This window comes from Bradysia coprophila, unplaced genomic scaffold (genome assembly GCF_014529535.1).
Source record: "Bradysia coprophila strain Holo2 unplaced genomic scaffold, BU_Bcop_v1 contig_400, whole genome shotgun sequence".
NCBI lineage: Eukaryota > Metazoa > Arthropoda > Insecta > Diptera > Sciaridae > Bradysia > Bradysia coprophila.
The window spans coordinates 99892-171980 of NW_023503656.1; the positions used below are offsets into that span (position 1 = coordinate 99892).

At 37.7% G+C, this 72089-nt stretch overlaps 2 protein-coding genes and 1 long non-coding RNA gene across 3 annotated transcripts; 2 read left to right on the plus strand and 1 right to left on the minus strand.

Annotated features, from left to right (window-relative positions):
- Positions 1–21522: 21522 nt before the first annotated feature.
- LOC119082240 lies at positions 21523–22870 on the plus strand. The gene is made up of 3 exons (XM_037191703.1): positions 21523–21735; positions 21794–22220; positions 22548–22870. The coding sequence occupies exons 1-3, from the start codon at positions 21523–21525 to the stop codon at positions 22868–22870; spliced, it is 963 nt and encodes a 320-aa protein (XP_037047598.1).
- A 3427-nt stretch (positions 22871–26297) lies between these two features.
- Positions 26298–43992, plus strand: LOC119082224. The gene is made up of 3 exons (XR_005088601.1): positions 26298–26317; positions 27321–27336; positions 43983–43992. It is a non-coding gene; the product is annotated as an uncharacterized LOC119082224 (long non-coding RNA).
- A 2967-nt stretch (positions 43993–46959) lies between these two features.
- On the minus strand, positions 46960–48837 carry LOC119082241. The gene is made up of 2 exons (XM_037191704.1): positions 48083–48837; positions 46960–48024 (listed from the first exon to the last, which is right to left on the minus strand). Exons 1-2 carry the CDS (start codon positions 48539–48541, stop codon positions 46960–46962), a joined length of 1524 nt encoding a protein of 507 aa, XP_037047599.1. The 5' UTR covers positions 48542–48837.
- Between the last annotated feature and the right edge of the window lie 23252 nt (positions 48838–72089).

Here is a 72089-nt window from a genome sequence, read left to right on the forward strand (position 1 = left end):
GCTAAAGTCGAAAATCCGACATTTTTGAATGGTGATATGTCCAAGACGAAGAGAGTTTGAAACTCTTTGAATGGCGGTATTGATAGAGGATTGTATGCTCTAATGCTCTACTAAACACTGTGAATGGATTTTATAAAAATCATCTGACTTGTTCAATATTTGAAAAATTTATTTTAACCATCCTTCACGAAACTTGGACGGTTCTGTAATACACAGGTAGACCCTTCTTGCAACAAAACAATAATGCCTGACCAGCCTGAACTCTAAGCTTTACAACGATGCCAATTTTGCCATATTAGACTCACAACAAGTGTCTACCACTACATTTGTTTTGCAGCAAGGTCACTCTACGACAAAATTTTCAATTATTATGTATCTTCAAGTGCCCGTTTCTTTAGGATGAGTAAAATTGTTATCCATTCTTCATAAATAAATGGTTGAAGTTGTTTCTTTCTGCATTTTTTTCAATTATTGCGTGTATCTGAAGTCGGCTAGAGCTGATTTTGTAAGCTGTTAGAGGAAATTTACCCCAAAAATATTTAGAAATCAGCTTTAATCGACTCTAGCAGCTCATATAAATGGTAAGAAATGCAGAAAGAAACAACTTAAACCATTTATTTCCGAAGAATGTATAACAATTCCACTCATGCTAAACGAACAGAGAATTGAAGATAGATAATAAACTGAAAATTTGATCGTAGAATAACCTTGCTGCAAACAAAATGACAAGATAGGAACTTGTCTTGAGTATGGTATGGCAAGTTTGGTATCGTTGTAAACCTCAGACTTCAGGCTCATCAGGCATTATTGTTTTGTTGCAAGAAGGGTCTACCTGTGTATTATAGACCCAGTCAAGTTTCGTGTAGTACTCGAGTCCCTCAACCTGAACATGAAATAAATCAGAGGTTGTGTCACGACTCTATTTAAGTCTTGTGCAACCCCACCGCCCCTCGGGTTGAATTTATTTTTGATACAAAAATTGAAAAAACGATCTCGTAAAATTGGAAACCAGTATCGCAATCTCATTTCTCGAAATTTTCTATTGTACATTTGTTCCGCTCGTCCGATACTTGAGCATTACGATGCCAAGAGAATGATAATGAGCGAAACTTCAAGTAAACAGTCGAGAAACGTTTACTTTAAATTCCGGTTGTTTCTTTCGAAAATTTGTGGCACATTATGAATACTTACTTAGAGCAATTTGCACATTCAATTTCTGAATCAGTTTGGGAAGCGACACTCTGTCCATTTACATGTATACCGTTTGGGTACTCACATCAGTATGAAGCTTCATATTTTGAACGAAATTAGCCGGAGGATTACTCCTGAAGAAAATACCAAATTTTGTATTTTGATTCGTAACATTCCATCAGTTTACTTACAAGAGGTCTTTGATCTCGTCCTTCAACTTGTCAACCAAAGCCTTTAACTCCTTATTTTCATTTTGCAATTCGTTTTTAGATATTACGCCGCTTTTTGTCTTATTTTTGGAGACATCAGCCTTTGTAAATTGTCCCTTCACAAACTGGAAGTTAGACAAGGGCCTTACGTGATTTTTTGTTTCCATTTTGTGAAATAATTTAAGTTATTCAAGAAGAAGTGGACTCTCAGTCTACTACTTAATTTGAAATATTGAATGAAAAGTGTACTTGGGTGAGTGGCAACCAACAAAATAACTTACAACGTCTGAGTCGTTATACAATTTGCATTTCTTAGCGTCACCATAATAAACGAAATCCGTCTTCATTGCACTTTTTCTTTTTTCCGAAGTCCTCAACATTCTTTTCATATTAAAATATAATCGAATACCTCTTGTGTTAATTAATAAAAAATAGCAGAGAAATAAAATTCAGTCACTGATAAAAGTAAACTCTTTTTAAAAACAGGTCTACTCATCTTTGTCTAGTGACGATGTTTCAAAAGAACGTCTAAGGCCGTTTACAAACATTTCGTTACGCCTAAAATGTTTTGTTCTGTTATCTGGTTTACGAGATTTTTTAAATAAAATTTTCTCGGGTCGCAGCAACTTCGCAAGAAAATAATATGCAATGTTTCGACAAGACGTTTTCAGGTGAAAAAGCTGTATAACCGCTTTGATAGATAAACACGCACTTACCCTGTCCAAACGGTCACTTTTTCTTTAAATAGAAATCCCAATCAGAAAAATATCGGTGCAACATTTCAGGATAGGCAATCCGGTATATTCACAATCGGTATTGGGGCCATCCATATAGTACGTACGCGGAAAATTTCGTATTTTTGTCAGCCCCTTCCCCAGAAGGATTGCCGAATTTGTGATGCGAAAAAGTTGTGTTTACTGATCTCTAGCAAACGTTTTTGGACCGTAAGTTCACTGCTTCATTAAAATTGTGTTGAAAAGAAAACGTGGAAACAAGGGTCCTCTCAATAGAACAAACTGACAAATTAAAATGAAAAATCATATATTTAAATATATGTGTGACAGCTTCGTGTACAGACAGTAAAAAGGGACTCTTAATGTCAAAAGTAAAGGGACTCAAAACGTTAAATGAAACAAAGTTAGTGGTGTGTGGGATATAATTTTTCAACGAATTTCGGGTCATAATTCCTCTAAGGTAGTGTAATGTGTAAGGTATGTGTGGAAATTTCACGATGGAATTCACGCCGTAAGTGTGGTCGAAATTCAAAGTGGAATGTGCGGAAGTCTTACTAACGCAGCGCCATTTTCCTACAAGGAAGCGTTGAAATTTTAGTCCAACTCAAGAATTTTCACGTAATATGTTTCAGTACGTTTTAATATGTTTCAGTACGTTTCAATACGTTTCAATACGTTTTAATACGTTTCAGTACGTTTTAGTACGTTTTAGTCCGATTGAATATGTTGCGACACGTTTTAATACGTTTCAGTATGTTTTAATACGTTGAAACGTACTGAAACGTATTAAATCGTATTGCAACGTATTGAAACGTATTAAAACGTACTGAAACGTATTGCAACATATTAAGTCCAACTAAAACGTACTGAAACATATTAAAACGTATTAAAACGTACTAAAACGTTTCAAAACGTATTAAATACGATTTAATACGTTTTGAAACGTTTTAGTACGTTTTAATATGTTTCAGTACGTTTTAGTTGGACTTAATATGTTGCAATACGTTTCAGTATGTTTTAATACGTTTCAGTACGTTGCAGTATTAAAACATACTTACTTACTAAAACGTTTCAAAACGTATTAAATCCTATTTAAATATGTTTAAAATGTTTCAGTACGTTTTAGCCAGATTTAACACGTTGCCTGTTATTGCGACTTGTCAACTTTAGACACACCGGAAACTACTAAGTGAGTCCAATTTAATATGTTGCAATACGTTTTAATACGTTTCAGTTCGTTTAGTACGTTGCAATACGTTTTGATACGTTTCAGTACGTTTCAGTACGTTTCAATACGTTTCAGTACATTTCAGTATGTTTCATTACGTTTCAGGACGTTTTAATACGTTTCAATACGTTTTATTACATTTCAGTACGTTTTATTACGTTTCAGTACGTTTTAATACGTTTCAGTACGTGTTGATACTCATACATGAGTAGTTTGATTCTTCTACAGATACGATGTGCAATGTGTCTGCATTTGTTGAATTTGTTATTTATTTGTTGGTTTTTGAGACCGTTCTAACAGCCTTTTACAGCCAATAACAAGTTCAGTCTGGACCACCGGCTTTACGTGACTTCCGAACCACGCCTCGAAGTATGTAATTACTCTCTGAGGAAAGTTAGGTGCGAAATTGATATCTCGCCTTAATGTAGGCTAGACATATGTACACAAATTCATCGTATTTGGGTTACGTCATACGATTCATTCAGTGTGTACATCGTTGCAGCCACCAAACACACCGCAACTACCCAAATTATGAAGCTTGAGTGAACTAAGGACGTTACCAATGCGATATAATCGCTAGAAAAATTCCATGCGGAATTTGTCTGTCACGGGAATCGAACCCGGATCATTTTGGTGGAAGGCTAGTACGTAACCACTGAGCCATCCCGTCACTATGTTTATGTTATGTTATGTATACGATTAATACAATTTAATAGTTTTGAAATGTTTCAGTACATTTTAATACGTTTCATGAAAAAATTGTTCGGTGAATTGACAGAAGTGACCGACTTGCCCACACATACGTTTCAGTATTTTTTAATACGTTTTATTACGTTTTATTACGTTTCAGTACGTTTTAATACATTTTAATACGTTTTAATACGTTTTAATACGTTTCAGTACGTTTTAATGCGTTTCAGTACGTTTTAATACGTTTCAAAACGTTTTAATACGTTTTAATACGTTTAAGTATGTTTTATTACGTTTCAGTACAATTTAATACGTATCAGTACGTTACAGTACGTTTTAATACGTTTCAGTACGTTTTAATACGTTTCAGTACGTTTTATTACGTTTCAGTATGTTTTATTACGTTTTAGTACGTTTCAGTACGTTCAGTACGTTTTATTACGTTTCAATACGTTTTATTATGTTTCAGTACGTTTTAATATGTTTCAGTCAGTTTTAATACGTTTTATTACGTTTCAGTACGTTTTATTACGTTTTAATACGTTACAGTACGTTTTAATACGTTCCAGTACGTTTTAATACGTTCCAGTACGATTTAATATGTTCCAGTACGTTTTAATACGTTTCAGTACGTTTTAGTACGTGTTGATACTCTTTGATATACTACGAAGAAAAAGCACATCAGAACGATGTGTAAACACATACACAACAGACCTGTAAACAAGTCAAATGCTCATACAGGAGTAGTTTGATTCTTCTACAGACACGATGTGCAATGAGTCTGCATTTGTTGAATTTGTTATGTTTCAATACGACTAATACAATTTAATAGTTTTGAAATGTTTCAGTACATTTTAATACGTTTCATGAAAAAATTGTTCGGTGAATTGACAGAAGTGACCAACTTGCCCACACATACGTTTCAGTATTTGTTAATACGTTTTATTGCGTTTCAGTACGTTTTAATACATTTCAGTACGTTTTAATACGTTTCAGTACGTTTTAATACGTTTCAATAAGTTTTAATACCTTTTAATACGTTTCAGTACGTTTCCATATGTTTTATTACGTTTCAGTACAATTTAATACGTTTCAGTACGTTACAGTACGTTTTTTACGTTTTAGTACGTTTTAGTACGTTTCAGTATGTTTTATTAAGTTTCAATACGTTTTATTATGTTTCAGTACGTTTTAATACGTTTCAGTCAGTTTTAATACGTTTTATTACGTTTCAGTACGTTTTAATACGTTTTAATACGTTTCAGTACGTTTTAATACGTTCCAATACGTTTCAGTACGTTTCCGTATGTTTTATTACGTTTCAGTACGTTTTTGTATGTTTTATTACGTTTCAGTACGTTTTTTACGTTTTAGTACGTTTTATTATGTTTTAGTACGTTTTAATACGTTTTAGTACGTTTTAGTTCGTTTTAATACGTTTTATTACGTTTCAATAAGTTTTATTATGTTTCAGTACGTTTTAATACGTTTCAGTCAGTTGTAATACGTTTTATTACGTTTGAGTACGTTTTATTACGTTTTAATACGTTCCAGTACGTTGTATTATGTTTCAGTACGATTTAATACGTTCCAGTACGTTTTAATACGTTTCAGTACATTTTAGTACGTGTTGATACTCTTTGATATACTGCGCAGAAAAAGCACATCACAACAGACCTGTAAACAAGTAAAATGCTCATATAGTAGTAGTTTGATTCTTCTACAGACACGATGTGCAATGAGTCTGCATTTGTTGAATTTGTTATGTTTCAATACGATTAATACAATTTAATAGTATTGAAATGTTTCAGTAAATTTTAATACGTTTCATGAAAAAATTGTTCGGTGAATTGACAGAAGTGACCGACTTGCCCACACAAACGTTTCAGTATTTTTTAATACGTTTTATTACGTTTTATTACTGAACAGAACTGAGGTAATTCCGCCTTCTAAATAAAAGAACTTCTTCACTTTTTACCATTTATTTTAACGATGACCGTAGTCATCGGCTACGATGAAACAAAGAGGACGATTTACATTATGTTCGCGCTTAAATGGACAAGTAATACAACAAATTCAACTCTGATCTAATAGAGGGCAGCAAATACCCTTTACAATGACACTAATTCATTTCAAATGCCTAATGTAAGGCGGATTTTATACACAGCCGACCTTGAAATATTTGTAAAATATTTAAAAACATAAAAAACAAACACCGCGATGAGAACAACTAGTGCAGGTCGACCCCGCCGGCTAGTCCGATCTCCTCAGTGATATTAAACTTTACTTTAATTGAATTTGATTTTGCCGCTGATTTGAACACGTCATCAAGCCCATCAAACGCGCCAAGTATCGGTCGGTCCAATCGGTGCACAATTTGAAACGTTCGAAACGGACCATCCAGCTGTGACAGACCTTCCAGAAAAAGCATCTCGTTGTTGCACAATGTTTGCGTCGTGATGAATTTTGGTTTTCGTTCCATTCAGTGAATTACTAAGTTTGTGATTTCTAGTGTGAATAAACAAAAGACGTTCAATGCGGTTAGCTTAAAAGTTTTAGAATATTTCAATTCTCATTTTCAATGATCAAATTAGTTTTCATGATTGTAACGGTTTCGTTAAAGTGGAATCCAATGGTCGCTTCAGACTTGAATTTTACAAATCGAAAAGCTGGAGATAAATAAACGTATGCACCTTGTGGTGAACATGAGAATCGCTTAAACCGTTGACTGAGCTCATAATGCCGCTACAATTTGTAATTCGTACCAATGTTAATTTTTTTGTATATTTAGTTTATTCAATCAAATTAAGTACACAATTAGTTTTTACATAAATATTTGAGGTTAAAATAAATTTACAGTCATCCAGACTTTTTCAAATTTATGTTCGAGATTTCTACATTTTGATTCGTGTTTGGACTCGATAATTCAGAGAGTAAAATTTTTTCTGTAAAATGAAATTTCAGTAGGCATATCACCTTATAGATTGAAAAAAGTATATAAAAACAATCAATATTCTTATTTTTTGAAGGGGGGGGGGATTACTTAACCTAGAGATACAACTAATCTGTTGTTAACAAATCAAAGTAGAAAGAAACCAATAAATTCTTAATTTTCAATAATTATTATTGTCAATGGGAAATAAAATTTCAAGATGCGCGTGTGTCTAAAGACAACAGCTTAGAGTCAAGGCCTCTTATCAGCGAGTGAGGGGGTTTGTAAATACAGTTAGCGATTCTTTCGTTTGAAAAATTACCAAATTTACTGATAACAGTGTTATCATGTAAATAGGTCTTGCTAAGCACATTTTTAGCCAATTTGTATAAGTACACGTTGAGTCTTGGTACTTTCGCAATTCTGTGCAGTTCCTCAGTAGATATAAATTTATAATTCGTTCTTGACCTTCTGAAGTTTATTGCCATACGAAGGCATTTATTCTCAAAAACCTTCAGCCTTTTAATTAAGTACTTTGGTAAGGTATGCCAAACCGCCACAGCATAGGTGAGAACCGGTCTAAGTATAGTCACATAGATTTTAACCTTCACATCTTGTGAAATGCCATTATTCGCTTTCATGATAGGATACAGTTTATGCAGCCCAGTGTTTACCTTGAGTAACATTCTGTTCACATGTTCGTTATGCTTGAGGTTCGATTGAACATAATAACCCAGAAAACGGACGCTGTTCTTGAATGGGATTTTTGTGCCATTCATTAAAATAGCACACGAGTTTTCACGGACAATACACGAACGGTTTGATCTCTGAATGAAGAGTGCTTCCGATTTTTGCACATTCACTTTAATTTTCCAGGTTTGGTAATATCTATGCAACTTATCGAGGTGGCTTTGTACATTTGATCTTGCTCTACTATGCGACAATCGAGTTGAGAAAATGCTCGTATCGTCTGCAAAGACTGTTAGAGTTGTGTTCATATGCGTCGGGAGGTCTATCATAAATATAATAAAGAGTAAAGGACCTACCTAATATAGATCCTTGTGGAACCCCATCATTCACAGATACTGAGTCAGACAGCTGGTCTCCCAACTTAACTCTAAAGCTCCGTTCTTTGAGATAGGAAAACACAATTCTGATGAGATAATTTGGGAAGTTCATCTTCATCAATTTATATATGAGTCCCTCAATCCACATCGTGTCGAAAGCCTTCTCTATGTCCAGGAATGCTGCTATTGTCACTTTGAGATCGTTAAAACCAATGATTGCTTCTTCGAATAACCTTATGAGAGCATGTACGGTGGAGTGCTTGCTCCTAAAGCCGAATTGGCTGTTGGGTAATAGATCATTTTCATCACAGTATTCTAGCATTCTAACATAGAGAACTTTTTCTAGGATTTTACTCAGGCCATTTAAGAGACTGATGGGTCTAAAATTCTTTGCCTCATTTGCCGGTTTACCCGGCTTCGGAATCGGTACAACGTGGGCTGTCTTCCATGAACTGGGGTAGTATCCCAAACTCAGAATACAATTAAACAACTTAGCCAGAAGTACATGTGCTGAAACAGGAAGTTTCTTCAGGACAACGTTCGGAATAGCATCAGGTCCACTAGACTTTTTGTTTTTAATACCTTTAAGAATACGGCTGATTTCATCAGCGTCTGTCAATCGAGGTTCAAATAAATTTTGCGCGACCAACTGAGAGAACGAATTCACCTCAGACAACACGACTACATCAAAATCAGGATCACCCATTTCTCTATTCTGTCGGTGAACGTCGCCATATACTTTAGCAATGGCGTTAGCTTTATCGAATGGATTACTAATTAGAGAGCCATCACTTGCCTTCAGTTCGGGCACCGTCTTTCTATTATCACCCAAAAGTTTATTGATATTTTTGAACATTTTACTGTCTGGTCTGATTTGCTTCAGCTTATTCATAAGCATATGGGAGTCCCTCGCATCAATACTAGCCCTTATGTACCAATGTTAATGATCCAGCTATGGATGCTCCGGAATTTTTATGCTGTTCAGGAGCTTTGACTGTGAAAATAGCCGCATTTAAATCGACGCCACAATATTATACACTTGCTTTGTTCATCGTGTGCTATGTGAATTTTTAATTTCTTCTTTGCTCCGAATCTGACGATGAATTGAATAGTTTATCGCTTCTACTGCGCTTATCGGAGCAATGCGACCTCAGATTTTAGTGTTGTTTGCTGACGGTGAAAAGTATTTTCAATGGAACCAAGCAACATCTGTACATTTCGATGAGACACATAACGACCAAGCAACAAGTTATTGACCCATCGAACACATTGAGCTCATCGGTTTGCGTGTGATTTGTTAGCGTCATTCCGTTCGATCGATCGGTAAATCATTCGGTGTCCTAAAGCAGAGACAGTTGATTTGAAAGTTATTGCATCAACTACGTATCGTTCAGTTTCACTTTGAACCAACAAAGAAAATTCTCCACTGTTGATTACGACGGCAAAATTTAGCATTATGAAACCAATTACAGTTGAAAGTCATTGATGAGTTTAGAAATTCAGTAGAACGGTTAGAACCGTAAAAGAAGTGGAAAATTTCTTTACTCGACGATCGCTACCATTCCGATTCACTGTATGATAAATTTTGCACTGTAATGCGTTATGCGATGCGACCTTCAACTTCGATTTGAATTTAATAATTCATTGCTGCCAGTGACGATTTCGATTTTCCGTTGAACCCGGGACGTGGCCACTGACGATTAATATGATTTTATGTTGGGCCGGAACGTATCACTACTGTCGCTGGTATTTTTGTTGAAATTTGATGTGTCCTTGCTGTGTTGATGCAATCGAATTGAGTTGTCGGTCTGTTAGTTGAATTGCAATGGTTTCTGAAGACCTTGATGAGAGTCGAAATTCAAATTCATAGAACGGTCAGACCGTAGAAGTAATTAATTTAAATTTGTGTTTTCGACGTTCAACACTTCACGATCATAATTGCGCTTCGAACCACTACGAAATGTTGCATGCATCGTTACTATACACCAACGGTACGATGTTCTCAAGCTTCGGTGCTGTGTTGGACATATGTAATGCGACCTTCCTTTGTTCTCCTCAATATTGGTTTTGATGTTGGATTGACCATTGAAGATTGTAATTTGTTGTTTGATTCGGGATGTTACCACTGACGATTTTATTTTAATTAATTATACAGCCGGAACGTATCACTGTCACCGTTAGTTTTTGTTCAATTTTTATTTATTTTAGGCCGGAACGAATCACTGACGCCGTTAGTTTTTATTTTCGATGTTAGGTTGGTTGGTTGGCTGGTTGGTTGTTTAGTTTTTATTCGAGGCCGGAACAAAATCACTGTCGCCTTTTGTAGTTTTAAATGTATTTCTTTGTTGGGCCGGAACGTATCACAGTCGCCGTTATTTTATTTTTAAATTATTTCTTTATGCAGAATCCGGGACGTGGCCACTGACGAAACGATTTTATTTTAATTAATTATGCGGCCGGAACGTATCACTGTCGCCGTTAGATTTTATTTTAATTTTTATTTATTTTATGCGGCCGGAACGTATCACTGTCGCCGGTATTTTAATTTTTATTTAAATTGATTTAGTGGACTGTATTAAATTTCACTGATTTGTTTAGATGGCGTAGAAGGACCATGAACAGAACTGAGGTAATTCCGCCTTCTAAATAAAAGTACTTCTTCACTTTTTACCATTTATTTTAACGATGACCGTAGTCATCGGCTACGATGAAACAAAGAGGACGATTTACATTATGTTCGCGCTTAAATGGACAAGTAATACAACAAATTCAACTCTGATCTAATAGAGGGCAGCAAATACCCTTTACAATGACACTAATTCATTTCAAATGCCTAATGTAAGGCGGATTTTATACAATTACGTTTTATTACGTTTCAGTACGTTTTAATACGTTTTAATACGTTTTAATACGTGTCAGTACGTTTTAATACGTTTCAAAACGCTTCAATACGTTTTAATACGTTTCAGTACGTTTTTTACGTTTTAATACGTTTTAGTACGTTTTAGTTCGTTTTAATACGTTTTGTTACGTTTGAGTATGTTTTATTACGTTTCAGTACAATTTAATACTTTTCAGTACGTTACAGTAAGTTTGAATACGTTTTTTTACGTTTCAGTACGTTTTATTACGTTTCAGTGCGTTTTATTACGTTTCAGTATGTTTTAATACGTTTCAGTACGTTTTATTACATTTCAGTACGTTTTATTACGTTTCAGCACGTTTTATTACGTTTTAGTACGTTTCAATACGTTTTGTTACGATTCAATACGTTTTATTACATTTCAGTACGTTTTATTACGTTTCAGCACGTTTTATTACGTTTTAGTACGTTTCAATACGTTTTGTTACGATTCAATACGTTTTAATACGTTTCAGTACATTTTAGTACGTGTTGATACTCTTTGATATACTGCGCAGAAAAAGCACATCACAACAGACCTGTAACCAAGTAAAATGCTCATACAGGAGTAGTTTGATTCTTCTACAGACACGATGTGCAATGAGTCTGCATTTGTTGAATTTCTTATGTTTCAATACGATTACAGTGAACGACATCTCAAATGTCTCACTGTTAAATTTTTCTGAGAATTTTATTGTGTCATTGCAAGTTCACAATGACATTCTCTGAAAAAAATGACAGTGAGACATTTGAGATGTCGTTCACTGTAATACAATTTAATAGTTTTGAAATGTTTCAGTACATTTTAATACGTTTCATGAAAAAATTGTTCGGTGAATTGACAGAAGTGACCGACTTGCCCACACATACGTTTTATTACGTTTCAGTACGTTTTAATACGTTTCAGTACGTTTTATTACGTTTCAGTACGTTTTAATACGTTTCAGTACGTTTTAATACGTTTCAGTACGTTTTATTACGTTTCAGTACGTTTTAATACGTTTCAGTACTTTTTAATACGTTTCAGTAGTTTTTAATACGTTTCAGCACGTTTTAATACGTTTCAGTACGTTTTAGTACGTGTTGATACTCTTTGATATACTGCGGAGAAAAAGCACATACACAACAGACCTGTAAACAAGTAAAATGCTCATACATGAGTAGTTTGATTCTTCTGCAGACACGATGTGCAATGTGTCTGCATTTGTTGAGTTTGTTATGTTTCAATACGATTATAATACGAGTTTTCAGTACATTTTAATACGTTCATAGAGTTACACTCGAGAGGTGCCAAGGTGGCGCTGTCATTATTTATGTTTCCCATATATTTTTGTGGTTTCCTTTGATCGACAGCGCCACCATGCCACCTCTCGAGTATAACTCTATGAATACGTTTCATAAAAAAATTGTTCGGTGAAGTGACAGAAGTGACCGACTTGCCCACACATACTTTTTTCTTGGAGTGGCACAACTACGAATAAAACAACTTTCAGGATGCATTTATTCAATAAGTTTTGGTATGATTTAATATGTTTCAATACGTTTTAATACGTTTTAATACGTTTCAGTATGTTTTGAATGCGTTTTAACAATAACACTTTGTAATTTAATATTACCAGACCAGCAATACAACAATTATAAAATAACACCGGTTTCGGTGTTTTAGAAAAACAAAAACACCGCAGTTGCTATGTCAATACTGCCCTAATTTGGAAGAAAAACAAGGTACGTCGAAAAAATCAGCCACAAATAATTTTCAGAAAAAACAATCTACGAAATTAATTTGGATAAAAAACAATCTCCTACAAAATCGGCCAGAAATAATTTTTGAAAAAAAACTATTGTTTTTCTTCCAAATTAGGGCAGAATAGCAGCTGTCATGTCACTAAACAAGTTTTCGTTTATCTGCACTTGGCGTGCAAGAATTTTAAAGTTTCTCACATTGTTGGGAGTGAGAGACCCAACAAGAAAGTCTATGAATGAGAGACGTAGCAAAAAAAACGAAATTCTCGCGCAGTACTTCGCAATCGTTGGATGTGAGAGATCCAACAACGCTATATGTGGCAGATAAAGCAAAAAGCCAAAAAACGAGTTTTTGAACAGATGGCGAAAAGTGTATGTTGCCGATGCAACCGATGTGATTGTATGTTACTCCAGTTTGTGTCGCACTGATATACACATTGTCCTGGCAAGACATAGGGGTACTGATGTGACGTGATACGCCGTAATCAGCATTGTTTGTCCTTGTATTCGTCTATTCTTAATGTAAACGGTAAAACGTTTCATTTCAAATGTAAACGATAACACGTTTGATTTTTACGTTGAGGTTATGGGTGAAATTTGACATTTAGATGCACTAAAATTACTCTTGCACGTGAAACAGACCTATACAGCCTTGATTATTTGAAGATATTAGGTACTACATGGAATCGAATCGTAGTAGTCTAGATTACTTAAGCTTCGAAGTGTAATTCACGCACGTGAATAAATTTCAGTAAAATTATGTTGGCTCGATAATACATTTGGAGAAAGATCAGTGGAATTTTATTAATCAAAATATCCAGACTGAAAGGGTTGTTAGAGCATCGTATTTGGACAAAAGTTAGTTAAATTTTTCAATCAAAACAGCGAAGCCAAAAAATGCAACATAATTGAACAAAGATCAGTGGAATTTTCTCAATCGAAAGTCTAAAATCACACGCGTCTCCAGGGTTTCGCATATTATCGCATTTGGACAAAGATCAGTGGAATTTTCTCAATCAATTTATCGACGCTATGAAATGCATCGCACTTGGAGAAAGATCAGAGATTTCTTTACAGAAAAAGAGAGACTCTACGTATTTTTGAATTCAGATCAGTGAGATTTTCCCAATAAATATTTTGTTTGAACGTACGAAGGTTTTTACATGTAACACCCCAAGTAGATCAGTGAATTATGACGAAAATGATTTATTATGACAGTTTTTAAATATTTTCATGTGTCGGGGCCGAAAATGAGGGAGTTTCGAGATTTTTCTCGGGTTTTCGACCCCTTACATGAAATTTTTTTTGAGTATCTGTTTTGGACGTTTGATTTTAGGCACTTTCGCAAAATTGCCTAAGATCAAACGTCCAAAACAGATACACAAATAACTATTATTCATTTTTTCAATCGTAGCATTTAAGTTTTTTCTGTGACAAAACTGAACATAAAATAAAAATTCACTCTTTTCCACTACTCTTTTCCGACGTAAACATAAACATCGACGTAAAAATGCTGACCTGTTTTAAGTGCAAGAAAGAAGTTGCTGATCCAGAAACTTTGTTTCGACACATAAAAGATGTTCACAAAATTTGAGGAAAAAATTGCACAGTTCAATGCATGCTGTGCAGAAAGACGTTTTCAAACTTTTCAACCTTCAAGACAAATGTTTTGAGATGTTTTGCTTCTATTGACGATGATATTGAAGATGAGGATGTCCGAGCCGATCCCGAATTATATGTCTATGCCGTTGAACCAGAAATAGACAACTTTGAAACTTCTATCCGAAAATTGTCATGTTTTCTTTCCGCCAAAATGAATTGGCCACGGCAAGATGTGTTCACCACAATCAACGAAGTCCAAAATATCTTTATTTCAGTCATATTATCAGGTAAGATGTGGTTCAGGTTGTTTATATTGGCTTACAGTTTTCAACATCTCAAACCCAGCCACTATCGACAATTTTAAATTAGTTTCATTTCACATATTCCACTAATTGAGGTAGTTGTCAAGAAGAATTGGCTGATTACTTTAGTTTCGCTTCTTTTAAATTCAAATAAATTCGATTTACGTAACATTCACTAAACGTATTGGAAAATCGACTTTGATGTCAACTTCAGTAACTATTGCGCGCTACGTGAGACAAGATTTGAGTCAGAGAAAAATTAGAGAGTTTGCGATTTGAACTTATCGCTCTTGTAAATTCGAATGTTGCATACAAAACTGGAATTCATAAGGACGATAAACACAAGTCTTCCAATACGTTATGAATTCAGTGAATTGGAATTCATTCGCCTTGGAAGTGAAAAAATCAAAAACCGTCTGAAAAGTTAAGGAATTTTCGGGAATTTAAAAAATAAACCCTGAAATAAGCCGTATTCATCCTTCTTCTAGAAATTTCTTACATATTATAAACCGTCCCGACTTACGCAACGTCCGCTTAATAACGTGCGGGCATGATGAACTTATTTGATATGAGATGAGATTTGTTGTAGTTGTCCGAAAAGAAAATTTGATAAAAAATTCGTTTTTTAAGCTTGACAAATGATTTTCCTCTTTCAAGGCATGGAGAAGACTTTCATTCCAAATGTTCGTCCAGGGAAAGAAGATATGGTGTACAATTTTATTGAGGTCATTACGTCAGCAATTGAAGATATTAAGACCGAGAGTAGACTTGACTGGGTTTTAAACGACAAGGACTTGATTCATCCTTCATTGGAGTGCAATATCGTTAATAGGCAACAACCAAAGAAAAAAAAGCGACGAATAGAGTTGAGGGATGATACCGACGTTGACGGTAGTAAACAGCTGGGTTATGGAAAACGAATGAGGAAAAGTGATGATAGTGAAGATAGTAGCGAAAATGAATACAGCGAAGATAATGAAGATAACGAAAACAGAGAAGAAACTGAATTTGAAGTAGATGGCGAAGACACAGGTGATGAAGTGATCAGTATTGAAAAGGGTAAGGTTCTCTAGAAAATTAAAATATTTTATTGTTTGAGATGACCTTGAAACTAACTCGTTTCCTACAAAATCAATTCATTTAATTATCCGATTCATGTAAAGATGATTTAACTGCTTTCTAATAGGTACAGTAATCATATTGCCAATTGCATTCCAAATAAAAAAATTTTTTGAACTGCCAAATGTGTTCGAAAGAGTGATGTTATACACCTCTAATATTCAAAAAGGGGCAAAACTGGATCATCTTATCAAGGGAAGGTTGTGGAAGAAGAAATTGAAAAATTACAGACCCGATCAGGTCGTTCATGAAATTTACTTTTTGCTAGCTCTATTACATTTTTTTAAAATTTAGGTCGTTATACCTTTCCATTTCTACGGGGACGGAGCCCAGATAAACAATCCTTTAGGGCCTCATACTAAGTCGGGGGAGCAACAATTCAATTACCTTTCCTTTCCCACGATGCCGAGTGAAGACGCATCTAGATTGGAAAATATGTTGGTAGCGCAAATATACCCAGGTTGGGATCTTTTTCTTTTCACATATTTTTACCGAACCGCTAACGAATAGGACGTCACCATGCTTGGCGACTTTGACGACCTATTCGTTCCACACTTTTTATGCTGAACGTGTTTATGCTTAAATTGAAGAAAAACATATTTAATTTTCAGCGAAATACCATAAGAATTTTACCAATGAACACATATATAATAATATCGTCGACATATTCACTGCCTTAGCTGAAGATGGTATATCTCTAAATATTGATGGAGAAAATATTCAAGTTTTTTTCGTGTGTTGTTGTTTCATAGGTAATATCAACTTGTGTTTTAGTAGAAAAGACGAGTTAGAAGATACTCGACAGTACTAACTCTAAGTAACTAAGGGTCTTTCAAATAGTGTGAACGCTGTTTTGAAGGTAGGAGGGGTTAATTTGAATGACCCCTTAAAGTTAAGGGAGTGTATAAGTTATTTATTTATTATTCCGTTAAGTTAAGGAATTTTGTCTAGGCTGCACAGTACTATATCTGAAGTGACTGCATTCTTTCTATGTTTTAATGATACAGACTTGTATGCATCTTGATGTTACTCTTCACAGTACTGTACGAAGTGCTATTTTCATTAGATTTCTCTTTTTTATATGTTTTATTCAATCTAGATTTTCAAGCTGAAACTATAATTAGGATCTTATAATTATTGTTAATTGTCTTGAAGTATTTGAGACAGTTTAAAATTTAAAATCTACTACTTCAATTACTTTAACATCTATTTTGCTTTATAAGTTTAGTTAGTGTACATTGCTGCCGTTTTCCGTTTCTATCAATAACAAATGGTATTGCCTTACGCGAAAGAGTAAGATCAGTAGAATTTTCTCAATAAAATAAGCTTTGGGAAAATAGACAGTTCTTTCAGCTAAAAATTCGCCATTCTTACTAAATAACTCGGAATCAACTATATGAATATTAACGACGAACCGGCGTATCTCGAGAATTCAATAACAACTAAACATTGTGTAGTTAATTTCTTAAAATTCTACTGATCTGATTCAATTTTTTGAATTTGTTTCGTAGACACGTATTGAAAGTAACATAACATTAAACCACACTTTATTATCTACGTAGAAGATAAGAACTGAAACTCCAACTTGTCTTATTCAATCTTCTAGGTGACAATAAAGAACAAAACCAAAGATTGGGTTATGTAGGGAGTCATAGTGCTAACTATCCTTGTCGTTACTGTAAAATGTTCATTGCTGATATAAGAACAAGCGAGAGCTCGGAGCAGGCAGTTCGAAGGAATAGAGACAATTATGACATCGATGTAGCTACAGCAAAACCTAGTGTTACTGGCATTAATGAATACTCAATTTTCAACCGTATTCCATTCTTTCACGTCACTGAAAGCTCTAGTGTCGATCTAGCACATGACCTCACCGAAGGAACTCACCACATAATTTTCAGAAAAACATTGACTTACTTCATAAAGAAAGGGTATTTCGATCTTGAGTATTTGAATAATAGAATTCGAACAATGAATTTCGGGGCAATGGAAAATGGAAATCGGCCGGTCGACATCACGATGGATAGACTAACAAAAAAAGATAAAACACTAAAAATGACCGCGTCGGAAATGTTTTTTTTTTCTCACCACATAACACTTATAGTCGGAGATCGTGTCCCTGATGAAGATCCAGTGTGGCAATTAGTTTTGACAGCGATAACATTCTTTGATCTTTGCTATCAACACAGTTACGATGAGGACGAAATCGAAGAGTTAAATACCCAGTGCGAAATTTTGAATCGAGGATTAATGGACATATTTGACGTAGACCTTAAACATAAATCCCATTTGAGCACACACTACAGCGAATTGACACTAGATTTTGGACCTTTGCGTTACTTGCAAACAATCAGGTATACGCATTTTCTATTTAATAACAAAGAGCTCGATAAGCAAATATACTTTGTGGTTTTGTCTGTCATAGCGTGTAGAGATCATTACATTTAAGGAGTTGGGTATTCCACGCTCCATACAAATTATCTTTTTGTAAGGACAGTGGAAGCGGCCCGTCTGAAAATTGATTTATAGATGACCTCTAAGAATACCAGTTTCTTAACTGTCGAAGGCGTAATAGGCATATGATATGAGCTTCTGAATATATTAGAAGTCTGAAAGCAATAAATAAAGCTTTCAGTTTAGTTTTAATATTGTAGAAGAAAGTCTTTCAGATTTTCACAATTTTAAATTTGAATCTATGCGAAAATTATCACCAACTTATGCCTATTTAATAGACCCGATTTAACTGGATTCTGAACCAATATACGCTCACAAATGTTCTCTATACCGATACAGAACTTAATTCGAGCATTCAAAATTTACCTAATTTTATTAGGTTTGAAGGAAAACACAAGGAAATGAAAAGTTACGCAAAAAACACTAATAACAGAATCAATCTGGCGTATTCTTTGGCAAAAAAAATTCAATACAAGTTCGCTTTTCGGCTGCTTAAACGTGAAGGGCTTGAAGACAGGATTCACATACCCAAATATACTAAGGGTCGTATACAGGATAAGGTTTGTAACATATATCCACAATGCACTATCGGCTGACAAAATTATTTATAAAAATGGACAGGTGTATTACGAGAAGTTACAACCCTCTAATCATTTGACAGAAATATCGATTGATGAATGTTGTTTTGCAAATGAAGTCGTTTTGAATGGAATAATTTTTTCTTTGGAATTATGGCTACCAAATTTTGAGGACCTGAAAAACAAGAAAATTCATGAAGTAATCGATATTGTAATTGTCCAAATGAACCAAATTTCTAAAATGTTCGCCATATGCAAAACGTATGCCGTAGAATTTGATGATCATTATAGAAGTTATAGAGTAAAAATGGAGTCGTTGCAAACCGATACAACAATTATAAATATTAGTGAATTTTTGTCACAACATTTATATCCAGTCAAAATTCACCATATTCAAAACAAATTCTACTTTCGTTGTAAGAATTTTTAATAAATAATAAATAAATAATCCCTTTGGTAAAAAACTTGAACCCGAGGTGGAAACGACTCCCTGTGACATGATTCTGATTCTCGTGATCACGGAATCATTTTAGCGGTTTCGGAATCATTACAAAGATTTCCGGATGATGTATGATTTCAATGATTCTGTTTGATTCCGAGTGAATTACAGGAATGATTTCAGTGATTTAATGAGGACACTTTGAGGGATTCTTTTGAAAAACAGCCTACCGAAGTTGAAGTTTTCAACCGAAAACTTGCACTTTTCTTACCAATATTTCTCTAGTTACACGAGCCGTACATGGTGGTGTGGGGTATCCAAACCCCATAAGACCCTATTTGGCCCGAAAGCACATAAAATTACCTTTCAAATGATACCCCACACTACCATATACGGCTCGTGTAACTGGAGAAATATTGGTAAGAAAAGTGCAAGTTTTCGGTTGAAAACTTCAACTGCACATATTTCAGTGTGGATTAATTTTAAAACCAATGAGTCTCTATTCGGCTCAATAGTACATGTGATTACCTTTCTAATGACACCCCACACGACCCACACGGCTCGTATACCTGGAGAAATTTTCGGTTTTTGATCACCTTTCACCAGTCACAAAAGCTTCGAAGAATTTTTTTGAAAGTGGTTTTGGGTTCTAGGGTAGAAGTCCTTTCTAGGCACATATAAAAAAGTCCACTGGAAAATGCGTCCGATTTCGGTAGGCTGTTTTTCAAAAGAATCCCTCTTTTTGATTTTTTCAATGCCTTTATTAAGTCACTTGCGTTCGAGAAAATTTCTTTTGATTGGTTGTCGACACCAGTGACTTGCGAAGCGTAGATAGAATCACGGAATTATATGAGAAATCATGGATTGATTTCAAAAATCAACTTAATTGCTGATTTATTTCGAGAATCAATAATATCACGGTAATCAATGAATTAGTTGTAAAATCACAAAAATGAAATTTAAAGGTAGCTAATCTGTAAAACTTTACAATATTACGAAGCTAAGAAATATAAATCGCAGTAAATCTACGAGTGTTTTGATTTAACGAGTGATTCTTAAATGATTCCAATGGTTCTCGTGATTCTAATGATTCGAGTCACTCTGAAGATTCTCAGAATCAATCCGTGATTTCTGGATGACTATCTAGCTTGTGATTCTTCCTCTCAAAATGAACACAAAATCGACTTTGTAAGTCAACTCTGTCGAAATTTAAAATTTCGATGCACTTCTACGCATTTTTCTAATTTATTTTATGGTCCATTCATACTTCATAACCGCAACAATAGACGCCCTTGGGTGCTATTTGCACGCTATACGAAGAGGACTCAAGGGCGACTATTTGCATGTTTTGAAAATAGGACTTAACGGATACTATTTGCACGACGTTTAAGTAACACCCAAGAACGACTATTTGCACAACTATTTTAATAACTCTTGTTTACTCTCAGATAAAAATTGATCAGCTAGATTCAGTTCACTAGCCACTGGTCACGTATTTTATTAAAGTAGCCATGGTAGTGGAATAAAGAAAAATTTCTAATGAAAACTGAGTAGTAACATTAGCCGAGTTTGTTGTCACTCCTTTCGATTCTGTCGTAAACTTTAAGTGAATTTTAAATCGTAAACTTAAAATGGAAGGAAAACGACAAAAATTGGGTAATTTCAGTTAAAAAACAGAGTTTTAGAATACAATCTGTGCTAAAAGTCGACTCTACTACAATAGTTATTTTCCTAACAAGGTAGATATGAAGGTATTTTCTCGCACTAGATGTCGATTCTCGACCCGAGGCGAAGCCGAGGTCGAGAAGACATCGTGTGCGAGAAAATACCGGCATATCTACCGTGTTAGGAACAACGTTTTTTGCAACAGATGACGGAAATCAACTCTTTCTAAGCGAAATGATTAATTTATTTGGAACATTTTGTCGTTTTATAATAATTTTCACTTGAACCACAACTCGACCATAATGTGATATAATCATTTTACACTATTCCGATCGCAGCAATCCTTTATTTTATGCTGACGGCGTTGTAGCTGCGACAACGTCGTTTTATTTCAGTGTAAATCAAACGACGCGAGGTGTGAGTCATGGCGGACAGCAACAGCGAAAATAATCAAATAATAATTGATGCAGATATTGCATTCAGCGATGAATCGGAATGCTCAGATATTGAGCGGTCGGCCGCAGAGGCTATTGAAAAAACTTTGCCGAAAAAATCCAAATTGAATTATGAAAAGGTGTACAAAAAGTTTTGTGGTTGGTGTGAAGAAAAAAGAGTGAAAGTCATTTCAAAAAACGTGATGTGTTATTTCAACGAAAAATCGAAGATTATGAAGTCTTCAACTGTTTGGAGCGAGTATTCGAAGCTGAAATGCATGATATACAAGGAACGACGCGTCGATATCAGCAAATTTCATGGACTCATTGCATTTCTGAAACGAAACGGTGTCGGCCATGTTGCGAAAAAATCGAGCATTTTGACGGGCGACGATTTCAACAAGTTCATCATGGAGGCAGATGACGATAAATTTTTAATGATGAAGGTAAAATTTTAATGTTTTTCGATTAATGAACGACAGCTTATTGGTGTTTATATCACAGGCGGCATTAATTATCGGTATCGGTGGAGGATGTCGTCGGGCTGAATTGGCAAAAATGTCGGTGAAAGATGTTGTTGATCGCGGTGACTACTTGCATGTTTACATCGGGGACACAAAAAACTACGATCCAAGAGATTTCGCTATCACAGAAGGCGGTTTGAGATACAATTTATTGGGCATCGTGCGAAAATACATGTTGTTACGAAAGTCACATACGCCTCATGATCGATTCTTTGTGTGTTACCGGAATGGGCAGTGTACAACTCAGGCAGTTGGCATCAATACCGTTGGGGCGATACCCAAACGAATTGCTACGTTTTGCGGTTTAGATGCACCAGCTTTGTACACAGGACATTGTTTTCGACGGAGTTCAGCTACATTGTTGGCTGATGCTGGTGCGGATCTTTATGTCATTAAACGACAGTTTGGTTGGCGATCGGACAAAGTTGCAGCCGGATATGTGCAGTCATCTGCAACAAGCAAACGCAAAATTTCTGCACAAATTTTCGGAGGTGTACCTTTTCAACGTTCTTCGTCGAGCAATGCGATGAGTGCTATTCCATCTACAAGCAACACCGCTATTCCATCTACAAGCAACACCGCTATTCCATCTACAAGCACCACCGCTATTCCATCTGCAAGCAACACCGTTTTTCCATCTACAAGCACCACCGCTATTCCATCTGCAAGCAACACCGTTTTTCCATCTACAAGTACCACTTCTCATGACGTTGTCGCTAATTTGGGTGATTCAGCTCCCAAAGAAATTAATCTCAACATCACCGGTTTAAGTGACGGTATTTCTGCTGCGCTCATCGAAAATATTGATCGAGAGGATGCACATGGTGCTAGTTTCGCTTCAAAACAAATTCGGATGATCGGAACTGCATCCGATTCCGATACGACCGGCAATACCAGCCGTACAATGTCACAATCAATTACAATAATTGAGGGCGCATCTGCTGGTGCAGATTCTTCGGATGCTCCTGAAACGCCTGTCCTTCCAAATTTTACAAAATCTGAATTCAACAATTGTACATTCAATTTTTATCGTACGTTTCACGGCAAGCCTTTTTAAGGATCATTTACTTAACTTTCGCCTGTTAATTTTGTAATATTCGAGATATTATAATGCAATACTGGAATTTCATTAAATGAATGAATATTGAAACTGACTTGTCGACTACTCTTATTGCCTTGTTCCATTGATCAATGTTCACAAAAACAGTGCGAGAAAAAAAATTTCTCGCACACCTGTCGGACGACAAACTCTTTTCTCGCACATCTGTCGCATTGTTAAAAAAAGTGGACTCTTATGCTATCGACTACTACGCTAGAAAGAGTTGATTTCCGTCATTTAGTTGCAAAAAATGTTTTTCCACTTTCCATGTGACTAGTTTAATTCCTATTTAATGTTCGATTCAAGCATTTTATATTGTGCCGTGACGTGACGGGTACTTTGTGATGATAAATTATGGTTTAGGAACACGATGAGACTAGCTACGGCTCTTAACCATTCACTTTTAACTCAAATGAGTCTCGTTTTGCTTCAGATATTACCGACATCGAAGACATTATTATTTATGATCCAGAAAACGAAGATGAACAGTTGAAGTCTCTTTTAGATATGTGGGGATGTTCGTCTTTATATGAAGGATTCATCAGTAATTTCTGTAGTACAATTTCTAAAAGTACCAATTTAAGAGTTATTTCGAAAGGTCGAGGGGTGACGTACGAAACCATAAGGTCCACGGAAGAATCGGACTACGTGCTATTGGTCCAAGATAAGCTATTGAGTTATACCGAGATGGTCAATTTCAGAAACCACCACCGGGAGTGGAAGAGCAAAATGGTATGTTCATTATTAATTCATTAATAGTTAGTGTGTGGTCTCTGAGAAAGATTTAATTCTGATTGTGGAGTAAAGTACTATCGATTTAAACGGATGTTCTTCTATTATTGTTAGATCGGTTCAAAAACTCAATCAACAATCGTCGACCTAAAAGCTATTTTGAGCAACGGAGGGGAAAAGGCGACTGAAATTATGAAGTTCTTTAAAGAAAATGTACATCTAACAGATCCGTTGAGAGAACAGCTGGTCGGTATAATCATTAAAGCGAAACCAGTACTCTCCAGACCAATGATGAACAATGTAGCTGATCAAATTTGTGATGTATTTCCCGGGGAAGAAAAGGTATTTTATTTAGTAAAAAAGCAAAGTAATTTCTATGGAAAGTTACCTTTGTGTCACTAAATGTTTCACAAACTTTTAAACATGAAAATCGAAATATTTTTACAGAGAGTTTATTACGAAAAAAAACTTGGTCGGGACCCTACTGGTTTGCTTTATGTGCGATATTCTCAATCCAGAAGAACTCAGTCAACAGCCCGTACACCTAAAGAAGATACTCCTTATTTGTTAACAGGTTTACCTTTCACAATAATATTGCAGCCTCATAATTTTTTACAAAATTTAGATGACGAGCAACAAAGTATTAATTTTGTCAACGATCGAGAAAATTTCACTGATCTTAGTAAAACTGATTTACTTTTTGAACACTGGCAAGCTACTTTTTCATATCGCTACTCCAAAGTATATGTAGCGGAAGATGCTTTACAAACTTGGCCAGCTCTTCAGGAAAAAGATGCATTGCCATTGGTTAGTGCCAATTGAAATTTTTGTCAGATTAAGTTAGAACCAAAAGTAGGTAGAAGGTCCCGTCTGATAGAAGAGGAAGGAGGTGGTATATATAAAGATGACAAAAATTACGGTGGGAGGATGGGTTGTTTGCCAGGTCTGTTTTTCCTGTACAGCTCTTTCGTCCTCAATTCTTGCTCTTCATCATCTACGAAATCTCTGATTTTGTACTGATGGGATTTGTGACAGATTTTATGGTCTAATGTTTTATGAAAAAAAGAATCTTAAAACTTACACTTTTTTTCATTCGCTTCAATGTAACACTCACTCATATAATATTCTAATAATCCGTTGTCAAATCGCAATGTTAGAAATTTCGAATGTCCTAATTAAAACTTATGCGCTTTCCACATTCTAATAAACAAACTCTTGATATGTATACTACTATATGAGTTAAACATCTTACACATCCACCACATTTCCAGTTGAATTTACTTTCTTACAAAAGTGTCGTTTAAATTATGCAGATAAAAGATGACTTTCGGACAAGGTTTGGTCGAGACATTGGCAATTCCATGAATTCCAAATGGAATGATTTCATATTCAAGAACTCGCTGGTGATTTCTGAGGGAATAAAAAACTCTGTGGTCAAACGAAGTTTTCTTCGTTTGCAGTCTGAAAACGGTGATTATTTTATGCAGTTCTTTTCTTAGTTATTTATGCAATCTAGGTGCAAAGTATCTACTTTATTAGGCTCTAGTTGTGTAATTATGACATAAGGCCGCAGGCCGTATGTCATAATACACATCATGAGCCTAATAACGTACTTTGCAACGAGTTGCATGTAACGTTTTATGCCAGCGAAGCATCTAAAGTTTGCAAATTTTGCATACTACGATGCTGAGTGGCATATTGCTCAACCGTCAATTAGTACGGTTTAGATGGTACTTAAACATGTCAATGGTTTCAGACTTCAATATAAGAGATCGAGAAATTATGAAGGCTTTTCACAACTTACATTATGTTATTCCGACGAAAACAAGCGTCAACAAAAAAACTTGGACTCCAACGATTCCTGATTCAGTTGGAGCCTTCATTAAAATTGTTAAAAACTTAAATGCTATTCCCACGGAGATGAAAAAGCAGAAAGTCACCTTTGCTGATCGCGATATTCCGGACCATCCAATTGTTTTTGAAGTAGGAAATGCAGACCAATCCGCTTATTTTGTTGCTATATGTGAAGCGGTATATGAGTGCGAATCGCTAATTGATGCTGTCGATTCAGCATTTAAGTTTTTTGTTATGTTTAACATTCCATTCCCGCCTCAATGCAAAAATTTTTGGATGTTTCTGAATCAAATTTTTTACAAAATCGAACTTCAACAGGAGCCAAATTTTAAGATGATTTCGATCTTAGATTCTTTTGAATTTTAATCGAAAAGTTTGGTTTTGGCACATTTACTTCGAAATATAAATGCATTGCTGCAAGAGAAAGATTTGTTTTTCAATTCATGTTTATAACAGTTCCAAATGTATCCACTAACAATATTCATCCAAATAATTTATTACCCAATCACATCAGAAATAGAAGAACATTTCCATCAAAATTTCAAGATTTCGTCGTAAAAACTTAAAATAATGTCCGCATTTTCTGCGTGATAGAAGCTTAACACCAAATGTTGGTTGTGGTCCAACTGTTTTATGACTCTAACTACAGGTATAGAAATCGCAAAGTTCTTATGTCTCTGTTTGCTCTGAAAAAGTTTTATTTTTGCATCAACACTCAGAATACATTACGTTCCTACAGGAAAATTTATTGAATCTCTCGGAGGACTACATTCCTTGCCTTCGGCGCGGGATACAGCCCAACTCGAAGATAAAGAAATTGTCCAATAGATGTATATTATTCATCGGATGTCACATGTCTACCAACAAAAAAAAATGTATATTTAACTGTCCCAGCCAAAATTAATATATTGTCAATACGCCAAGAGTCGTTTATTTCCATGACCAATTGCCTTTTTTCTGTGAGTGTTGAGTAAAACGCATCCGATTTTGTAAACTCTTTTTTTCCCCGTTTGGTAATGTCAAAAGACAGGCTAAGTTCGAAGATGAGTGATTTTGGATCGACCCCTCCTGAGCTGGGGCCCAATAAGTGCTTTACGGTTTTTCGAAGATATCTCCGGACATTTAAACGCTATACTCGTAAATGATACATCGAATGAAAGATATTTACAATACCGATCGACAAATAAAAAGTTTATGGAAATCAGATGACCGACTTGTGAGTTAGACCCCTTGGTGTGAAACAGGCACAGGGCGGCAAGCAGTTCTTTCCAATCAGGGAAAAAAAAGTTTATGAAATTATGTTCTCCGGAGCGTGAGCTAGGTCTCTTGGAGTGAGCTCTTATCTGGCTACTCGGCCGTACAGTGAACGTGGAGTATTTTGTCAATATCTCGAGTAAATTTTGACCGAATTTCATTTTTTTTTTTTGTTTGAAAGGTATTAACGAATGTAAAGCGTCGGTACTATTTTCGGTTTCCTAACAAAATGGCTGCCGGCGGTCATATTGGATTTTATTAAAAGTGATATAAAGTGGGAAAAATGATGCTTAGAGAGTTTCTGTTAACTTGGAAATAATGTGTTAAGTGTGAGGGGTTTCAGGGATTCCATATATGGACATCTATATATACCTATATACAGCTATATTGAGCTATATACAGGCATATAGAGCTATATAATAGCATATTTCTCTGTGAAATGTTTATTTACAGTGAAATATAGGTAAATATAGCGGTATATAGCTGTTTAAATAGGAATTTATGAAATTTGACTTCGTACGGGGCTGTCTATATTGCCTCCGGCAATTTAATTGTATATGATAACAAGGCAAAGAGTGGATAATGTTAGTGATTTAAAAGGAAGAATAGTTTTTCAGCAGAGAAGAAAATGAAGTAAGAGAAATGAAGAGTTTCACATTAAAGGCTTTTGATACGAATAGGTGTTTCGTACGGGTCGGCGTTAGCTATGTTTTGAGTCAATTTTTTGTTGATAAAACTTTTGCGTATGGCGCACAATGCGTCACCCTCAGCGATATCAGTTATTTTGTAAGTAAGACAAAAGACTTGCGTCACATTTACCTTTAAGGGTTTTTTGACTGATATCAGTACTTTTGTACGTTTTAAGGATAAAGCGCCAGCTATAACATATCCAATTTTATTTTTTAGAGACGACGAAAGAAATTTTATACGTCCCGTAACACAAAAGATAATACCAAAACCACATTTGAAACAGGAGAATCCAACTACCCGACAATTTTCATATTTGCCACCGTTTTCTGCTTCTAAAACACTGAGACTTTGTCGAAGACACCAACCTTAAAATTGAAACAATTTTCAAATTTTGGTCATTTCGCCCGTATTCTACTCCCAAAACTCTGCCACAGTTCCCGAGATAAGTCTGAAAACTGATAGTGACCAAATTTTAACAGTTTTTGTACATACTGCTCTATTCTACTCCCAAAACTCTGAGACTTTGCCGAAGAAACCAACCTTCCATCTGCCTCAGTTCCCGAGATAAGTCTAAGAACTGATAGTGACCAAATTTTTACAATTTTTGTACATACTGCCCTATTCTACTACCAAAACTCTAAGACTTTGCCGAAGAAACCAACCTTCCATCTGCCACAGTTCCCGAGATAAGTCTAAAAACTGATAGTGACCAAATTTTTACAATTTTTGTACATACTGCCCTATTCTACTACCAAAACTCTAAGACTTTGCCGAAGAAACCAACCTTCCATCTGCCACAGTTCCCGAGATAAGTCTAAAAACTGATAGTGACCAAATTTTTACAATTTTTGTACATACTGCTCTATTCTACTCCCAAAACTCTGAGACTTTGCCGAAGAAACCAACCGTCCATCTGCCACAGTTCCCGAGATAAGTCTGAAAACTGATAGTGACCAAATTTTTCCACTTTTTGTACATACTGCCCTATTCTACTCCCAAAACTCTGAGACTTTGCCGAAGAAACCAACCTTCCATCTGCCACAGTTCCCGAGATAAGTCTAAAAACTGATAGTGACCAAATTTTTACAGTTTTTGTACATACTGCCCTATTCTACTCCCAAAACTCTAAGACTTTGCCGAAGAAACCAACCTTCCATCTGCCACAGTTCCCGAGATAAGTCTAAAAACTGATAGTGACCAAATTTTTACAGTTTTTGGACATACTGCCCTATTCTACTCCCAAAACTCTGATACTTTGCCGAAGAAACCAACCGTCCATCTGCCACAGTTCCCGAGATAAGTCTGAAAACTGATAGTGACCAAATTTTTCCACTTTTTGTACATACTGCCCTATTCTACTCCCAAAACTCTGAGACTTTGCCGAAGAAACCAACCTTCCATCTGCCACAGTTCCCGAGATAAGTCTAAAAACTGATAGTGACCAAATTTTTACAGTTTTTGTACATACTGCCCTATTCTACTCCCAAAACTCTAAGACTTTGCCGAAGAAACCAACCTTCCATCTGCCACAGTTCCCTAGATAAGTCTAAAAACTGAAAGTGATCAAATTTTTCCCGCTGCCCAACATACACCGAAATTGACTAAATTTTTCCAGCTGCCCAACCATACCACACAGTTTCCAACAAGAAACACATCCCAAAACAACACACATGGCCATCAATTTCATGTGCCAAAATATACAAAACACACACACACATATACAAATTGGCTTTTATATGGCATTTGTATGGAGACTTTGGGGAGCTCCAGCTCCCAAGATATGGGTTTTTTCCAACTTTTGAAAATTCCATTCTTATTTTAGGGCCATTATTAGCACGGTGGGGTTGAACAAAATTTAAATAGAGTCGCGACACCACCTCTGATTTTTTTTAATATTCTTATTGAGGGACTCGAGTACTATAAGGAACCACATTCAGTTCGAAAAATTTTCCAGCCGTTTCGGAGAACCGGCACTCATGGCCGTGCGGGACCGACGAGTCAATTTGAATACAGATTGTTATCGCAACGGATAGAGGGACTAATTCTAAGCTAATTCGTATTGAAATGGCTCCCCTCGACAACTTGACCACGTAGCTACAGCCAGCTAAAGTCGAAAATTCGACATCTTTGAATGGTGATATGTCCAAGCCGAAGAAAGTTTGAAACTCTTTGAATAGCGATATTGGTAGAGGATTCCATGCTCTAATAAACGCCGAGAATGGATTTTACAAAATTTGTCTGAATTGTAAAATATTTGAAAAATTTTATTTTCACCATCTTCGGCGAAACTAGGACTCATCTGAAATACACAGGTTGATCCTGTCTGCAACAAAACAATAATGCCTGATCAGCCTGCAGTCTAAGCTTTACAACAATACCACACTCACCATACCAGCCTCACAACAAGTATCTTTTACGACATTTTGTTTACGACGAAATTTTCAATTTATCATCTATCTTCAAGTGCCCGTTCCTTTAGAATGAGTGGAATTGTTATGCATTCTTCATAAATAAGTGGTATAAGTCATTTGCACCAATTCTTACATTAATTACGTGTATCTGGAGTCGGTTAAAGCTGATTTCCACATATTTTTACCGTAAATTTCCTCTAATGGTTAGCGAAATCAGCTTTAACCGACTCCAGGTGTGGTATTGTTGTAAAGCTTAGACTGCAGGCTGATCAGGCATTATTGTTTTGTTGCAGACAGGATCGACCTGTGTATTTCAGATGAGTCCTAGTTTCGCCGAAGATGGTGAAAATAAAAATTTTCAAATATTTTACAATTCAAACAAATTTTGTAAAATCTATTCTCGGCGTTTATTAGAGCATGGAATGCTCTACCAATATCGCCATTCAAAGAGTTTCAAACTTTCTTCGTCTTGGACATATCACCATTCAAAGATGTTGAATTTTTGACTTTAGCTGGCTGTAGCTACGTGGTCAAGTTGTCAAGGGGAGCCATTTCAATACGAATTAGCTTAGAATTAGTCCCTCTATCCGTTGCGATAACAATCTGTATTCAAATTGACTCGTCGGTCCCGCACGGCCATGAGTGCCGGTTCTCCGAAACGGCTGGAAAATTTTTCGAACTGAATGTGGTTCCTTATAGTACTCGAGTCCCTCAATAAGAATATTAAAAAAAATCAGAGGTGGTGTCGCGACTCTATTTAAATTTTGTTCAACCCCACCGTGTAGCCTATAACCAAAATTTCAGGAAAATCTATAGAAACGTTTAGGAGTTCCTGGATCCTGGAACTAACTAACTAACTAACTAACTAACGTAGGCGATTTCAGTTATCTGAAAATTCGAAATTTTGCTTATTTTCATACAAAAATCAATATTTCGAAGTTCAATATCTCGACCAATTTTGAAGCTGCAGTAACGTGTGATAGCTCGTTGAACTCGTATTGATGCCCAGATTCCAAATATCTAAGTTTGTGGGTCGTTGGAGTTAAGAGGGAGAACTAAAAAAGTTGCTGTAAATATGCTCCGCCGTCCTCAAAAAAATTTTGTTAAAACATTTTTGGTAGTGGACTTGCGTCACGCCCGCTTATACTAACGTGCGGGCATGATAGTTTCAATTATGAGATTACAAGTAAACAGACTTCGTAATGTAGTTGATATCGTTCTACCAGCGGTGCATATTAACATATCTGTCATCTCTCTGATAGGAAATCATCAAACGGCCGCTCAGTTGTGATGAAACTTGACTTATTTGGTGTTGTTGAATGTGCGAAATGGATTTTAGACATTTTTTTTATTCAAAATATCAACAGACTGCCAAAATGGCTCTTATTATCGCGGTGCATCATTAAGTTGTAGACGAAATCTTCTCTATTTTACAAAAATTATAGTATTGAGCCATTCTGGAAACTTTGACAAAATTATGGTTGAAAACGGCCGAAAAGATAGTGCTCCAGCCTTCTAATCTTTGATAGTGAACTATCAAATTTGATAGGAAGAGATGTTTACAAGTTAGAAGATGGGCATCGAATGATGAAATTATTCTTCCTACTAGTTTCATGCACGCCGAAAACAAACTTATATGATTTACGAAGTGACTAATCGCACCCGGGTGCAATTAGCCAAACAATACAGCAGATGCTATTCGCACCCGGGTGCGATTAGCCAGACAACACAGCTGACGCTATTCGCACCCGGGTGCGATTAGCCAGACAACACAACTAATGCTATTCGCACCCGGGTGCGATTAGCCGAATAACACAACAGATGCTATTCGAACCCTACGTAGTACATTTTCACCGAAAATACGTTTTTCTAATGTTATATTTGTATCATATATACAGAATTTGTAAGACATATTTGTCATAAATTGAATATCTAAATATCAGATGAAAGCTGTTTTTGTTTAATATCATATTTCATAACTTCTATGAAATTAAATACAATTTTCAGAAACTTTTGATCAAATCTGGGAGGGAGTGCAAATAGGGAATTTCAATTTCGCATTTTACGTATTCCCAAATAATGAAATAAGCCCTGTTTTTCGACAAAAAGTACATATTATGAAACTGGCGACGAAATATCGCAAAATCATTAGAATGGTAAATTCTGCAATAAAATCACAAGTTCTGTGGCATAGTTATAACTCTATTATTTGAATGAGTGTGTGCATTGCATGCAAGAAACTTTTTTTAGTACAGTGAACGACATCTCAAATGTCTCACTGTCATTTTTTTCAGAGAATGTCATTGTGAATTTGCAATGACACAATAAAATTCTCAGAAAAATTTGACAGTGAGACATTTGAGATGTCGTTCACTGTATCGGCTAATGTTAAGCTTTCAAACAACTTGACATTCTCTATTGAAGAGACAAGGTATACAAGGTATTAATATATTAATCAACCAAGAACTAAGTTTTGTCCAAATCGATTCTACCGAAAACGCGAAATAAAAAAACCTTGAACGTTAAATGAACAGTTTGTTGAAACCGAGAGGGAAGCAATGGACCTGAAACTCCTTTTTATCTCTTTTTAACTCTCATAACTTTTACATTTTGTTTGGAGGTAGGAGTTTTAGAGAGTTCTACAACTCGTTTTAACTCTTACAACTCATTTCAGTGGTTTCTCCTCGGCTAAAATGTCCAAAGTCGACTCAACTGAATGTTCCTCGTACAATTTGTTTTTTTTTTTTTTTTTAATTTACAGACGAAAAATTTCATAGTCTTATTGCTCTTTTGGTTTTACATTGGCCACTAACGGATTTCCCAAAAAGCCTATGAAGTTATAAGTATGAACACCTCGTCGCAAGAAAATTAGTAAAGTCAAGTATCCAAAAACAAAGAATAGTTACTTATCGAATCAAACTTACAACATTTTACTGTCACTTGAAGATTTCTCTGACAACTTAAATGATTTACTGATATAATTACATATAAACTTAGACTTAAAACTCACTCAGGATTATTTCGATTCACAGTTTTTGAAAAACAATTTGTCACCTCGGTTCAGTTTTAGATAGATTTCATGCCATTCCACACATGTAGGCTACTACACGACTATTTTGATCGTAGTAAGATACAAATCGTGATAAAGCGATGAAATTCTGTGATCAAATCACAAGAATTTCCATTTAAGAACTACTTTCGAATTTCCAGTGATTGGATGGATTTGCATGAACTATATAAGTTTAGTAATATTAGTTCCGTCAAGAAGGCGACTTTTGTATTGAAAATATAACCACGAATCCAATTATTTGAAATAGAGATTAGCCACGCAACACAGCAGATGCTATTCGCACCCGAATCAGGGCAACCGAACTTTTTTTTGGCTATGATCAACAGTATAAAATCCCGTTTTTCTCGGATAGCTTCCAGAACCTTAGTCCTACATAACCCATCTTCGAACTTAGCCTCGGGATTTTAATTCCACGTATTTTAAAAAGAATCATCCAAATTGGTTAAAAATTACTCAAGTTATCGTGCCCTCAACGATTTTTTGTTACCCACATTTAACGTTTTTCATAGCATTTCATACATTTTCAATCACAGTGAACCTTTTTGTTACCCACATTTTTCGGTATTTTCTGGTGTAAGACCCTGACTTTCAGTCAAGGGAATAATACACCCTTTAAAAAGTATGACCGATCCTAATTGAGACGTCGTCGCTGCTGACACAACGTCAATTCATCTATAGATTTAATTACCGGACCTCCCAGTCCGTTAGTTGGTACTACTTGAAAATTGACAGATGCTTTTGATAGTCCAACAGTGTCGTTCTTCTTTCTTTCTTTTTTAAAGTATAGTTTCCACTTAAAAAGAGCCCTCCATTTAGCGACCGCTTACATTAACATACAGTTGTAAAATAGAACAAAGGAACTGTCACGCAAACGGAGTGGAAATTGAATTTATTTCAATTTTTTACTCCGTTTATGTGACAGTTCCTTTGTTTTATTTTACAACTGTCATGTAAACGGAGTGGAAACTATACTTAAAAATTATATTCTACAAAGTGAGTTATGTGTGTTCCAACTTTAAAGCTTTAAAGCCCTCCACGCCTATTCAGCCAATGTAGTGAAAGCTCTTTTTTAAAGAAATGACCTGTTCTTACGTGTACACATTTCGTATCTCTCAAAATACATTGAAATGATACAGCTCATTAAGGTAATTTTCAACAACTATACGACTATTAAGCAAATATAGCAAGTCTGAATTGAATTATTTCAGTTCAAGCATATTTTCGCATTTCAATTCAGTGTCAACGCCACTCCTGTATGCATACAACGACAAAATACTATTGAAAGCGATTGAAAATAGACGGACGTGCTAGCTAATTTTCCTCAACTAAATTTATGGTATTTTTCTCGATTATTTCTTTTGTCCGTCCTCATCAGAATGATATTATACCTTTTACCTCAACTGAGTTGTTGTCGGCGTAGGAGTCTATAGATTACTCTGTGCTGAATTAAATGCATATCCTAAAATTTGAATGTATTATCGTCAATTCATACAATTTACCGTGCAGACATGACTGTTCAACCCCATTCAAAGCACTCGCTATATACATACATGTATAGTATATATGTGTAATACCTGATAGTCTCGAATCTGTTTATGGTTTGTGAAATTTGGTGTAGGGCTTCCAGAAGTTCCCATTGAAAAGAAAGTTTTTTGCTTGGAAGGAAGTAGTTTTAACAAAATGTGATGCACGGTCGCACGGTATACATTTCCAAAATTTACATTTAATTAAAAAAAAACAATGCATCAGAACAGTCGGAGCGTTTGCTACGACTTAGCCCCGTACGACCCGTAATCCTATTTCGTCCGTAACCATAATACGTCCGTAGCCGTAATACGCCCGGAACCCTAATACGTCTACAACCCTCTAATGCGTCTGTTACCAAAATGCAAGTCAAGTTGGGCATGGTCAAATTTACTGAAAGTGTTCATTTTTAAAATTGCGCAACATTTTTTGCCTTTATTCCATTCGGTCTCAAATGAAACAAAAACTAGCAAAATCGGATGAGATTTACTCGATTTATGTGCAAAAAGCACTTAGGGCCGAGTAGCGGCCTCAGTCCAAGCATTCGGCATTCAATTATCTATCAAATGAAACAAAAACTAGTAAAATCGGATGAGATTTACTCGATTTATGTGCAAAAAACACTTAGGGCAGAGTAGCGGCCTTAGTCCAAGGGAGCAAATTTGAAACTTTTTTCGCCACGTCCTTTTCGGTATTCAATTACCTTCCATAAAAAACTAAATCTAGCAAAATCGGATGAGATTTACTCGATTTATGTGCAAAAAACACTTAGGGCCGAGTAGCGGCCTTAGTCCAAGGGACCAAATTTGAAACTTTTTAGCCCCGTACGAAGTACTGGGGGCTTATAAGATTAATATGCCGTTTGTAACATGTCGAATTGGAAGCAGCCAGTAAGGGCAAAGCATTTGGTTATGTTCATAGATGACAAATCCGCAATAAAAAAAATGTCCGTCCGTCCGTCCGTCCGTCCGTGACCCCTCTAGCTAGAGTAAATCACAACCTTTTTTTAAAATTCTTTTTTTCCCCGATTGGTATCGACAAAAGTAAGGTCAAGTTCGAAAATGGGCATGGTAGGGTCGGCCCTTCCAGAGCTAGGGCCCTATAGGTGTTTTTCAGTCTTTCGACGATATCTACCGAAATGCGCACGCAATAGCTGCTTGTGATATATCAAATGAAAGGTATTGACGAGTAGAACAAAGTTGCTGAACATTGTTTTTGGGTAAGATGCAACGTGGGCTTGTTGGGAGGGCTCAAAGGTCGTTACTCGGCCCTAGGTGTTTTTTGCACATAAATCGAGTAAATCTCATCCGATTTTGCTAGTTTTAGTTTTTTATGGAAGGTAATTGAATACCGAAAAGAACGTGACGAAAAAAGTTTCAAATTAGGGCCCTTGGACTAAGGCCGCTACTCGGCCCTAAGTGTTTTTTGCACATAAATCGAGTAAATCTCATCCGATTTTGCTAGTTTTTGTTTCATTTGAGAGATAATTGAATGCCGAATAGAATGATGGCGAAAAAAGTTTCAAATTTGGGCCCTTGGACTAAGGCCGCTACTCGGCCCTACGTGTTTTTTGCACATAAATCGAGTAAATCTCATCCGATTTTGCTAGATTTAGTTTTTTATGGAGTCTAATTGAATACCGAAAAGAACGTGGCAAAAAAAGTTTCAAATTTGGGCCCTTGGACTAAGGCCGCTACTCGGCCCTAAGTGTTTTTTGCACATAAATCGAGTAAATCTCATCCGATTTTGCTAGTTTTTGTTTCATTTGATAGATAATTGAATGACGAATAGAATGATGGCAAAAAAGTTTCAAATTTGGGCCCTTGCACTAAGGCCGCTACTCGGCCCTAAGTGCTTTTTGCACATAAATCGAGTAAATCTCAACCGATTTTGATAGTTTTTGTTTCATTTGAGAGGTAATTGAATACCCAATGGAAAGTTGGCAAAAAATTTTGGGTTTCTAAAATAATGTCGTAAATTGTTGGTTTTATTTGAAAGGTACTTCGTACGGGCTTTCGTAATTGCGCTATGCGCAATTTAAAAAATGAACAGTTTCAGTAAATTTGACAATGCGCAACTTGACTTGCATTTTGGTAACAGACGCATTAGAGGGTTGTAGACGTATTAGGGTTCCGGGCTTATTAGGGCTACGGACGTATAATGGTTGCGAACGAAATAGAATTACGGGTTGTACGGGGCTAAGTCGCAGCAAACGCTCCGCTTGTTCTGATGCCTTGTTTTGCCATAATTCTATTCGGCATTCAATTATCTATCAAATGAAACAAAAACTAGTAAAATCGGATGAGATTTACTCGATTTATGTGCAAAAAACACTTAGGGCAGAGTAGCGGCCTTAGTCCAAGGGAGCAAATTTGAAAATTTTTATCGCCACGTTCTTTTCGGTATTCAATTACCTTCCATAAAAAACTAAATCTAGCAAAATCGGATGAGATTTACTCGATTTATGTGCAAAAAACACTTAGGGCCGAGTAACGTTCTTTGAGCACTCCCAACAAGCCCGCGTTGCATCTTACCCAAAAACAATGTTCAGCAACTTTGTTCTACTCATCAATACCTTTCATTTGATATATCACAAGCAGCTATTGCGTGCGTATTTCGGTAGATATCGTCGAAAGACTAAAAAACACCTATAGAGCCCATTTTCGAACTTGACCTTACTTTTGTCGATACCAATCGGGGAAAAAAAGAATTTTGAAAAAAGGTTGTGATTTACTCAAGCTAGAGGGGTCACGGACAGACGGACAGACGGACATTTTTAGCCCCGTACGAAGTACTGGGGGCTTATAAGATTAATATGCCGTTTATAACACGTCGAATTGGAAGCAGACAGTAAGGGCAAAGCATTTGGTTGTGTTCATAGATGACGAATCCGCAATAAAAAAAATGTCCGTCCGTCCGTCCGTCCGTCCGTCCGTCCGTGACCCCTCTAGCTAGAGTAAATCACAACCTTTTTTCAAAATTCTTTTTTTCCCCGATTGGTATCGACAAAAGTAAGGTCAAGTTCGAAAATGGGCATGGTAGGGTCGGCCCCTCCAGAGCTAGGGCCCTATAGGTGTTTTTCAGTCTTTCGACGATATCTACCGAAATACGCACGCAATAGCTGCTTGTGATATATCAAATGAAAGGTATTGACGAGTAGAACAAAGTTGCTGAACATTGTTTTTGGGTAAGATGCAACGCGAGCTTGTTGGGAGGGCTCAAAGGTCGTTACTCGGCCCTAAGTGTTTTTTGAACATAAATCGAGTAAATCTCATCCGATTTTGCTAGATTTAGTTTTTTATGGAAGGTAACTGAATACCGAAAAGAACGTGTCGAAAAAAGTTTCAAATTTGGGCCCTTGGACTAAGGCCGCTACTCGGCCCTAAGTGTTTTTTGCACATAAATCGAGTAAATCTCATCCGATTTTGCTAGATTTAGTTTTTTATGGAAGGTAACTGAATACCGAAAAGAATGATGGCGAAAAAAGTTTCAAATTTGGGCCCTTGGACTAAGGCCGCTACTCGGCCCTAAGTGTTTTTTGCACATAAATCGAGTAAATCTCATCCGGTTTTGCTAGATTTAGTTTTTTATGGAAGGTAACTGAATACCGAAAAGAACGTGTCGAAAAGTTTCAAATTTGGGCCCTTGGACTAAGGCCGCTACTCGGCCCTAAGTGTTTTTTGCACATAAATCGAGTAAATCTCATCCGATTTTGCTAGATTTTGTTTCATTTGAGAGATAATTGAATACCGAAAAGAACGTGTCGAAAAAAGTTTCAAATTTGGGCCCTTGGACTAAGGCCGCTACTCGGCTCTAAGTGTTTTTTGCACATAAATCGAGTAAATCTGATCCGATTTTGCTAGATTTAGTTTTTTGTGGAAGGTAATTGAATACCGAAAATAACGTGGCAAAAAAGTTTCAAATTTGGGCCCTTGGACTAAGGCCGCCACTCGGCCCTAAGTGTTTTTTGCACATAAATCGAGTAAATCTCATCCGATTTTGCTAGTTTTTGATTCATTTGAGAGATAATTGAATACCCAATAGAAAGTTGGCAAACAATTTTGGGTTTCTAAAATAATATCGTAAATTGTTGGTTTTATTTGAGAGGTACTTCGTACGGGCTTTCGTAATTGCGCTATGCGCAATTTTAAAAATGAACACTTTCAGTAAATTTGACCATGCCCAACTTGACTTGCATTTTGGTAACAGACGCATAAGAGGGTTGTAGACGTATTAGGGTTCCGGGCGTATTACGGCTACGGACGTATTATGGTTACGGACGAAATAGGATTACGGGTCGTACGGGGCTAAGTCGCAGCAAACGCTCCGACTGTTCTGATGCCTTGTTTTATTGCGGATCGTTATCTATGAACATAGACAAATGCTTTGCCCTAATGTCTGTTTCCAATTCAACATGTTACAAACGGCATATTAATCTTATAAGCCCCCAGTACTTCGTACGGGGCTAATAAAAGTAAGAATAATTAGTGTTACCAAAAATGCTCCGTAACCTTTAAAATTTTTCCATCTGGAATCCCTAATCTAATATCAATGATATTTCTCGATATCCTCGCTCAATACATTGCTGTGAATATTCCATCTGGAAATACAATACATAATTAAAGACCGGTATGGAGCTGTTGCAGAAAAACGTGAATAAACGACTGAAAAATCACCAATTCTCCGGATCAAGTGTAATGTAGTACGTAACATCATGGTTCAATCATCCGTACATAATGCATACGGACAGAATGTTTTGGATGTATGACTATGTTTTCGATTCTGCACTACCATCGATAAATCATGTCCGGAGCGATAGCGGAGGACTTGACGCAGTCTAACTTCCAAAAAAAGTACGAAGAAATTTTTTTGAGACGCGGCAACTATATATAGGCGAGAATTTAAGTTTCTTTCCTTTGGCCTGTATCACCACAAATCCTATTCTATCTTATTCGCGCTTCAAATACGAGCAAAACGAGCTATCACTCGACTATGTAACTTTAAAATTGCCGGAGATACATCGTTTTGAAGTTGGTCATTTTGATAGAAAATGCACCAAATTAACGTTTTCCAAACAATCAAAATCTTTCAACTGTATGTTTCTATCTGTCTATCTGTCTATCTGTCTATCTGTCTATCTGTCTATCTGTCTATCTGCCTATCTGTCTATCTGTCTATCTATCGACGGTCGATCTCGGAAACTAGTCAGCCAATCTCCATGAAATTTTGCAGGAACCTCAGGGTGGGCATAAAAATGAAAATGTGATACGCCACTACCCCAGGAAAAACCAGAATTTTGTTTTATTGGCCTCGAAGTGGTTTCTGAGTGTGGTTTTCGAGGGTCGGGAACGCGTTTTCAACTGTAGCTCAGCTGTATTGAAACCTGCAGGGGCGTGTGACCCATCAAATGAAAGGTATTCGCCACACGAATCGAACAAAAAAATAATTAGAAAAATTGGTGCAGATTTGGTTGAGCTAGAGTGGTCAGAGTGACCAAATTTTGAGCTACTCGAGCGTAGGATGAAAGGACTAATATTTTTTGGCTTATGAGAGATAGAGATTTACTTTCTTCGGCAAAGTCTCAGAGTTTTACGAGTAGAACACATTGGCATATGTGAAAAATGTCGAAAGTTGGAAATGGGTGGGTCAATTATGTTTTTAGAGGTATTTCTTGAATGGTGGCAGATAGAGAGTTACTTTCTTCGGCAAAGTCTCAGAGTTTTACGAGTAGAAAAGAAGGGCATTTGCGAAAAATGTCGAAAGTTGGAAATGGGTGGGTCAATTGGGGTTTTGGAGATATTTCTTGAATGGTGGCAGATAGAGAATTACTTTCTTCGTCAAATTTTCGAATTTCGTCAAATTTTCGATTTTCGTTAAATTTCGTCAAATTTTCAAATTTCGTCAAATTTTCAAATTTCGTCAAATTTTCGATTTTCGTCAAATTTTCGATTTTCGTCAAATTTTCGAATTTCGTCAAATTTTCGAATTTCGTCAAATTTTCGAATTTCGTCAAATTTTCGAATTTCGTCAAATTTCGTAAAATTTTCGAATTTCGTCAAATTTTCGAATTTCGTCAAATTTTCGAATTTCGTCAAATTTTCGAATTTCGTCAAATTTTCGAATTTCGTCAAATTTTCGAATTTCGTCAAATTTCGTCAAATTTTCGAATTTCGTCAAATTTCGTCAAATTTTCAAATTTCGTCAAATTTCGTCAAATTTTCGATTTTCGTCAAATTTTCGATTTTCGTCAAATTTTCGATTTTCGTCAAATTTTCGATTTTCTTCAAATTTTCGATTTTCGTTAAATTTTCAAATTTCGTCAAATTTTCAAATTTCGTCAAATTTTCAATTTTTGTCAAATTTTCAATTTTTGTCAAATTTTCGATTTACGTCAAATTTTCGATTTTCATCAAATTTTCGATTTTCGTCAAATTTTCGATTTTCGTCAAATTTTCAATTTTCGTCAAATTTTCGATTTTCTTCAAATTTTCGATTTTCGTTAAATTTTAAAATTTCGTCAAATTTTCGAATTTCGTCAAATTTTCAGGGAATAGTCAACATAGCGGTCACTACACAGCTTACATTACAATTCGGAATCAATGACACCTTCTCAATGATACAAACTTAACGACAAAACGTTGGCCACGTTTGGCTAAAAATGTATATGTTCTCTTCTATGAAAGCGTTTCTACACGTTAAGTTATATAGAATATAGGTTTTCATATTATTTGCATTTGTAATGTGTGCAACATTTACAACGATTTTAATAAAAATTTGGAATACGACTTCAAATGTTACTCTTACAATGTTCATAAACATATTTCAAGGTTTCATATGAAGTAATGAATAAATTTATAGATGAAACGATATTTATTGATATCTTTTATTTTTGCATAATTAGTATAAACATTTTTATGCTCAAAATAGCGGCAGAATAAAATCATTTGCATACATAGTCCATAACTTAAAAAATTAACAGTGTCACATCTTCACAAGAAGACGTAATATTGCACCAACTTTTTTACTTCAAAGTAAAATATGGTTTCATTGAGCGGCGTCTTACAACTAATATTGGTATCCTATGGATATAGATCGTAAGTGCGCTAGGTTAGAATGGTCCGGAGCACTGAGTATGAGTATACTAGATGCGGCACTGCACATTACGCATTTTATGCAAAGATTACTGTGTAGAGGTAGACTTTACTATTGCGAATTTTGACAACATGCACATACTTGAAACATTTCAAATCAAAGATGTGCAAAATTAGCGTAACAAAAAGACTTTTGAAATTTTTGCATATCCTAAAGTGTATAAAAAGAGACAAAATGTGGAGCCTTGATTATCAACACTATTTTTGTTCACAATTATGGACCATTTCATCATTGGTACGTATTAGCGTGTTACTAAAACAACTTTATGCAACTCAGCATCACAATGTTATCAGCTGAGTTCTTTCGAAGTTTGACACTAAGTCAATGTGCCGTTCTGAAATAATTTAGCCGCCGCCGATCCCTTACCAGTCGGCGCACCGCCGCCGACTATTTTAAAACCGGCACACACCTCTAATTTTCGTCAACTTCCGACTTAACTTCTAAAACGACTGATATCCCGGCAAAAACTCTTTCAGAGCAAAGTTGGACGCAGTCTACAGTCTATATGTGTGATAACTTCTAAAACAAGTGATATCGCTAGAGGTGACGCTCTCAGCGTCGTTACGCAAAATTGAATTTCACAGCCAATTAATTGAAATTAGCTGATCTAGTTTTCCAAACCATTCGCCAATTTTTTTTTTTTCAGAAAAAATTTTAACCAACAGAATTTTGACTGAAAAATTTTCAACAAAAAATTCTGCGTCGCAAAGTGGCAGATGCTCACGGACAAACCTACGAGAACATTTAATCTGCCACATGCGACGCAGAATTTTTTGTTGAAAATTTTTCAGTCAAAATTCTGTTGGTTAAAATTTTTTCTGAAAAAAAAAAAAAATTGGCGAATGGTTTGGAAAACTAGATCAGCTAATTTCAATTAATTGGCTGTGAAATTCAATTTTGCGTAACGACGCTGACAGCGTCACCTCTAGCGATATCACTTGTTTTAGAAGTTATCACACATATAGACTGTAGACTGCGTCCAACTTTGCTCTGAAAGAGTTTTTGCCGGGATACAATTAATTTACGGTCAGTCAAGAATGGACATTATTAGGTACGACAATGGGAATGCAAGCCTCGTGACTTAATGCTGTACCCCTTACACAATGGATTCAATAGTAAAAAAAATCGAAAAAAAAAATTCTGCTCAACCGAAAAAGTAACACATTTAATCCTGCCGTATTAACAGTCAATTTATGGTGTGTAATTGAGTTTTTTCCCCTATCGTCGTCGGTCGTTCACCTTAGTGCCAATATAAAATTTTCCAATTTTCCACCATGTAGCCAATTTAATGTTCCAAAATATATTTTTCGATACGTATGTGGAAGGTACACAATGCGGTGAAGCTTCAGTGGATTTTTTGTATGTGTTTTGAATTAAAGTTTGTGTCGATTTGCTTTTTTAATTACCGGAGGATGTATGTACCATCAATTATGCTTGTATATCGGACGAAATTCCTAATAGACTGAATGATGAAATAAAAGCCAAGTTTGGGATGTTATTTGTTTGTTTTCAACCAAAATTGATTTTCCTCTTTAAAGTAAATTCTGTCAGATGGCGAGGCTCGGTTGGGTCATGTTTGCTGTGTCCTCAAAATATGATTCTATTTCATAATTACATATATATGCCATTTAACAACTGCATACAGATACACGTACATTTTGAATGCTTGTAGGTAGGTCATAATCATAAACAACATCATCAAGCTATAACGTCGATTTTATTTAATTTAACATTAAACGGAACAATCAAACGTAAATTCAAATGACTTTTAGCATGTGATATAGACTCTCCCACATTATGCGCAATATTAAAGTATTCGACTCAAAAGATATTTGATTGATTTGATTGGGTGTGAAGCAACGGTTGGTAGGAATTTCTCGTCCATTTCCAACCACGCGCCGAGTTCTGTACGGCGTATGGGGCAGATGCCCTATACGACTTCCTGTCGCCCCATACGGTTTTACGTATTTCTTTTGTTTACCAAAATTTTGCCCCATACGAGCTGATAAAAAGTCGGCTCGTCTGTTTCCAACGTTACGAAGATTTCAAAACAATGTATGGGTGTGAGATTCCTTGATACCTTCAAAACGCAGAATATCAACAGAACCAAAAACCGATGACTTCATTAAATGAGGGAATTCATTAAAACTGTCCGAGTGAATGACGAAGCAATTTTTTAAACTTCCTCACTGTTTATGTGGCGGTCCATACCTGATTTTGAAACATAAGTCACTATGCAAACCGACTAATCAACGATTGAATACCTTCAGCTTACGTTCACGTAAAAAGTGTATCCACATCCATAGAAAACACTACGATGAATATATAAACCTTGTTATTATACAAAACGGAATTATTTTTAACATCAAAATTGACGTGAGAGTGTGGTTGGATTCGTATATTGACTGAAGGACTTTAATAACACCGGGAGATTTTTTTACCACCGCGCGATGTACTGGGGCTTATAGAACTGCCCTGTATTGTGTAACATGTGGAATTCGAATCATTTTGCTATAACCATGACGAATGATGACGAATCGAAATGAAACAAGGCATCAGAACAGTCAGAGCGTTTGCTGCGACTTAGCCCCGTACGACCCGTAATCCTATTTCGTCCGTAACCATAATACGTCCGTAGCCGAAATACTCCCGGAACCCTAATACGTCTACAACCCTCTAATGCGTATGTTACCAAAATGCAAGTCAAGTTGGGCATGGTCAAATTTACTGAAAGTGTTCATTTTTAAAATTGCGCATAGCGCAATTACGAAAACCCGTACGAAGTACCTCTCAAATAAAACCAGCAATTTACGACATTATTTTAGAAACCCAAAATTTTTTGCCAACTTTCCATTGGGTATTCAATTATCTAACACCGCCAAAGACTGTCCCAAGCCAGTTTGAAAAAGAGTGGAGGGAATGAAATTTAACGAGGACGTAGCAGTAGATAAGATAGGATTAGATAGATCAATCTTAACGCTGAATGAATCGTGAGCTGGAAGCCGAAAGAATTGGGGTTAAGGGACCAACGTTGAGGTGAAACAAAACGATCAGGAAGCCCAAGGATAGAACGAAGAAGAAGAATGACGCGTGAGTAGTGTTTTTTTGGTGTGCTGTTGCTTGTTTGGGAACTATTCTTCGAAAACTAAGTCATTAACGATTTCTGGTATTTGTGCCATACGCCTTGTGGTTTGGTCATCTTGGAGAATTGGAGTTTTGAGCGTTGACTACAATATTATCAAATTAAACCGAAAAACGTAGCTGCATCGACGAGTCCGTTTCACGTGTTCCAGTGATATCATTCTTCTTCTATTCCGGTTTGTCAATGCAAAAACGTCAACAATAAAGAGCTGAAGATTCTTGCGCTGCAAGTCACTGTCAGTTGGAGTTTGCAATTGGATAATTTTCGGCCGTCTATTTCAACACACACGCAGTGATAAATATTGTTGATATTTCATCAATTTGCGACGCTCTGTTCACATTATCCACGGGCATTCCGATTTTGCATACACACGCCAAACAGTCGAGTGATGGGTCCACCAAAATCAAAGAAACGTTCTCATTCTCATTCTGTTGAGGGTGATCTAGAGGATGGTGCAGTCTCCAACAAGGATATATTAATCGCCGTATCAGCGTTGACCAACAGAGTGTCAGCATTCGAAAACAGTTTGACGAAAATGGTAGATGCAAAAGTCGATTCGCTTGAGAAAAAGGTCATGGAGCAAATTGAGACATACAAGAAAGGAACCGATACTAGCGTACGTCGAATCGAAAAGCGGATGGATGATTTCGAGCGTCAAATTACCATTGAAACGAATTCTGCTAGAGACGAACAATGTAAGCTGATTGAGGACACAATTCGTGAGAAAATTGCAGAAAAAGTATCGACGGCTGTCGACGGCGTCTCTGAGAGTAGAATTGACCAGCTTGAAAGACAGGTTCGGATGAATGAGTTGGTCATCAGTGGAGTTCCCTATGTAAAAAGTGAAAAGGTTATTGACATTGTGTCAGCGATTGCCAACGCAATCAAATTTTCTGGTGGTCAAAATGTCATCGAATCATGTTTCCCTTTGCCAATGCACAACAATCGTAGACGCTCGTCACCGTCTATCATCGTTCGGTTCTGGGGAGCTGAAGCTAAGATGGACTTTTTCAAATGCTATTTCAACACCACAAAGCTGTGTACAACTATGCTGGGCTATGCGGCTGCGTCGCGAATCTATGTCAATGAAAATCTTACGAAGAGAAATTTCGAAATTTTCTGTAAGGCCCGCGATTTAAAGAAGGAAGGCAAAGTCGTTAGATTCAGCACACAGAGAGGCCGTGTCGTCGTTAAACTTCATGGTTCAGAAAGGTCATACACCGTTGACACTGTGGATCAGCTTAGTTCGCTTGCTAACCGTTCGGCTGCAGCACCAAATGATGATAATTAAATTGAAATCGCACCTTGCCCAACAGTAAGATTTTTTTTTTGCTAATTTTTGATTAATTGATTTATTTATCTTTAGCCCACCCCACCCTAGGTTTCGAATTTTATTAGTCTTTGAAGACGTTTATTTATTTTGTTGTTTTTCTTTCTCTCTCTTTTCTGTACATGAACAAAGCACTCTGTTTCGTTGGTTGATGTGTAAGAAGTTAACCGTCGCCTCAATAGACTTCGTCGAATCAATTTGAAGACTGAATGAAATATCGTTATGGCGTCGCGAATCGGGAATTACCCAGTGTTAAACATTCCGAACATTGTTTTGAGATCAGTTTTTAAATATAAGGTTAATGGATTGAATTTGTGTTTGATTAATGCTGGTAGTATATGTGCCAAACATAAGATTGAACAGTTCCGCCGTGTTTTTGAAACATCGAATGCTCACCTGATAATCGTACCGGAAACGTGGCTTAAAAGTTATCGGTCTAATGCCTCTGTTGCACTGGAAGGATATGAGTTGTTAAGAAATGATCGGTTCGCACGTAAGAGTGGAGGTGTTGCTGTGTACATCAAAAGAGGTATAACGACGAAAGTGGTTGCGTCATCAACAGCGCTGAAGTCAGAATACTTATTCTTTGAAGTTATTTTTTGCAACTAAATGACGGAAATCAACTCTTTCTAGCGTAGTAGTCGATAGCATAAGAGTCCACTTTTTTTAACAATGCGACAGATGTGCGAGAAAAGAGTTTGTCGTCCGACAGGTGTGCGAGAAATTTTTTTTCTCGCACTGTTTTTGTGAACATTGATCAATGGAACAAGGCAATAAGAGTAGTCGACAAGTCAGTTTCAATATTCATTCATTTAATGAAATTCCAGTATTGCATTATAATATCTCGAATATTACAAAATTAACAGGCGAAAGTTAAGTAAATGATCCTTAAAAAGGCTTGCCGTGAAACGTACGATAAAAATTGTTGAATTCAGATTTTGTAAAATTTGGAAGGACAGGCGTTTCAGGAGCATCCGAAGAATCTGCACCAGCAGATGCGCCCTCAATTATTGTAATTGATTGTGACATTGTACGGCTGGTATTGCCGGTCGTATCGGAATCGGATGCAGTTCCGATCATCCGAATTTGTTTTGAAGCGAAACTAGCACCATGTGCATCCTCTCGATCAATATTTTCGATGAGCGCAGCAGAAATACCGTCACTTAAACCGGTGATGTTGAGATTAATTTCTTTGGGAGCTGAATCACCCAAATTAGCGACAACGTCATGAGAAGTGGTACTTGTAGATGGAAAAACGGTGTTGCTTGCAGATGGAATAGCGGTGGTGCTTGTAGATGGAAAAACGGTGTTGCTTGCAGATGGAATAGCGGTGGTGCTTGTAGATGGAATAGCGGTGTTGCTTGTAGATGGAATAGCGGTGTTGCTTGTAGATGGAATAGCACTCATCGCATTGCTCGACGAAGAACGTTGAAAAGGTACACCTCCGAAAATTTGTGCAGAAATTTTGCGTTTGCTTGTTGCAGATGACTGCACATATCCGGCTGCAACTTTGTCCGATCGCCAACCAAACTGTCGTTTAATGACATAAAGATCCGCACCAGCATCAGCCAACAATGTAGCTGAACTCCGTCGAAAACAATGTCCTGTGTACAAAGCTGGTGCATCCAAACCGCAAAACGTAGCAATTCGTTTGGGTATCGCCCCAACGGTATTGATGCCAACTGCCTGAGTTGTACACTGCCCATTCCGGTAACACACAAAGAATCGATCATGAGGCGTATGTGACTTTCGTAACAACATGTATTTTCGCACGATGCCCAATAAATTGTATCTCAAACCGCCTTCTGTGATAGCGAAATCTCTTGGATCGTAGTTTTTTGTGTCCCCGATGTAAACATGCAAGTAGTCACCGCGATCAACAACATCTTTCACCGACATTTTTGCCAATTCAGCCCGACGACATCCTCCACCGATACCGATAATTAATGCCGCCTGTGATATAAACACCAATAAGCTGTCGTTCATTAATCGAAAAACATTAAAATTTTACCTTCATCATTAAAAATTTATCGTCATCTGCCTCCATGATGAACTTGTTGAAATCGTCGCCCGTCAAAATGCTCGATTTTTTCGCAACATGGCCGACACCGTTTCGTTTCAGAAATGCAATGAGTCCATGAAATTTGCTGATATCGACGCGTCGTTCCTTGTATATCATGCATTTCAGATTCGAATACTCGCTCCAAACAGTTGAAGACTTCATAATCTTCGATTTTTCGTTGAAATAACACAACATCACGTTTTCTGAAATGACTTTCACTCTTTTTTCTTCACACCAACCACAAAACTTTTTGTACACCTTTTCATAATTCAATTTGGATTTTTTCGGCAAAGTTTTTTCAATAGCCTCTGCGGCCGACCGCTCAATATCTGAGCATTCCGATTCATCGCTGAATGCAATATCTGCATCAATTATTATTTGATTATTTTCGCTGTTGCTGTCCGCCATGACTCACACCTCGCGTCGTTTGATTTACACTGAAATAAAACGACGTTGTCGCAGCTACAACGCCGTCAGCATAAAATAAAGGATTGCTGCGATCGGAATAGTGTAAAATGATTATATCACATTATGGTCGAGTTGTGGTTCAAGTGAAAATTATTATAAAACGACAAAATGTTCCAAATAAATTAATCATTTCGCTTAGAAAGAGTTGATTTCCGTCATCTGTTGCAAAAAACGTTGTTCCTAACACGGTAGATATGCCGGTATTTTCTCGCACACGATGTCTTCTCGACCTCGGCTTCGCCTCGGGTCGAGAATCGACATCTAGTGCGAGAAAATACCTTCATATCTACCTTGTTAGGAAAATAACTATTCCCTAATCACAAAGTTCTTATTGGATTTGATGAAAATCGTCCAGTTCCAATTCCATCGCTTCCTCGGTCATTGAACCAGTCTCGTATACAAGGAGCCAACTCTGTGGGTTCGTTGAGTACGCCACGTTTTGCCTTTAGAACGGTAAATGAAGGTGAGGTATATGAAGCGCTCGTATCGATAAAATCAAATGCGGTTGGACCAGATGATATTCCACTCCCATTTCTGAAGTTAATCACACCGGCGGTGTTACCGTTCATTACGCATGTCATAAACTTCTCTATCACCAGTTCGAAATTTGCTGATGCCTGGAAGATATCGAAAGTCTACCCAGAACATAAGAAAACCAGATTCTACAACTTGGCTGACTATCGTGCGATTCACATCCTGCCAGTGCTATCGAAGCTGTTCGAAATTCTGCTTGCGGAACAGATGAATGAATACATTACAGTACAGCGTCTACGAACTTCCGTACAATCCAGTTTTCGTAAGGCCCATAGCACCACAACAGCTCTTCTGAAAATCATGCATGATGTTCAACGGGCATTGGATAGGAAATTTGTTGCAATTGTGCTTCTTCTAGATTTTTCCAAAGCTTTTGGTTCTGTTTATCACCACATTCTTTGTTCAAAGTTACGCGACCAATTCCACTTTGATGACACCGCAACGAAGCTCATTTCTAGTTACTTGTCAAATCGTAAGCAGGCAGTTGAGATTGATGGTACGTTGTCACCCTTTTTACTGTTGACCAGAGGTGTACCACAAGGGTCAATATTAGGCCCTCTACTGTTCTGCATGTTCATCAATGACCTGCCTGACTCAGTCAAGTACATGTTTGTTCATTTGTATGCGGATGACACGCAGCTCTACCAATTTTTTACAATGAGCGACATGCAGGCCTCCGTTGAAAAAGTCAATTTGGATCTTCAACTGGTGTGTGAATGGGCTGACAGAAATAAGCTTGTACTTAATGCGAACAAATCGAAAGCCATTGTCATCGGGGCGAGTAATGTAGGTGCCATTCCAGTGGTCAGCATGAATGGAGTGGAGATTGGTTATTCGGCAACAGTGAAAAATTTGGGATTGATTATAAACTCTCAGTGTAAGTGGAATGATCATGTTGCTAAAATATCGCAGAGAGTCTACATTGGTCTTCGCAGCCTATGGCCTCAATCAAGGTCGACTCCTCTGTGGACACGTTGCACTCTGGCTAAAGCTTCTTTTACCGCATCTGGACTATTGCAGTGCTGTATTCTACTATGGACTGGATCATGAGTCGTGGAAGGTGCTGACTGCTTCGATTAAGTCAATAGTACGATATGTCTATGGTCTAAAGCGTTATGATAGCACTGAATCGTATGTGACTCGATTCCTAGGTTGCTCGCTTGACACTTTTTTTAAAATTCGGGCCATGACGTTGTTGTACAAGATTGATTGCATGGGACAACCGGCTTATCTGAATGAAATTCTTGTGCGTGGTCGGTCAACTCGGACGAAACAATTTGTTATTCCTCGAGCCGAACATGTGGTGGGAAAGCAGACTTTGTTTGTACAAGGAATCAACGATTGGAATTCAATACCAGTGAGGACGAGAATGGCTAGTTCGTTGAGCCTGTTTCGGAAGGAGTGTGTGGAATTTTTCAATGGTCAAAGTAGGCCAACGATATATGCGTGAGTGAGGACTTTTATCGGTTTAGTCTATTTTTGTGAGTGAGAGAACTCCTTAAATCAGATAACGTTGAGATGAAAGTTATGATACGAGACTAGTTGTATCCGGTTTTGAGTTGCTTTGTTCATGACAGACAAACGTTATGTTTTAATACTTTGTTAGCCCCGTACGAAGTACTGGGGGCTTATAAGATTAATATGCCGTTTGTAACACGTCGAATTGGAAGCAGACAGTAAGGGCAAAGCTTTTGGTTATGTTCATAGATGACGAATCCGCAATAAAACAAGGCATCAGAACAGTCGGAGCGTTTGCTGCGACTTAGCCCCGTACGACCCGTAATCCTATTTCGTTCGTAACCATAATACGTCCGTAGCCGTAATACGCCCGGAACCCTAATACGTCTACAACCCTCTAATGCGTCTGTTACCAAAATGCAAGTCAAGTTGGGCATGGTCAAATTTACTGAAAGTGTTCATTTTTAAAATTGCGCATAGCGCAATTACGAAAGCCCGTACGAAGTACCTCTCAAATAAAACCAACAATTTACGATATTATTTTCTATTGGGTATTCAATTATCTCTCAAATGAAACCAAAACTAGCAAAATCGGATGAGATTTACTCGATTTATGTGCAAAAAACACTTAGGGCCCAATAGCGGCCTTAGTCCAAGGGCCCAAATTTGAAACTTTTTTCGCCACGTTCTTTTCGGTATTCAATTACCTTCCATAAAAAACTAAATCTAGTAAAATCGGATAAGATTTACTCGATTTATGTGCAAAAAACACTTAGGGCAGAGTAGCGGCCTTACAACACGATCAGGAAGCCAAAGGATAGATCGATCCCAGAATTCTTATTAGCTACTAGGTTAAGCTTTTAAAGGACGAATAACCTTTTGCTCAGATAGGTTCAAAAGAATGGGCAAAGCTTTATGGAAAAGAATGTTCAAAAAGAGTAACACTACCCCGTCGGGCACTGTGCACTTTGATAGGCACGGTGGTCCCGGAACGTGCAGAAATGTGCGGGTCAGAGCTCGAGGATTACCGGGGGCGAGCAAAGTAAAGCTTTCATACTCACCAACCCGCAGTAGCAAGCGTGGTGTTTTAATGCTAAAAACCTTCAAACGAAGCCATAACGAATTATACATTGCCACATATAATGCCAGAACATTGTCGTCAAGACAAAAAATGCAAGAAATGGAAGAAGAGCTAGAAAAGATAAAATGGGATGTTGTGGGAGTGAGCGAAGTGAGAAAACCTGGAGAGGAATGCCTGAAATTACAATCAGGGCATACATTCTTCTACCGAGGAAGTGACAGTCAGATGCTGATGCACGGTGTCGGATTGTTCATAAACAAGCGGTGGTCGGATCGCATAATTCACACGAAAAGCATATCCGATCGAGTGATATACGTAAGCCTGAAGATAAATAACAGATACAGTGTCAAATTAATTCAGGTTTACGCACCCACGTCCACCCATGATGACGAAGAAGTAGAAAGATTCTATGAAGATGTCGAGAAAGCTCTGGACGAAAACCCTTCACATTACCAATATCTAATCGGTGATTTCAATGCGAAGCTGGGAAAACGAGAAGAAGACTCCGAAGTTTCTGTTGGTAGTTTTAGCAACGACCAAAGAAATGAGCGTGGAAATACTTTACTCAACTTCTTACAGCAACACAATTTGTACGCAATGAATTCATTTTTTGCAGGAAAGCCTCAACGGAAATGGACTTGGGCTAGTGCAGATGGTGTAACGAAAAATGAGATCGATTACATCATAACTGGCTGTAAGTCAACCGTTAAGAACGTTACGGTCCTAAACAATTTTTCAACCGGTAGTGATCACCGAATGGTTCGTGCAAGAGTCACGTTAAATACCAGATTTCAAAGATCACAACTAGTTCAGAAAAGTGAAAGGATTGACGTACAACGGCTTTACACACAAAATGAAGAATTTGCTACGAAAATGACTGCCGAATTAGATAACGTCAACAATCAATGTGAAACATTGGACGAATTGAATACCAAAATCGTCGATACAATAATGGGATTCATGAAATCGAAATGCAAATCCGTCCAAGGGAAAGAATCAAAACTCAGCAGAGAAACATTAGACCTGATCGCAAGCAGAGCAGAGTTGGTAAAAAACGGAGGACGAGATTCGGTGGAATACCGGAACCTGTCTAAAAGTATCAGCAAAGCAAGGAGATCAGATGAAAGAAAATATAATGTCCAATTGGCTCAAAACATAATTGAAGTTAACTGCAATATGAAAGTCCTACGAAGAAAAATGACAAACGCCAAAAAAGAAATCTTCAAATTACGAGACAAAACAGGAACGATCCAAACGGATCGAAATGCGATATTAAACATTGCAACAGAATTTTATGAGAATTTGTTTTCTTCAGCAAGACAGAGCCCAACGGAAGAAACCGAAGATAGACCAATAATAAGAAACGTGGGATCGGAGGATATGCCCGACATAACTGTTGATGAAGTCAAAGCTGCAGTAGCCGAGATGAAAAACAAAAAGTCTCCCGGAGAAGATGGTGTTCCAGTGGAAGCCATTAAACTAGGTGGAGACTCATTATTAAAGGCAATCACGGCTTTGTTTAATCAATGTCTCCAATGGGAAGAAGTACCAGAAGCCTGGGAAAATGCGGTAATTACATTGCTGCATAAAAAAGGAGACATAACAAAGCTGGAAAATTACCGACCCATAAGCCTATTGTCAACACTCTACAAGTTGTTTATGAAAATCATTACGAAGAGGAACACTAACAAGTTCGACTTCTACCAACCTGTTGAACAAGCTGCTTTCAGATCTGGTTTCAGCACAAACGACCATTTGCAGGTGATGAGAACGCTTATTGAGAAGTGTCGTGAATACAACATCGACATAGTCTTGCTATTCATAGACTTCGAAAAAGCTTTCGATTCAGTGGAAACATGGTCGATATTGGACGCATTAGACGAATGTAGAGTAGACTCAAGGTACTCCAACACAATTCGATATGTGTACAAAAATGCTACTTCATGTATAAAACTTCATAAGAGCACGGAGAAATTCAGAATTGGCCGAGGTGTAAGGCAGGGTGACACCATTTCACCGAAATTATTCACGGCGATTCTGCAGAGTATTTTTAGGAAGTTAAACTGGAGTAAAATGGGATTAAAGATAAATGGAGATTACCTGAGCAATCTCCGCTTCGCTGATGACATTGTACCGATAGCAGCGAATCTAGGTCAGGCTCAGCTTATGCTACAACAGTTAAGTGAAGAGGCGAGCAAAGTTGGCCTCAAGATGAACTTATCGAAAACAAAAGTCATGACCAACATCGGGGACGATAGAGAAATCAAAATTGGTGACACTGTCATTGAACGAGTCGACAGCTATGTATATCTAGGACATAAACTGAAGTTAGGTCTGGACAACCAAACTGCAGAAATAAGACGTAGGATTGGTCTTGCATGGGCAGCGTTCGGAAAACTCAGACTAATTTTCAAAAGCAAAATGAATAATAGTCTGAAACGCAAAGTTTTCGACACTTGTGTCCTTCCAGTGCTCACTTATGGAGCGGAAACGTTAACTTTAACAAAAGCATCCGAAGATAAATTGAGAGTGACACAAAGAGCCATGGAACGGAGTATGCTTGGAATAACACTCAGAGACAGAATGACGAATCAATGGATTCGACAACAGACCAGGGTCGTTGATGTCATGGAAAGAATAGCATCTCTGAAATGGAGCTGGGCGGGACATATTGCAAGAAGGACAGACGAACGTTGGACCAAAAAGATCATGAACTGGCGACCATATAAAAGACGAGCTATAGGTAGACCACCAGAGAGATGGACAAACGGAATTAAGAATATTGCAGGTACAAACTGGCAGCAAATGGCAATGGATCGTACGAAATGGAAAGAAGTTGGAGAGGCCTACATCCAGCAGTGGATAGAAACAGGCTGAAAAAGAAGAAGAAGAAGCGGCCTTAGTCCAAGGGCCCAAATTTGAAACTTTTTCCGCCACGTTCTTTTCGGTATTCAATTAGATTCCATAAAAAACTAAATCTAGCAAAATCGGATGAGATTTACTCGATTTATGTGCAAAAAACACTTAGGGCCGAGTAGCGGCCTTAGTCCAAAGGCCCAAATTTGAAACTTTTTTTGCCATCATTCAATTCGGCATTCAATTATCTCTCAAATGAAACAAAATCTAGCAAAATCGGATGAGATTTACTCGATTTATGTGCAAAAAACACTTAGGGCCGAGTAGCGGCCTTAGTCCAAGGGCCCAAATTTGAAACTTTTTTCGCCACGTTCTTTTCGGTATTCAATTACCTTCCATAAAAAACTAAATCTAGCAAAATCGGATAAGATTTACTCGATTTATGTGCAAAAAACACTTAGGGCCGAGTAGCGGCCTTAGTCCAAGGGCCCAAATTTGAAACTTTTTTCGCCACGTTCTTTTCGGTATTCAATTACCTTCCATAAAAAACTAAATCTGGCAAAATCGGATGAGATTTACTCGATTTATGTGGAAAAAACACTTAGGGCCGAGTAGCGGCCTTAGTCCAAGGGCCCAAATTTGAAACTTTTTTCGCCACGTTCTTTTCGGTATTCAATTACCTTCCATAAAAAACTAAATCTGGCAAAATCGGATAAGATTTACTCGATTTATGTGCAAAAAACACTTAGGGCCGAGTAGCGGCCTTAGTCCAAGGGCCCAAATTTGAAACTTTTTTCGACACGTTCTTTTCGGTATTCAATTACCTTCCATAAAAAACTAAATCTGGCAAAATCGGATGAGATTTACTCGATTTATGTGGAAAAAACTCTTAGGGCCGAGTAACGACCTTTGAGCCCTACCAACAAGCTCGCGTTGCATCCTACACAAAAACAATGTTCAGCAACTTTGTTCTACTCGTCAATACCTTTCATTTGATATATCACAAGCATCTATTGCGTGCGTATTTCGGTAGATATCGTCGAAAAACACCTATAGGGCCCTAGCTCTGGAAGGGCCGACCCTACCATGCCCATTTTCGAACTTGACCTTACTTTTGTTGATACCAATCGGGGAAAAAAAGAATTTTGAAAAAAGGTTGTGATTTGCTCAAGCTAGAGGGGTCACGGACGGACGGACGGACGGACGGACGGACGGACGGACGGACATTTTTAGCCCCGTACGAAGTACTGGGGGCTTATAAGATTAATATGCCGTTTGTAACATGTTGAATTGGAAGCAGACGGTAAGGGCAAAGCATTTGTCTATGTTCATAGATAACGAATCCGCAATAAAAAAAATGTCCGTCCGTCCGTCCGTCCGTCCGTCCATCCGTCCGTCCGTCCGTCCGTCCGTCCGTCCGTCCGTCCGTCCGTCCGTCCGTCCGTGACCCCTCTAGCTTGAGTAAATCACAACCTTTTTTCAAAATTCTTTTTTTCCCCGATTGGTATCGACAAAAGTAAGGTCAAGTTCGAAAATGGACATGGTAGGGTCGGCCCTTCCAGAGCTAGGGCCCTATAGGTGTTTTTCAGTCTTTCGACGATATCTACTGAAATACGCACGCAATAGCTGCTTGTGATATATCAAATGAAAGGTATTGACGAGTAGAACAAAGTTGCTGAACATTGTTTTTGGGTAAGATGCAACCCGGGCTTGTTGGGAGGGCTCAAAGGTCGTTACTCGGCCCTAAGTGTTTTTTGCACATAAATCGAGTAAATCTCATCCGATTTTGCTAGGTTTTGTTTCATTTGAGAGATAATTGAATGCCGAATAGAATGATGGCAAAAAAAGTTTCAAATTTGGTCTCTTGGACTAAGGCCGCTACTCGGCCCTAAGTGTTTTTTGCACATAAATCGAGTAAATCTCATCCGATTTTGCTAATTTTTGTTTTGTTTGAGAGATAATTGAATACCGAAAAGAATGATGGCGAAAAAAGTTTCAAATTTGGTCCCTTGGACTAAGGCCGCTACTCGGCCCTAAGTGTTTTTTGCACATAAATCGAGTAAATCTCATCCGATTTTGCTAGTTTTTGTTCCATTTGAGAGATAATTGAATGCCGAATAGAATGGTGGCGAAAAAAGTTTTAAATTTGGGCACTTGGACTAAGGCCGCTACTCGGCCCTAAGTGTTTTTTGCACATAAATCGAGCAAATCTCATCCGATTTTGCTAGATTTTGTTCCATTTGAGAGATAATTGAATGCCGAATAGAATGATGGCAAAAAAAGTTTCAAATTTGGGCCCTTGGACTAAGGCCGCTACTCGGCCCTAAGTGTTTTTTGCACATAAATCGAGTAAATCTCATCCGATTTTGCTAGATTTTGTTCCATTTGAGAGATAATTGAATGCCGAATAGATGGCAAAAAAAGTTTCAAATTTGGGCCCTTGGACTAAGGCCGCTACTCGGCCCTAAGTGTTTTTTGCACATAAATCGAGTAAATCTCATCCGATTTTGCTAATTTTTGTTTCGTTTGAGAGATAATTGAATACCGAAAAGAACGTGGCGAAAAAAGTTTTAAATTTGGTCCCTTGGACTAAGGCCGCTACTCGGCCCAAGTGTTTTTTGCACATAAATCGAGTAAATATTATCCGATTTTGCTAATTTTTGTTTCATTTGAGAGGTAATTGAATACCCAATGGAAAGTTGGCAAAAAATTTTGGGTTTCTAAAATAATGTCGTGAATTGTTGGTTTTATTTGACAGGTACTTCGTACGGGCTTTCGTAATTGCGCTGTGCGCAATTTTAAAAATGAACACTTTCAGTAAATTTGACCATGCCCAACTTGACTTGCATTTTGGTAACAGACGCATTAGAGGGTTGTAGACGTATTAGGGTTCCGGGCGTATTACGGCTACGGACGTATTATGGTTACGGACGAAATAGGATTACGGGTCGTACGGGGCTAAGTCGCAGCAAACGCTCCGACTGTTCTGATGCCTTGTTTTTATTGCGGATTCGTAGTCTATGAACATAACCAAATGCTTTGCCCTTACTGTCTGCTTCCAATTCGACGTGTTACAAACGGCATATTAATCTTATAAGCCCCCAGTACTTCGTACGGGGCTAAAAAATGTCCGTCCGTCCGTCCGTCCGTCCGTCCGTCCGTCCGTGACCCCTCTAGCTTGAGCAAATCACAACCTTTTTTCAAAATTCTTTTTTTCCCCGATTGGTATCGACAAAAGTAAGGTCAAGTTCGAAAATGGGCATGGTAGGGTCGGCCCTTCCAGAGCTAGGGCCCTATAGGTGTTTTTCAGTCTTTCGACGATATCTACCGAAATACGCACGTAATAGCTGCTTGTGATATATCAAATGAAAGGTATTGACGAGTAGAACAAAGTTGCTGAACATTGTTTTTGTGTAGGATGCAACGCGAGCTTGTTGGGAGGGCTCAAAGGTCGTTACTCGGCCCTAAGTGTTTTTTCCACATAAATCGAGTAAATCTCATCCGATTTTGCCAGATTTAGTTCTTTATGGAAGGTAATTGAATACCGAAAAGAACGTGGCGAAAAAAGTTTCAAATTTGGGCCCTTGGACTAAGGCCGCTACTCGGCCCTAAGTGTTTTTTGCACATAAATCGAGTAAATCTCATCCGATTTTGCTAGATTTAGTTTTTTATGGAAGGTAATTGAATACCGAAAAGAACGTGGCGAAAAAAGTTTAAAATTTGGGCCCTTGGACTAAGGCCGCTACTCGGCCCTAAGTGTTTTTTGCACATAAATCGAGTAAATCTCATCCGATTTTGCTAGATTTAGTTTTTTATGGAAGGTAATTGAATACCGAAAAGAACGTGGCGAAAAAATTTTCAAATTTGGGTCCTTGGACTAAGGCCGCTACTCGGCCCTAAGTGTTTTTTGCACATAAATCGAGTAAATCTCATCCGATTTTGCTAGATTTTGTTTCATTTGAGAGATAGTTGAATGCCGAATAGAATGATGGCAAAAAAAGTTTCAAATTTGGGCCCTTGGACTAAGGCCGCTACTCGGCCCTAAGTGTTTTTTGCACATAAATCGAGTAAATCTCATCCGAATTTGCTAGATTTAGTTTTTTATGGAAGGTAATTGAATACCGAAAAGAACGTTTCGAAAATTTTTTCAAATTTGGGCCCTTGGACTAAGGCCGCTACTCGGCCCTAAGTGTTTTTTGCACATAAATCGAGTAAATCTCATCCGATTTTGCTAGATTTTGTTTCATTTGAGAGATAGCTGAATGCCGAATAGAATGATGGCAAAAAAAGTTTCAAATTTGGGCCCTTGGACTAAGGCCGCTACTCGGCCCTAAGTGTTTTTTGCACATAAATCGAGTAAATCTCATCCGATTTTGCTAGATTTAGTTTTTTATGGAAGGTAATTGAATACCGAAAAGAACGTGGCGAAAAATTTTTCAAATTTGGGCCCTTGGACTAAGGCCGCTACTCGGCCCTAAGTGTTTTTTGCACATAAATCGAGTAAATCTCATCCGATTTTGCTAGTTTTTGTTTCATTTGAGAGATAATTGAATGCCGAATAGAATGATGGCAAAAAAAGTTTCAAATTTGCGCCCTTGGACTAAGGCCGCTACTCGGCCCTAAGTGCTTTTTGCACATAAATCGAGTAAATCTCATCCGATTTTGCTAGTTTTTGTTTCATTTGAGAGGTAATTGAATACCCAATAGAAAGTTGGCAAAAAATTTTGGGTTTCTAAAATAATGTCGTAAATTGTTGGTTTTATTTGAGAGGTACTTCGTACGGGCTTTCGTAATTGCGCTATGCGCAATTTTAAAAATGAACACTTTCAGTAAATTTGACCATGCCCAACTTGACTTGCATTTTGGTAACAGACGCATTAGAGGGTTGTAGACGTATTAGGGTTCCGGGCGTATTACGGCTACGGACGTATTATGGTTACGGACGAAATAGGATTACGGATCGTACGGGGCTAAGTCGCAGCAAACGCTCCGACTGTTCTGATGCCTTGTTTGTATAAATTATTATTAAGCAGTGAGGGTGGTGCCAATTCTGCTATTGTTCTCTTATTTTTATTTTTATTCTTCTTCGTAAATTTTTCATGTGTTAATGTAGAGTGTAACGTCTTTTGTTTCCTTTTTTTTCTCTTCTTCTGTTTTTATCTTACTGTTGTGGGCCAACGAAATTATGCGCAAATTTTTGTATAAGGGTTACCCTTGCATAATGGGAAAATAAAATGATGATGGTTAAGCTTTTAAAGGACGTCCTTTGAAAGACGCCAATAACCTTTTGCTCAGATATGTTCAAAAGAATGGGAAAAGCTTTATGGAAAAGAATGTTCAAAAAGAGTAACACTACCCCGTCGAGCACTGTGCACTTTGATAGGCACTATGGTCCCGGTACGTGCAGAAATGTGCGGGTCAGAGCTCGGAGATTACCGGGGGCGAGCAAAGTAAAGCTTTCATACTCACCAACCCGCAGCAGCAAGCGTGGTGTTTTAATGCTAAAAACCTTCAAACGAAGCCACAACGAATTATACATTGCCACATATAATGCCAGAACATTGTCGTCAAGACAAAAAATGCAAGAAATGGAAGAAGAGCTAGAAAAGATAAAATGGGATGTTGTGGGAGTGAGCGAAGTGAGAAAACCTGGAGAGGAATGCCTGAAATTACAATCAGGGCATACATTCTTCTACCGAGGAAGTGCCAGTCAGATGCTGATACACGGTGTCGGATTGTTCATAAACAAGCGGTGGTCGGATCGCATAATTCACACGAAAAGCATATCCGATCGAGTGATATACGTAAGCCTGAAGATAAATAACAGATACAGTGTCAAATTAATTCAGGTTTACGCACCCACGTCCACTCATGATGACGAAGAAGTAGAAAGATTCTATGAAGATGTCGAGAAAGCTCTGGACGAAAACCCATCACATTACCAATATCTAATCGGTGATTTCAATGCGAAGCTGGGAAAACGAGAAGAAGACTCCGAAGTTTCTGTTGGTAGTTTTAGCAACGACCAAAGAAATGAGCGTGGAAATACTTTACTCAACTTCTTACAGCAACACAATTTGTACGCAATGAATTCATTTTTTGCAGGAAAGCCTCAACGGAAATGGACTTGGGCTAGTGCAGATGGTGTAACGAAAAATGAGATCGATTACATCATAACTGGCTGTAAGTCAACCGTTAAGAACGTTACGGTCCTAAACAATTTTTCAACCGGTAGTGATCACCGAATGGTTCGTGCAAGAGTCACGTTAAATACCAGATTTCAAAGATCACAACTAGTTCAGAAAAGTGAAAGGATTGACGTACAACGGCTTTACACACAAAATGAAGAATTTGTTACGAAAATGACTGCCGAATTAGATAACGTCAACAATCAATGTGAAACATTGGACGAATTGAATACCAAAATCGTCGATACAATAATGGGTTTCATGAAATCCAAATGCAAATCCGTCCAAGGGAAAGAATCAAAACTCAGCAGAGAAACAATAGACCTGATCGCAAGCAGAGCAGAGTTGGTAAAAAACGGAGGACGAGATTCGGTGGAATACCGGAACCTGTCTAAAAGTATCAACAAAGCAAGGAGATCAGATGAAAGAAAATATAATGTCCAATTGGCTCAAAACATAATTGAAGCTAACTGCAATATGAAAGTCCTACGGAGAAAAATGACAAACGCCAAAAAAGAAATCTTCAAATTACGAGACAAAACAGGAACGATCCAAACGGATCGAAATGCGATATTAAACATTGCAACAGAATTTTATGAGAATTTGTTTTCTTCAGCAAGACAGAGCCCACCGGAAGAAACCGAAGATAGACCAATAATAAGAAACGTGGGATCGGAGGATATGCCCGACATAACTGTTGATGAAGTCAAAGCTGCAGTAGCCGAGATGAAAAACAAAAAGTCTCCCGGAGAAGATGGTGTTCCAGTGGAAGCCATTAAACTAGGTGGAGACTCATTATTAAAGGCAATCACGGCTTTGTTTAATCAATGTCTCCAATGGGAAGAAGTACCAGAAGCCTGGGAAAATGCGGTAATTACATTGCTGCATAAAAAAGGAGACATAACAAAGCTGGAAAATTACCGATCCATAAGCCTATTGTCAACACTCTACAAGTTGTTTATGAAAATCATTACGAAGAGGAACACTAACAAGTTCGACTTCTACCAACCTGTTGAACAAGCTGCTTTCAGATCTGGTTTCAGCACAAACGACCATTTGCAGGTGATGAGAACGCTTATTGAGAAGTGTCGTGAATACAACATCGACATAGTCTTGCTATTCATAGACTTCGAAAAAGCTTTCGATTCAGTGGAAACATGGTCGATATTGGACGCATTAGACGAATGTAGAGTAGACTCAAGGTACTCCAACACAATTCGATATGTGTACAAAAATGCTACTTCATGTATAAAACTTCATAAGAGCACGGAGAAATTCAGAATTGGCCGAGGTGTAAGGCAGGGTGACACCATTTCACCGAAATTATTCACGGCGATTCTGCAGAGTATTTTTAGGAAGTTAAACTGGAGTAAAATGGGAATAAAGATAAATGGAGAGTACCTGAGCAATCTCCGCTTCGCTGATGACATTGTACCGATAGCAGCGAATCTAGGTCAGGCTCAGCTTATGCTACAACAGTTAAGTGAAGAGGCGAGCAAAGTTGGCCTCAAGATGAACTTATCGAAAACAAAAGTCATGACCAACATCGGGGACGATAGAGAAATCAAAATTGGTGACACTGTCATTGAACGAGTCGACAGCTATGTATATCTAGGACATAAACTGAAGTTAGGTCTGGACAACCAAACTGCAGAAATAAGACGTAGGATTGGTCTTGCATGGGCAGCGTTCGGAAAACTCAGACTAATTTTCAAAAGCAAAATGAATAATAGTCTGAAACGCAAAGTTTTCGACACTTGTGTCCTTCCAGTGCTCACTTATGGAGCGGAAACGTTAACTTTAACAAAAGCATCCGAAGATAAATTGAGAGTGACACAAAGAGCCATGGAACGGAGTATGCTTGGAATAACACTCAGAGACAGAATGACGAATCAATGGATTCGACAACAGACCAGGGTCGTTGATGTCATGGAAAGAATAGCATCTCTGAAATGGAGCTGGGCGGGACATATTGCAAGAAGGACAGACGAACGTTGGACCAAAAAGATCATGAACTGGCGACCATATAAAAGACGAGCTATAGGTAGACCACCAGAGAGATGGACAAACGGAATTAAGAATATTGCAGGTACAAACTGGCAGCAAATGGCAATGGATCGTACGAAATGGAAAGAAGTTGGAGAGGCCTACATCCAGCAGTGGATAGAAACAGGCTGAAAAAGAAGAAGAAGAAAGAAGATTTCAATGCGAAGCTGGGAAAACGAGAAGAAGACTCCGAAGTTTCTATTGGTAGTTTTAGCAACGACCAAAGAAATGAGCGTGGAAATACTTTACTCAACTTCCTACACAGAAACACAATTTGTACGCAATGAATTCATTTTTTGCAGGAAAGCCTCAACGGAAATGGACTTGGGCTAGTGCAAGAGTCACGTTAAATACCAGATTTCAAAGATCACAACTAGTTTAGGGTGCTGCGGGAATCGGCTCACATGACGAATTTTTTAACCAATTTCGTATAATTAGTCGTAGCAATTCATTTAAGAACCCAATATGATTCATCTTCACAAGATAATATACAACTTTCGATACAATTGAAACAATCAATTCTACATTTTTATTTTCATAATTCTAAATTCTACACAAAATTTCGTTTTTTATTAAAACCTCCGAAGAAACTAATTCTCTTACAAAAGTTCACCATTACTGCAGTTACGATAGAAAAACAAAATTTGAACATTGCATGAAAATTCGATGCAACAAATTTTTGAATAAACCGCGAGCTTCCAACACCAATTCGTCATTTTTAAAATTACAATAAAATGACACACACATTATGCTACTACTTCATCATCTCAAATACACTCTCTACATTGCTATGCCGATGCGAATGAATCCATTCGAAATCAATCTAGTTACACAATCAAACACACTTATAATTAAAAGTGTGCGCTCGTGTAAATGTATTAGTGGACGGTTTCGTGGTCGGTCATGTGTGGTCGACCACAAAAAAGACTACAAATGACCACAAACTTTAAGATGAAATATCAGCTGAAATATTGGACCGATCACAACCAAACCGGGAAAGATCGAAAGAGCTCACACCTCTTCCCCGGTCTTCCCCATAAAACCATTAAAAATTTTTCGTTTTAATTATGTACGAACTCTATCAAAAGTGACCTTTCGGTGGTTTATACCAAAGTATATAAACACTGAAGGTAATGCGGATCAGAGAAATTACGGATCCAAACTTTCAGGTGAATTCATTTTCGTATGTTGTCTACCTTAGACTTGTGCAACATGACGGCCCTAAATCCATCCAATTCACCACTAAATACAACTTGACGCAAACGAATTTTTTATGTGTGCAACATAACGCCGCTAAATCGTTCCAAATTCACCGCTAGATGCAACTTGACGCAAACAAATTCAATACGTGTGCAACATGTCGGAGCTAAAATTCACCTGAAAGTTTGGATCCGTGTGTAACTGTGGATTTGCATTACCTTCAGTGTTCATTTCATTTCATTTCATTTATTTTTCAAAAAAATAAAACACAACAAGTGACCTGCGTAGCTCCAGTTTGTAACAATTCTAAGGAGCTACTTTATTACACGAGGGATTCTTTTGAAAAACAGCCTACCGAAATCGGACGCATTTTCCAGTCGACTTTTTTATACGTGCCTAGAAAGGACTTCGACCCTAGAACCCAAAACCACTTTCAAAAAAAATCCTCGAAGCTTTTGTGACTGGTGAAAGGTGATCAAAAACCGAAAACTTGCACTTTTCTTACCAAAATTTCACCAGGTACACGAGCCGTACAGGGTCGTGTGGGGTGTCATTAGAAAGGTAATCACATGTACTATTGAGCCGAATAGAGACTCATTGATTTTAAAATTAATCCACACTGAAATATGTGCAGTTGAAGTTTTCAACCGAAAACTAGCACTTTTCTTACCAATATTTCTCCAGTTACACGAGCCGTACATGGTGGTGTGGGGTATCATTTGAAAGGTAATTTTATGTGCTTTTGGGCCAAATAGGGTCTTATGGGGTTTGGATGCATATGCGATGAAATATGGGCACTTAAACATTTCAACTTCTCATATTTCATCGTAGATGCTTTCAAACCCCCATAAGACCCTATTTGGCCCAAAAGCACATAAAATTACCTTTCAAATGATACCCCACAACACCATGTACGGCTCGTGTAACTGGAGAAATTTTGGTAAGAAAAGTGCAAGTTTACGGTTGAAAACTTCAACTGCACATATTTCAGTGTGGAATAATTTTAAAACCAATGAGTATCTATTCGGCTCAATAGTACATGTGATTACCTTTCTAATGACACCCCACACGACCCTGTACGGCTCGTGTCCCCGGAGAAATTTTGGTAAGAAAAGTGCAAGTTTTCGGTTTTTGATCACCTTTCACCAGTCACAAAAGCTTCGAAGAATTTTTTTGAAAGTGGTTTTGGTTTCTCGGGTCGAAGTCCTTTCTAGGCACATATAAACAAGGCATCAGAACAGTCGGAGCGTTTGCTGCGACTTAGCCCCGTACGACCCGTAATCCTATTTCGTCCGTAACCATAATACGTCCGTAGCCGTAATACGCCAGGAACCCTAATACGTCTACAACCCTCTAATGCGTCTGTTACCAAAATGCAAGTCAAGTTGGGCATGGTCAAATTTACTGAAAGTGTTCATTTTTAAAATTGCGCATAGCGCAATTACGAAAGCCCGTACGAAGTACCTCTCAAATAAAACCAACAATTTACGATATTATTTTAGAAACCCAAAATTGTTTGCCAACTTTCTATTGGGTATTCAATTATCTCTCAAATGAATCAAAAACTAGCAAAATCGGATGAGATTTACTCGATTTATGTGCAAAAAACACTTAGGGCCGAGTGGCGGCCTTAGTCCAAGGGCCCAAATTTGAAACTTTTTTGCCACGTTATTTTCGGTATTCAATTACCTTCCACAAAAAACTAAATCTAGCAAAATCGGATCAGATTTACTCGATTTATGTGCAAAAAACACTTAGAGCCGAGTAGCGGCCTTAGTCCAAGGGCCCAAATTTGAAACTTTTTTCGACACGTTCTTTTCGGTATTCAATTATCTCTCAAATGAAACAAAATCTAGCAAAATCGGATGAGATTTACTAGATTTATGTGCAAAAAACACTTAGGGCCGAGTAGCGGCCTTAGTCCAAGGGCCCAAATTTGAAACTTTTCGACACGTTCTTTTCGGTATTCAGTTACCTTCCATAAAAAACTAAATCTAGCAAAACCGGATGAGATTTACTTGATTTATGTGCAAAAAACACTTAGGGCCGAGTAGCGGCCTTAGTCGAAGGGCCCAAATTTGAAACTTTTTTCGACACGTTCTTTTCGGTATTCAGTTACCTTCCATAAAAAACTAAATCTAGCAAAATCGGATGAGATTTACTCGATTTATGTGCAAAAAACACTTAGGGCCGAGTAGCGGCCTTAGTCCAAGGGCCCAAATTTGAAACTTTTTTCGACAAGTTCTTTTCGGTATTCAGTTACCTTCCATAAAAAACTAAATCTAGCAAAATCGGATGAGATTTACTCGATTTATGTGCAAAAAACACTTAGGGCCGAGTAGCGGCCTTAGTCTAAGGGCCCAAATTTGAAACTTTTTTCGACACGTTCTTTTCGGTATTCAGTTACCTTCCATAAAAAACTAAATCTAGCAAAATCGGATGAGATTTACTCGATTTATGTGCAAAAAACACTTAGGGCCGAGTAACGACCTTTGAGCCCTCCCAACAAGCTCGCGTTGCATCTTACCCAAAAACAATTTTCAGCAACTTTGTTCTACTCGTCAATACCTTTCATTTGATATATCACAAGCAGCTATTGCGTGCGTATTTCGGTAGATATCGTCGAAAGACTGAAAAACACCTATAGGGCCCTAGCTCTGGAGGGGCAGACCCTACCATGCCCATTTTCGAACTTGACCTTACTTTTGTCGATACCAATCGGGGAAAAAAAGAATTTTGAAAAAAGGTTGTGATTTACTCTAGCTAGAGGGGTCACGGACGGACGGACGGACATTTTTAGCCCCGTACGAAGTACTGGGGGCTTATAAGATTAATATGCCGTTTGTAACACGTCGAATTGGAAGCAGACAGTAAGGGCAAAGCATTTGGTTATGTTAATAGATGACGAATCCGCAATAAAACAAGGCATCAGAACAGTCGGAGCGTTTGCTGCGACTTAGCCCCGTACAACCCGTAATCCTATTTCGTCCGCAACCATAATACGTCCGTAGCCCTAATAAGCCCGGAACCCTAATACGTCTACAACCCTCTAATGCGTCTGTTACCAAAATGCAAGTCAAGTTGGGAATTGTCAAATTTACTGAAAGTGTTCATTTTTAAAATTGCACATAGCGCAATTACGAAAGCCCGTACGAAGTACCTCTCAAATAAAACCAACAATTTACGACATTATTTTAGAAACCCAAAATTTTTTGCCAACTTTCCATTGGGTATTCAATTACCCCTCAAATGAAACAAAAACTAGCAAAATCGGTTGAGATTTACTCGATTTATGTGCAAAAAGCACTTAGGGCCGAGTAGCGGCCTTAGTGCAAGGGCCCAAATTTGAAACTTTTTTTGCCATCATTCTATTCGGCATTCAATTATCTCTCAAATGAAACAAAAACTAGCAAAATTGGATGAGATTTACTCGATTTATGTGCAAAAAACACTTAGGGCCGAGTAGCGGCCTTAGTCCAAGGGCCCAAATTTGAAACTTTTTTCGCCACGTTCTTTTCGGTATTCAATTACCTTCCATAAAAAACTAAATCTAGCAAAATCGGATGAGATTTACTCGATTTATGTGCAAAAAACACTTAGGGCCGAGTAGCGGCCTTAGTCCAAGGGCCCTAATTTAAAAAAAATTTCGTCACGTTCTTTTCGGTATTCAATTACCTTCCATAAAAAACTAAATCTAGCAAAATCGGATGAGATTTACTCGATTTATGTGCAAAAAACACTTAGGGCCGAGTAGCGGCCTTAGTCCAAGGGCCCTAATTTAAAAAAAATTTCGTCACGTTCTTTTCGGTATTCAATTACCTTCCATAAAAAACTAAAACTAGCAAAATCGGATGAGATTTACTCGATTTATGTGCAAAAAACACTTAGGGCCGAGCAGCGGCCTTAGTTCAAGGGCCCAAATTTTGAAACTTTTTTCGCCACGTTCTTTTCTGTATTATATTACCTTCCATAAAAAACTAAATCTAGCAAAATCGGATGAGATTTACTCGATTTATGTGCAAAAAACACTTAGGGCCGAGTAACGACCTTTGAGCCCTCCCAACAAGCCCACGTTACATCTTACCCAAAAACAATGTTCAGCAACTTTGTTCTACTCGTCAATACCTTTCATTTGATATATCACAAGCAGCTATTGCGTGCGTATTTCGGTAGATATCGTCGAAAGACTGAAAAACACCTATAGGGCCCTAGCTCTGGAGGGGCCGACCCTACCATGCCCATTTTCGAACTTGACCTTACTTTTGTCGATACCAATCGGGGAAAAAAAGAATTTTGAAAAAAGGTTGTGATTTATTCTAGCTAGAGGGGTCACGGACGGACGGACGGACATTTTTTTTATTGCGGATTCGTCATCTATGAACATAACCAAATGCTTTGCCCTTACTGTCTGCTTCCAATTCGACGTGTTACAAACGGCATATTAATCTTATAAGCCCCCAGTACTTCGTACGGGGCTAAAAAATGTCCGTCCGTCCGTCCGTCCGTCCGTCCGTGACCCCTCTAGCTTGAGTAAATCACAAGCTTTTTTCAAAATTCTTTTTTTCCCCGATTGGTATCGACAAAAGTAAGGTCAAGTTCGAAAATGGGCATGGTAGGGTCGGCCCCTCCAGAGCTAGGGCCCTATAGGTGTTTTTCAGTCTTTCGACGATATCTACCGAAATACGCACGCAATAGCTGCTTGTGATATATCAAATGAAAGGTATTGACGAGTAGAACAAAGTTGCTGAACATTGTTTTTGGGTAAGATGCAACGTGGGCTTGTTGGGAGGGCTCAAAGGTCGTTACTCGGCCCTAAGTGTTTTTTGCACATAAATCGAGTAAATCTCATCCGATTTTGCTAGTTTTTGTTTCATTTGAGAGATAATTGAATGCCGAATAGAATGATGGCGAAAAAAGTTTCAAATTTGGGCCCTTGGACTAAGGCCGCTACTCGGCCCTAAGTGTTTTTTGCACATAAATCGAGTAAATCTCATCCGATTTTGCTAGTTTTTGTTTCATTTGAGAGATATTTGAATGCCGAATAGAATGATGGCGAAAAAAGTTTCAAATTTGGGCCCTTGGACTAAGGCCGCTACTCGGCCCTAAGTGTTTTTTGCACATAAATCGAGTAAATCTCATCCGATTTTGCTAGTTTTAGTTTTTTATGGAAGGTAATTGAATACCGAAAAGAACGTGACGAAAAAAGTTTCAAATTAGGGCCCTTGGACTAAGGCCGCTACTCGGCCCTAAGTGTTTTTTGCACATAAATCGAGTAAATCTCATCCGATTTTGCTAGTTTTTGTTTCATTTGAGAGATAATTGAATGCCGAATAGAATGATGGCGAAAAAAGTTTCAAATTTGGGCCCTTGGACTAAGGCCGCTACTCGGCCCTAAGTGTTTTTTGCACATAAATCGAGTAAATCTCATCCGATTTTGCTAGATTTAGTTTTTTATGGAAGGTAATTGAATACTGAAAAGAACGTGGCGAAAAAAGTTTCAAATTTGGGCCCTTGGACTAAGGCCGCTACTCGGCCCTAAGTGTTTTTTGCACATAAATCGAGTAAATCTCATCCGATTTTGCTAGTTTTTGTTTCATTTGAGAGGTAATTGAATACCCAATGGAAAGTTGGCAAAAAATTTTGGGTTTCTAAAATAATGTCGTAAATTGTTGGTTTTATTTAAAAGGTACTTCGTACGGGCTTTCGTAATTGCGCTATGCGCAATTTTAAAAATGAACAGTTTCAGTAATTTTGAAAATGCCCAACTTGACTTGCATTTTGGTAACAGACGCATTAGAGGGTTGTAAACGTATTAGGGTTCCGGGCTTATTAGGGCTACGGACGTATTATGGTTGCGGACGAAATAGGATTACGGGTTGTACGGGACTAAGTCGCAGCAAACGCTCCGACTGTTCTGATGCCTTGTTTTTATTGCGGATTCGTCATCTATGAACACAACCAAATGCTTTGCCCTTACTGTCTGCTTCCAATTCGACGTGTTACAAACGGCATATTAATCTTATAAGCCCCCAGTACTTCGTACGGGGCTAAAAAGTCCACTGGAAAATGTGTCCGATTTCGGTAGGCTGTTTTTCAAAAGAATCCCTCACATTATTATATTATAGTTAAAGTAGAAAAATCCTAGTCATCAAGTAACATTTCATTCATTACACGAATTAATACAAAACTAGGATTGCAAGCAAGGGACAATTTAAACATCAAAAGACTGATGGTAGCATGCAAGTAATTCAAAATTTCATTAAATAATAAGTAGACGACGGCGTTTCATTTACTCGATCATGGATAAATTAAGAGTTTCTTTAGACTGACGGACGAACCAACAAGTACGCCTTTAGTGAACGACAAAACTGACTGATGTTAAGAGAATTTCTAATCATTGGCGGAAGGCCATTGAACAACATGGGACCAGAATAAAGCAGGCATCGTTTGCCATAATTCGAAGAAATTTTAGGCTTCTTGAGCAAGTAAGAATGCCTAGTGTTATATCGATTGAGGTTACAAGAGAATTGCAGCGAGTGATGTTTCAGTCCATTTACACAACAAAAAACGAATTTACAAACTGCAAATTCATACATACGCGGCACGGTCAGCATCTTCGGGAACTGCGTACTAAACAGTTGCTCGGTCGGGTACCTCAATGGCAACCGGTGGTGTGGCCTTGAGCGCACTCTTATGTAATACATGACGCTGTTCGATCAATGATTTCCTGGCGGAACCCCAAACTCCAACGCAATAGGTCAAATGGCAGTGAACGGTAGAAAAGTAAATTAAGCGAAGGATCTTCTTTGGCAGAAGTCGAAGACGCTTGAGGACCCCAACTCTTCGAGATATGATTGAGCACAAAGAGGAAATGTGATCATCCCAACTCAGGAATTGATCAAGAGTCAAGCCGAGACACTTTACAGAAGGAAAGGCTCTGATCTCTACACCATTGAATTTCAGAACTGGCTGATCATCGACCTTGGAACTCGGCTTGCGAAAATGTACGAGTTTCGTTTTGCTCAGGTTGAGAGTAAGCTTGTTCAAACGAAAATACTCCGCAATAATGAGCAGGTCATTGGATAGATCAGAGACGTTCTGAGCAACGATCGCAGACGAGACAAACATATTCGTATCGTCAGCAAATCCGAAGGGAGCAGAATGGATCGGTAGATTGAAAAAATCGTTGATGAATACAATAAAAGCAAGGGTGACAGAACGCCACCTTGCGGAACACCGATCGTCACATCGATCAGCTGACTACTAACCCCGTTACACACCGTGAACTGTTTCCTACCGCTCAGATAACTCCTTATTAAGTCGTGTGCAACGCCTCTCACCCCAGCACGTTCCAACTTGGCGAGAAGCAGGACGTGAACAACTGTGTCAAACGCCTTGGAAAGGTCGATAAACAAACCAGACACGACCTTCTTGTCATCTATGTCCTTATTGATCATACTTATAAGTTCAAACAAAGCGGTCTGCGTGCCACTGCCGTCTCTGAATCCGTATTGACGCACATTAAAGAAACCACAGTGATTGAGAAAAATCTTATTGACAGCAGGTAAAAGCGATATTGGCCGATAATTTCCTACTTCAGACTTCGAATCTTTCTTGTAGACCGGAATGATCTTAGCAATCTTTAGGTCAACCGGGATATTTTCCGTAGAACAAACAGAGATTGAAAATGTCACACAAAAATGGTGCAATGACTGCCGAATCATCGCAGTCGTTAAACCAGTCTTCATAATAATTCTCTTTGTATTGAACTTGGTACACGCCCAACTCAACCTTCAGCACGTCAAGCTTACGATCGAAATGAGAGTGATCCAGCCGTTTCCGAGCTTTTTTCTTTATCTTCCTTCTCAAGTTGTCAACCTTCCGAATCAGGTACTCAAGGTGCTCATTCATAAATGGGCAATTCAAATGCTTCCTCTTAATCTTAAGTGTCTTAGTTGAGGAAAATTCAGAAATTACTGATTTAAAAGAAGAAGCAAAGAAAGCGTACAACTCGTTAACATCATTAGACTGTGGCACATTGCTCCCATCGAAAAGCTGAGACAGCTTAGAGACTACTCTCCCGTAATCAACAACAGTCTTGTTGATATAAGCATACTTATCACTC

Excerpts from the sequence above, each read along its gene's own strand:
- LOC119082240 (XM_037191703.1), top strand. The coding sequence starts at position 21,523 with ATGAAGTCTTCAACTGTTTGGAGCGAGTATTCGAAGCTGAAATGCATG. Across the intron at positions 21,736-21,793 it reads ATAAATTTTTAATGATGAAG|GCGGCATTAATTATCGGTAT; the intron begins GTAAAATTTTAA and ends TTTATATCACAG. Across the intron at positions 22,221-22,547 it reads TGTCATTAAACGACAGTTTG|CTCCCAAAGAAATTAATCTC; the intron begins GTTGGCGATCGG and ends TGGGTGATTCAG.
- LOC119082241 (XM_037191704.1), bottom strand. The coding sequence starts at position 48,541 with ATGGCGGACAGCAACAGCGAAAATAATCAAATAATAATTGATGCAGAT. Across the intron at positions 48,025-48,082 it reads ATAAATTTTTAATGATGAAG|GCGGCATTAATTATCGGTAT; the intron begins GTAAAATTTTAA and ends TTTATATCACAG.